This window comes from Scyliorhinus torazame, chromosome 9, assembly GCF_047496885.1.
Source record: "Scyliorhinus torazame isolate Kashiwa2021f chromosome 9, sScyTor2.1, whole genome shotgun sequence".
Classification (NCBI taxonomy): Eukaryota; Metazoa; Chordata; class Chondrichthyes; order Carcharhiniformes; family Scyliorhinidae; genus Scyliorhinus; species Scyliorhinus torazame.
The window spans coordinates 64,721,300-64,793,388 of record NC_092715.1 but is presented as its reverse complement, the minus strand read 5'-3'; positions in this window follow the sequence as shown (position 1 = coordinate 64,793,388).

The window sequence follows — 72,089 nt, the reverse complement described above, 5'->3', positions numbered from 1 at the left end:
GCAAACTTGCTAATCAGACCCGCTACGTTTTCTTCCAAGTCATTTATATATATTACAAAGAGCAGAGGTCCCAGTACTGATCCCTGCGGAACACCTTTAGTTACAGACCTCCATTCGGAAAAACACCCTTCCACTGCTATCCTGTCTTCTATGGCAAAGCCAGTCTGGATCCATCCAGTTAGTTCACCCATGTGATCTAATCTTTTGCATCAGCCTGTCATGAGGGACCTTATCAAATGCTTTACTAAAGTCCATGTAGACAGCATCCACAGCCCTTCCCTCGTCAATCACAATGTCTGGACTAAAGTGTGCATTCAGACATCCTCCTATTTCTCCTAACATTGTTGAAGTCAGTTGGTCTACCGCCTAAGAGTCAGAATAGTAATCTACAGTGACAAGATAACAAGTTCCTAGATTGTGTTCAGGAACATTTTCTAGAGCAGTATGTGTCCAGCTCAACAAGAAAGAATGCATTGTTGGATCTGGCTCTTGGAAATGAGGTATGCCAAGTAGACTAAATGTCAGTTGGGGAACATTAAGGAGACAGTGATCGTTGTATCCTAATGCTTTGAAAAGGATATTAGGCAATCTAGAGTAAAAATATTTAACTGGGGGAGGGCCGGCTTCAATGGGGCAAGAACAGATTTGGGCTGGTTACAGTGGAACAAAAGATTGGCGGGAAGGTAGCTGAACAATGGGCTACCTTCAAAACAGAAATGGTCCAGACACAGTCAAGATATGTTCCCTTAAAAAGGAAAGGTAGGGGAAACAAATCCAGAGCTCTCAGGGTGAAAAAGGAGATAGATATTGGTGGAAGGAAGAAAAAGTGTGCTTATGACAGGTGTTAGGTAGAAAATACAGTTGAGAACCAAGAGGAATACAGAAGGTTCAAAGCGGAGGTGAAAAAGCTCATGGAGAAGCAAAGAGGGATAATGAGAAAAGACTGGCAGCCAACATAACGGGGAATCCAAAAGTCTTCTAAAGGCATATAAATAATAAATGCGTGGTAAAAGGAGGAATAGGGCCGATTAGGAACCTAAAAGGGAATTTAAACATGGAGGCTGGGAGCATGGCTGAAGTAATTGACTACTTTATACTTGTCTTCACCAAGGATGTAGATGGGCTATGATCCCAGTTGGCATTATAACTGGATGAGAAGATTCCAAAATGGAACCCTGGATCAAAGGACTTTTAATTTTCTTTACAAAAAAGTGGAGGAACAGAGTCACAGGACCACTAATTAGTTTTAACAAGAAGAAGAGAAAACAATTGTTAAATATGAAAAATTGGATTATGATACAATACTCCTTTACAGTGGGTGAACGCCATGGGGGGGGGGGGAATGCCTGGAGAGATGGGCAATGGATCCGGAGGTCAGCCCACATTGCGGAAGAAAGTCACAGAGGCATCATAATGGTTGTGCAAATCGAGGTTTCTTGTGCTGTACAATACCCCACTCCCGGTGGTGCCGCACCCCCATCCCACAACCCCCAAACCACCCCTCCCCACCGCCTACCTACCCCCCTAGACCTCCACTCCCCAGGTGCCCTCAGTGATCCTCAACGTGCTTGGCCCTCCTAGCTCTACCACTATGTCTATGTGTTTCCCCAGGGAGCACATCAGAGGTAGAGGCTGCCAGCTGCCTACCTCGTCTCATGGCCTCCAATGCCCCTGGCGGGCGTCTTCTGGGGGCTCTGGGGCCGGATGGCCCTGGCTCACTTGCCGGCGGCACATGTGCAGCTGTGCAGTCCTCTCCTGTGTGCTGACCTCGAATAGGCCTCATCAGAGGGGTGGAACTCGCGGGAGCTGGTGGCCGCCATCGCCGCCCATGGGAAGGGTTCGGGTTGGTGCCCATTGGGTCCTGGGGTTCACCTTGGGACAGAGGAGCAGCTGGTTCGAGCCCGGGCTGCCCCTACATCATCTGGCTCGGCTAGCCCTGGCGGTTCCCCATGGCCGGACCATTGTGTCAACGCCCTCGGCGATGCTCCTCAGTGACTGGGACATGCTCTGCAGCACCTCAGCCATGCCCACTTGCGACTAGGATAAGCTCTGCAATACGTCGGCCATTCCCATCTGAGATCGGGACATGTCCCGCAGAACCTCATCAAGGTCGGCCTGGTACTGGGTGACGAAGCGGTCATTCTGCTGAGGCCCTCAGCATGGTCGTCACCGACTGCGCGACGCCTTGGACACCTTCACTAATGGCGCCAACGTCGTGCACCATGCTTTCCACTGCAGTCTCCACCTCATGTTGGCCTCAGTGCCCCTCATTGACGGCGCCGTCTCCTACGCCCTTAGCTTCTGGGACTTCTCCAAATGGCTATGGATCTGCTGGAGCAATGCTGACACCTCCCGGCTGCTCCCAATCGTCTCCATTAGCTCCGGGTAACCCACTTCCACAGGCTCAGCATCAGGCTGGGACCCAGCTGGGTCCTGGGATCCAGCAGCCCTCCGACTGCTGTCTTGCCTGGTGGTTCCTGCCTCCACCTGATATACATCAGCAACAGTGTGGGCTCACCAGATTGTGCCCCAGACGCCTGTCCACTAACATTTCCCACTGAGGTGTGTGTATCTGCGCTGGTGGAAGGTGGTGATAACAGCTGTGCCATGACTATAACAGTTGCAACCTCGGAACTCCCCTCTGAGGTGTTCTCCTCGGAGACAGGAGAGGGGGCCACCCGGGATGGGCCGGCTCCGTCGCCTGGAGGACCTGCGGTAGAATGGACATGTGGTCAGTGGGAGGGATGGGTCAGTCAGTAAGGCAATCACTACTCACGTTTGACAGGTCCTCCGGGTGGAACCCGGTGGTTCCTCACCTCTGCGGCGTCCACCAGCCTCCTGTGGGTGACCGCCCTGTCCTCGGTCAGCCCAGTCACCTCCACAGCCCGTTCCTCGAAGGAGGTGAGGATTCTTACGTTCGGCATCCCTCCGCCAGTCTGGGCCCTCTCCCGCTGATTGTGAGAGAGCTTTTCCTGCAGGGACACAGAGAGGGCATCATTAGCCGCACACGTGGCTCACGGTGGTGGGAGTAGGGGTCGGAGGGGTAGAGGGGGCGGGGAGGGAAGGTTGGGGGGTCACCTGGGAGTTTGGGGGGGGTGGGGGGGGTGTTGGTGTCTCCTCACCCGTACTGCCTGATATAGGTCATTGACCTTTTTCCCGCACTGAAGGCCAGTCCCCTGGTCACACTCCCCGAGCTGACAGCTACCTCCACCTCATCCCAGGTAGCACTGGCTGCCTGGTGGCTCACCCTCTGGGACCCCCGGGGGAACAGGACATCCTTCCTGGTCTCCACTGCGTCTGGAGACTCCCCAGGTCAGCGTCTTCGAATCTTGGGGCTGGTCTCTTCGTTGCCATTATTGCGAGCAGGCTGGGGTTGGTTGAGCAAGCACAGTTTAAAGTCCGGCTCGAACTTGTTAGCGGGAGGCTGTCGATCGCGGTCCCAGCAAATCAGCTGGCGAACCATCAGTTGCAGCGAGAAGCCCGTAAGGCCTTGTTAAGTGGACCAGTTAATGTAGAATTGCGTTGCCAGCCTCGCTGCAATTCCCGCTTGCTACCACACTTAGAAATGTTTGGGGAAAATTGTGCGCTTGGTCTCGGTTCTCTTAACTTCAGACTTCTCAGGACATTCTTTTTAATCCCAATTCCCTAGTTAGCTGGACTGTTTCTGATTCTTTGGGAAGTCTGCCTCTTTGCAGCTCCCGTGTCCTCTCCAGCTTCTCCTGGCAGGGGTAAGAGAAGTTCAGTCCCTGCTGTCATTCAACTGCAAACAAATTCAGCTACAAAATTATATTCAAATGCCGTTCACACCATATCCCTCCCTAAACACAATCGAAGCACAGTTAGAACTGAACCAACCCCCACAAATACAACCACCTTTGTCCGGCCTGAACCTAACTTATACCCTTCCTTGCACAGAAACATTAAACCAAATACACTTAGAACGATATCTTATTTCTAATGTTTACCAATACAAACATAAATCCCTTAACACTGCCTTGGATTTCCTAACAGATGCTCCTTAGGACATGGTGGCAGACGAGGAAACTCTATAGGGCAGCACGTAACACAATGGTTAGCACAGTTGCTTCACAGCTCCAGGGTCCCAGGTCTGATTCCCGGATTGGGTCACTGTCTGTGCGGAGTCTGCACGTTTTCCCTGTGTGTGCGTGGGTTTCCTCCGGGTGCTCCGGTTTCCTCCCACAGTACAAAGGTGTGCAGAGTAGGTGGATTGGCCATGCTAAATTGCCCTTAGAGTCCAAAAAGCTTAGGTGGGGTTACTGGGTTACGGGGATAGGTTAGAAGTATGGGGTGCTCGTTCCAAAAGCCGGTGCAGACTCGATGGGCCGAATGGTCTCCTTCTGCACGGCAAATTCTATGAATTCTATGATTCTATCCCTAGAAGAGATCAAAATTGATAAGGATGAATTGGTCAATTGATTGTCGACCCTTAAAGTTGACAAGGTTGGATCGGTGTGTCGTTGGTGGAGGCAGGCACGATAGCAACGTTTAAGATGTATCTTGATAGATATATGAACGGGCGGGGATTAAAAGGATACAGATTGTTTGGGCAATGAGTGGTAGGTCTAAATAAGGAATCTGGATTGGCGCAGACTGGTGGGCCTAAGGGCCTGTTCCTGTGCTGTAATGTTCTTTGTTCTTTGAAGCAAGTGATAATGGAAATTGCAAGGACACTGGCCATAATCTTCTAGTCTTTCTAAAAGGGAAATCATGTTCAACCAACTTAGTGCAGCTTTTTGAGGAGGTCGATCAGGGTAACACTGTTGATGTGGTGTACATGGACATTCAGTAGGCATTAGACACGCAACAGACATGTGAGAAAAGTTATAGCTTATGGAATAAAAGGCGCAGTAGCAATGTGGGTACAAAATTAGCTGAATCATAGGAAGGACAGAGTAATGGTCAATGGATGTTTTTTGGGCTGGAGGAAGGATCGTAGTGGTGATCCCCAGTGGTTGGTATTTGGACCCTTGTTTTTCCTGATATATATTAATGATCTAGATCTTGGAGTGCAGGGGGTAATTTCAAAGTTTGTAGAACTTCAAAAGGACATTGACAAGTTGGTGAGTGGTTCAATGCAGTAAGTGTGAGGTGATGCATTTTGGTTGGGAAAATATGGAGAGACAATATAAAATAAAGGATAAAATTCTTAAAGGTGACTTCATAGACGTCATTGAATTTACAGTACAGAAGGAGGCCATTCAACCCATCGAGTCTGCACCGGCTCTTGGAACGAGCACCCTACCCAGGCCCACATATCCACCCGATCCCCATAACCCAGTAACCCCACCCAACACCAAGGGCAATTTTGGATACTAAGGGCAATTTGTCATGGCTAGTCCACCTAACCTGCACATCTTTGGACTGTGGGAGGAAACCGGAGCACCCGGAGGAAACCCACACATCACGGGGAGAACGTGCAGACTCCGCACAGACAGTGACCCAAGCCGGGAATCGAACCAGGGACCCTGGAGCTGTGAAGCAATTGTGCGAACCACTATGCTACCATCTGGAAAATTCTTAAAGGTGTGCAGGAGCAGAGGGACCTGGGTGTCTATGTGCATAGATCACTGACAGTACCAAGAGAAGTTAATACGGCATAGAAAATCACAGAAAATCAGAGAAAGGTTACAGCACAGAAAGAGGCTATTTGCCCCTCTTGTCCACGCCAGCCCTGGGACACCCAGGTGCCCTCTCCAATCCCACCTCCCTGCACCCGGTCCGTAGTCCTGTAGCTTAGAGTTTAGGGTCTCTGCCTCCTCCAGCAACTCGGGCAGCGAATTCCAGACTCCCACTACCCTCTGCGTAAAAAAAGGTTTTCCCTCATGTCCCCTCTACACATTCTGCCACTTATCTTGAATCTGTGTCCCCTGGTTCTACAATTCTCTACCATATAATAATAATAATAATCTTTATTGTCACAAGTAGGCTTACATTAACACTGCAATGAAGTTGCTGTGAAAAGCCCCTAGTCGCCACATTCCGGCACCTGTTCAGGTACACAGAGGGAGAATTCAGAATGTCCAAATTACCTAACAGCACATCTTTGGAGACTTGTGGGAGGAAACCGGAGCACCCGGAGGGAACCCACGCAGACACGGGGATAACGTGCAGACTCCACACAGACAGTGACCCAAGCCGGGAATCGAACCTGGGACCCTGGAGCTGTGAAGCAACAGGGCTAACCACTGTGCTACCGTGCCACCCTAGGATACCCAGATAGTATTCTGGGCTTAATCAATAAGGGCATAGAGTACAAGAGTTATGCTGAACTTACACAATGTGGTGTTGGGTTCTCTGGTGCACAGATGAGCCAACACAGTTGTATGTGGTACAACTCTATTTTATTTTAACTCTTATAATACAGTTCGTTCTGGATACTCTGCACATGCTGTCTCCCTGAGTGTGTCGTGTAGCAGGTCTGTCCTGGTCCTCGTCTCCAGCTAATACTGACCACCGGGTGTCGTGTTTGTGCTTTTATATCTTTCTATGATTGGTTGTGGTGTTGTGTGTTCTGATTTGTCTGTTGGTGTGTCTATCATGATGTGTGTGTTTGAATATCATGACATCCCCCCTTTTTACAAAGATATGTGCCTACGTGGTTATAAATATAATCGTGTCGTGAGTGCATCTAAGAGTGTGTGTGTGTGTGTTGTGTACAGCGTGTGTATATGACGTAACTATTTACATGGGGCGATGTCGGGTGCGTCACACTAACAAGGTTGTACCATAACAAAACATGAATGCGAGAAAAAAAACAACTTGAACAGTGGTCCGGTCAGACGATATCTGGAACGATAAACAACAACAGGTTATAATACAGAAGTGCTTGACTTTTTGAACGTATGAACAGCGTTATAAGTCCAGTCTAATGGGTGACCGCCTCAAGAATAGGCTGGTCCTCAAGCCGGTTCAGCTGTGGAGATTTGGGGTCACACTGGTTCACCTTGGACTGTTGGAGGTGATGCTGTTGCCGAAATCTCTACTTTTCCATTTGTTGTACTTCGTGCAGTGCTTGGTTTTTCATTCGTGCAAATATAACATTCAACATCTTTGTTAGTGTTGCCTTGGCTGTGGTTTGGTTCTGGTGGCGATGGAAGGGGCATGATCCGTGGCATCTCCACGAAGTCATCCTTGGGAACCAGTGGAGGATCCGGCGTGTGCGTACGGTTCAGTTGCGAGCGTGGAAGGCGGCGCAAAGCTTGCTGATTGCGCCTACGCACCAATCCATCCGCCCTGCATGCCAGGAACAAGGTGGAGTCTTTTTTCTTTTTATGTTTGTGGTGGACGGCATCTTGTAGCCGATGGGTCGTTGCCATCGAAGTAGCACCATCACTAATATCATGCAAGGCGATGACTGTGCCAGATGTGGGAGTTGGCCGAGACCGTGCACGCTGGTTCCGGCCACCTGCTGTGCCGGAAGGGCGACTCCGCAGAGAAACGTCGAAGCATGTCGCCTTGGAGAGAGAATTATTGCTCGCACCAACGTCTGGCGATGGCGCGAATTGGTGTGTCCGTCTTGGACCGCCGGTGCTGGTCGCCACTGCCGACCCAGTGGGACTGCCACGCGATCCATTCCCTGTCGCCGTGGCATCCGCCGTCACCCTGAGCGTGCCATCACCGAGGCCGCGACACCGCCCGTCCGGAGCAAGGTCTGTCATGCGCGAATCAGAGTCGGCGCTTGGCTGCTCCCCATCTGGAGTCCGGTCTGCCTTCCGTCGATGCTCCCCGTCCGGAGTCCCAACAGGTTCACTGGAGGCAGCCGAGATTCCCTGAAGCTGCACTTCTGGAGTCGGAACATGCAGGAATGCACCAACCAGTGGAGAGGCTCGAGCCATCGAGGGTGGAAGCGGTGCGCCGCCACCGCAGTCGTCAGTGGTCCCACCGTGATCGTCGAGTGCCTCGGTACGCACTAGGCGAGGTCTGTCACCTTGCACCTTTTGCATGGGAAGTGGGATTCTGTCGTCACTCGTCTCACATCCCGTGGATAGATCCTCATTAGCAGCTTGCTGTTCACTAGGGTTGGGTAAATTGTCAGAGTTTTCATCTGGTGGTGCACACCATGTCGGTGGACTGTCATTGTCTTACCGTTGTCCTTCAATTGGGCTTTTCTTCTTTGGAATTTTAAATCTTCCCCCAGACATTGCAGAACCTTGGGCGTCATTCTCCGACCCCCCAGAGGGTCGGAGAATGCCCGTTGGCCGCCGTGAATCCCACCCCCGCCCCCGCCGAAGTCTCCGAAGGGAGAAAAGTCGGCGGGGCGTTAATGGCGCCGCTGCCGCGGAGAATGTCACGGGTCTGCGCAAGGCAGCCGATTTTCGGCGTGCCGATATTCTCCCTTCCGGATGGGCCGAAGTCCCGTTGACTTGATGACCGTTTACGTCGACGTGAATCAAACCGCCTTTTCATCGGCGTGACCCGGTGCTCCAGGCTCACGCCGACCAGCGTGGAGGTGAGTGACGGCCTGGGGGGTTGGCTCTGGACAGGAAATGGCGTGGCCGCAGACTGATTGCGTGAGGAGAGGTGTGTCTTGGCTTGTGTGTGTGTGTGTGCGGCGGGGGGGGGGGGGGGCGGGGGGGGGGTGGTTAGAGTAGGCTGGGCTCCGGGGGAGTGCCGGGAGGGGGACCGTGCCGGGGAGGGGGATGGGGGGGGTCCGAGCCGGGGTGGAGTTGGGGGGGTCCGTGCTGGGGTGGAGGTTGGGGGGTGGTCCGTGCCAGGGTGGAGGTTGGGGGGGGGGTCCGTGCTGGGGTGGAGGTTGGGGGGTGGTCCGTGCCAGGGTGGAGGTTGGGGGGGGGGTCCGTGCTGGGGTGGAGGTTGGGGGTTGGGGGGGTTCCGTGCTGGGGTGGAGGTTGGGGGGGGGGTCCGTGCCGGGGTGGAGGTTGGGGGTTGGGGGGGGCAACATCCGGGCAGTGACAGATGCCCTTTATGCCATGGCGCACCTCTACATCCGCTTCCCCGTGGACCGGGCCAGCCAAGATGCCCGGGCCGTGGGCTTCTCTGCCGTGGCCGGGTTCCCCATGGTCCAGGGCGCGATCGATGGGATGCACGTCGCCGTGCGGCCACCTGCAGATAACAGGGCCGTGTTCACTAATAGGAAGGGGACCTATTCGATGAACGTACAGGTGGTCTGCGACCACCGCATGATGATCCTGCACGTCTGCGCCCGTCACCCAGGCAGTGTACACGACTCATTCGTGTTGTCGCGGTCATCCATTCCCGGCATGTACGAGGGACACCATCCCCGGCTGAGGGGCTGGTTGCTGGGCGACAGGGGCTACCCATTGCGATCGTGGCTGATGACGCCTATACGGAGGCCACGCAATGAGGCGGAGAACCGCTACAATGATGCCCATGTAGCGACAAGGGGAGTGATCGAGAGGTGCTTTGGCGTGCTGAAGATGCGTTTCAGGTGCCTGGACCTCTCTGGGGGCGCCCTCCAGTATCGGTCAGATAGGGTTGGCCGCATCATTGTGGTGTGCTGCGTCCTGCACAACATAGCCCAGCAGAGGGGCGATGTGCCGCAGGCAGAGGAGGGCGGAGTGGAGGAGCAGCAGGAAGAGGCACAGTCCTCCCCAGATGAGGGGGATGGGGGCAATGGTCAGGGCAGACGGGGTAGACACAGGCGGGTGGCTGTCCACCGTTACCGGCTGGCCCAGCGGGCACGGGACAGACTGATAGACGCCCGCTTCACTGACTAGATGGGCGTGGGAATCGGGTAGTCTGGCCACAGACCGCACACCATGGCAACAGCCGACCACCCACACCCCCCACCCATCCACCCACCCAGCACCCTCACCCCCCTCCCGAACCCCACCCACCCCACCCACATGCACACCACCCCCCCCCCCATTGCCGATCCACCGGCGGCACAACGGGCCGGGCTCACACAGTTGCGGGTGGACGCGTGTCTATCGCAGGCCATGGAGGATGATGACAACCCGCCCTGCGATGAGCTCCTGGCTCTACATCGTTGGACTATGTCTGACCCATGGCCACAGTACCACCATCCACCCGGACCATCCCTGCATGCAGCTGTGACACTGCAGCGCACGGTCCCGTCCTCTGCCCGGGGGATGTTGATGGCGGCCCAGGGGGAAGGGGGCAGACTCACCTGGGGCTGAGGTAAGACCACCCCTCACACACACACTTGCGCTCAACGTACATCACACGCCCACACACTTTGGACAGAGCACAAAGGCAGCTTCGGTAGGTGTAACATTGACTTTAATAACCAAAGGAGTTCATGCACGTGCCCTAGCCCCTAAAACTCATCTGTGCCCTGCACCCGTGCCAACTTACTCAGTGTCTAATTGTTTGGCCTTACGGGCCCTTTGACTACGTCTACGTGGTTCCCCAGACGGTACAGCAGAACTGGAGATGGACTCCTGTGATTCCTGCCCTCTGACACTGGATCCCTTTGGCGGCCGTTTCCTGGGGCGTCCTGGCCTAGATGGGCCAGGCTGCGGCCCGGGCGACTGGGATGGCGAGCTGCCAGCCTGTCCTGCCCGTTGCCCACCCGATGCACCTGGGATGGAAGGGGGGGAGTCCGAGGTGTCGCGGTGTACCGGGACCTCCCCTACAGAGGGAGCCGGGACGGACCACACCACCTCCTCCTCCCTCGGGGTGCCCGATGGCCCCCAGGCCTCTACATGGGTGGGGGATGCGAACGGACTGGCCATCCGACGCCCCCCCGACATCTGGCGCTGCCAGTCCTGGAGGCCCGTGCTGGTATCGACAGGGGTCTGCAGGTTTGCAGCCATGGAGCCCAGGGTGTTGGCAAACCCTGTCTGTGACAGTGCTGCGCCGGCTCGCACATGGCCACTGGCGCCGATGCCCTCAGCTGTGGTGTTGGGTGCTCTGGTGCACAGATGAGCCAACACAGTTGTATGTGGTACAACTCTATTTTATCTTAACTCTTATAATACAGTTCGTTCTGGATACTCTGCACGTGCTGTCTCCCTGAGTGTGTCTGGTAGCAGGTCTGTCCTGGTCTTCCTCTCCAGCTAATACTGACCACCGGGGGTCGTGTCTGTGCTTTTATATCTTTCTGTCATTGGTTGTGGTGTTGTGTGTTCTGATTTGTCTGTTGGTGTGTCTATCATGATGTGTGTGTTTGAATATCATGACATCAGCGATGGCCTGCTGAGACTGGGCCATGGCCTGCAGCGACTGGGCCATGGCCTGCAGAAACTGGGCCATGGCCTGCTGAGACTGGGCCATGGCCTGCTGAGACTGGGCCATGGCCTGCAGAGACTGGGCTATGGCGTTGAGCGCCTCTGCCATCTGGCGCTGGCACTGGCTCATGGCCTCCTGTGAGAGGGCAGCCATTTCCTGGGCCACAGACGCCGCCTGCACGGAAGGCCCCAGGCCTCGCAAACCGTTCCCCATGTCTGACACCGTCGCAACCATTGCCTCCACCGCGGACGCCACCCATGCGGTGTCAGCCTGGGTGGCACGCATGACCGGGACCACTCCCAGCTCCTGGACGCGGGTGGACTCCTCCACCTGCGACCGCAGCCGCCGCAAGCCGCCCGTCACCCTCTTCGCTCGTCTCCGGGTCGGTGGTTGCATCGGATCTATGTGTGGGTGTGGTAACTGCAGGAACCCGGGATCCATCTGGGCGGCAGATGTTCGCTTGGCCTGGGCTGCCCTCCGACCGCCCGGTCCCTCTGCTGCTCCTACCTCCACCTGCTGTACCGGGACGGCTGTGTTGTGCGCACCAGTGAGTGTACCAGACGCCTCATCACTAAAGTGCCCAACCGTGGTGAGTGTTTCTGCGATGGTGCAGGGTGTTGGTGACAGCAGTGGCGTTGTGTCGTGCTCTTCGTCCAACTCTGAGTCCATGGCACTTTGGGGTGGGGGTTCGTCTCCACCCATCCACCCTGAGTCACTGTCCGGTATTTCGTCTTCCTGGGTAGTGCTGTCCCGGGTAGTGCTGTCCCGGGTAGCGGTGTCCCGGGTAGTGGTGTCCTGGGTAGTGGTGTCCTGGGTAGTGGTGTCCTGGGTAGTGGTGTCCTGGGTAGTGGTGTCCTGGCTCGGATGTGACGGGGGCCTGTGGCTGCCCCCCTCATCGCTGGGTGGTCGCTCCCGCACGTGACGGGGGTGTCGTCTCCCTGTTGCTCCAGGTCTCTCCGTCTCCCGTGGTGTGCGAGGGGCATCCTGCGGGCGTCGCATGCTGGAGGGTCCGGGTCTCCCCGTCTCCCGTGGTCTCCGAGGGGCATCCTGCTGGCGTCGCATGCTGGAGGGTCCGGGTCTCTCCGTCTCCCGTGGTCTCCGAGGGGCATCCTGCGGGCGTCGCATGCTGGAGGGTCCGGGTCTCTCCGTCTCCCGTGGCCTCCGAGGGGCATCCTGCGGGCGTCGCATGCTGGAGGGTCCGGGTCTCTCCGTCTCCCGTGGTGTGCGAGGGGCATCCTGCGGGCGTCGCATGCTGGAGGGTGCGGGTCTCTCCATCTCCTGTGGTCTCCGAGGGGCATCCTGCGGGCGGTGTGCATCTGCGGGGATGGGTGCCTGGACGTTTGGTCCTGCGATACACAATGAAGCATGCATGGTTAGACATCAGGCAGTGATCAGGTGATACGGGGGAGGGGGATATAGGGGAGGGGGGATATGGGGATGGGCTGTCGGTGGCTCACTTGCTGGTGGGCCCCCGACCTCTGCATCAGCAACCTCCCGGTCCTCAGGTCCGCCAGCCAGTTCCAGGGCCCTTTCCTCGTGTACGGTCAGTGGCCTCTCATCAGCGGGCCCTCCTCCAGTCCTCACATGCTCACTATTGTTGTGTGCGCGCTTCTCCTGTGGGGGGGGGGGGGGGTGGTGGCAGGGGTAAAAGGCAACAGTGTTATGCAGGTATATGAATGCACGCCATCGGTTGCGCGTGCATTGCAGAGGTTAAGGTTAGGGCTGGATTCACTTGGGGATATGGGGGATATGGGGGAGGGGGGATATGGGGGAGGGGGGATATGGGGGATATGGGGGAGGGGGGATATGGGGGAGGGGGGATATGGGGGAGGGGGGATATGGGGGAGGGGGGATGTGGGGGATATGGGGGAGGGGGGATATGGGGGATATGGGGGAGGGGGGATATGGGGGAGGGGGATATGGGGGATATGGGGGAGAGGTGATATGGGGAGGGGGGATATGGGGAGGCGGGATATGGGGGAGGGGGGGATATGGGGGAGGGGGGGATATGGGGAGGGGGGATATGGGGAGGGGGGGATATGGGGAGGGGGATATGGGGGAGGCTCACCCTGCCTGCTCTGACGAGGTCGTTCACCTTCTTGTGGCACTGGGTGCCTGTCCGTGGTGTCAGGGCCACAGCGGTGACGGCCTCTGCCACTTCCCTCCACAGACGCCGGCTGTGGCGTGGGGCAACTCTGCGGCCGTGCCCGGGATACAGGGCGTCCCTCCTCTGCTCCACCGCGTCCAGGAGCGCCTCCACATCGCGTGACTCGAACCTCGGGGCTGAGCGACGGCCAGCCATCCAGTCGGGTGTTGCGGTCGGGTGTTCCGGTCGGGTGGGGGGGAGCCGCGCGGCCTTATGAGCCGTCACGCTGTGCAGCGCGTATGACGCTGCACGGCGTGAACCACTGCGCAAGCGCGGATCCCGTTACGTCGCTGCTAGCCCATTTCGGGCCGGAGACTATCGACCCATTTTTATGACGTGACGCAAGTGGGATTTGCGCCATTTTTTGCGCCAATCGGCGGACTTTCCGCCGATAACAGAGAATTTCGCCCCTTGTTTATTACCCCCAAATTCTCCCATATGTATGGTCTCGAATATAGGATCCAATGTTTCTATCGACATTGTACTATTTTCCAAAGAACATTCCGTTTCACTTTTCTTCTCAGGTACCTGATAGGTATCTTTGTCTAATGTACATGCCTTCATGGTCTCTGGGTCTGATTTTGCTGGGACTGGCATGGTCACAGTCTCTCTTTTACTGTTCTCAATTGCCCACATTATACTCCCCATACATAACTGCTTAATCACTGGGGTTAGTGTGGTACAATGGATAATCGGGTCGACCTTATCTGCATCTTCACCATTAGTGGAAAGCACACTTGGTTCACTTGAAACTGCTGCGGGTTTTAAATTCGTTATCTGGCTACTCGATGTCGGTGTCCTCAGGATTCTTGCTCCAATGTTCTGCTCATTTATCAGTGGAGTGTGTATAGGTTCAATGCAATTAATGTTCCCCTCAAGGTTTGAAGAGTCATTACTGACTAACTGCTGGTCTCCGAAGTTGGGACTTTGCGGCGTTGTGTTGAAGGGAGACATTTGTCCCTGCTGTAGATATGATTCAGGTTGTGTTATTTCCATTACCTGAGGATCAATGTCTTGTCCATTTTTTCGATCCGTACTAAAACACTGGCAATTCTTAGTCTGCTCCTTGCAAGTTAAACATTCAATTAATTTCTTTAGCAAATCCTCAGCATCCTTCTGTGACCGTGCAGCATTATTAATCTCTGTTCGGCTATAATGATCCTGAAGGTCAGCGCATAAACCTTTTTTCTTCGGGCTTGGACGAGGCGATTCCTTTGGCTTGTCTTCAGTTGGGCTTGAACAGTCTTCAGCGCTGTGCCCTTCATTGTAGCATGAGAGACCGTCATGGTCATGCTGCTGTGTAGTGGAGCATGGTAGGCTGTTATAGCCTTCTTGCTGTTCACGTGAGCATGGCAGACTTGCATCGTCTGCCGCTGGTTGGTCAGGAGAGGTTGCTAGACCCTCATGGTCTTGTTCCTGCAAGGACCGCACATTGGAGTTTTGCGTTGCTTCCATCGTGGAGGCTGTCCACGAGCTCTCTGTGGAGGCTTGTGACACTGGAGTCACTTCTTGTTCGTGCAAGGACTGCGCTCTGGAGTCTTGCATTTCTGCAATTGTGGAGTCTGTCCACGAGCTTGCTGTGGAGGCTTGTGACTCTGGAGTCACTTCTGGTTCATGCGAGGACTGCGCTCTGGAGTCTTGCATGTCTTCTTTCATAGAGTCGGGAACGTTGAGCGGGACGTGGACCATGCTCTGTGTGGCAGCAGGGCGCTCTCCGTGTGCTTGCACCGCTCCCTGTCTGTTAATGTCAGGCTGCAGCATCATCCGGTACTGATAAGTTGGGACGTCATATCTGCTGGATTGAAGATCCTCAAATCCGAAAAATGAATCCGCATCTGCGTCGGATTCAATGTGGGGGCCGCCAATGTGCAACACGAAAGGTTCGTCCTAGTCATAGTCGTATAGGACCACGGAGCTATCATTGGGCTCGCGAGGTCCGGAAACACTGTAAAGATCGTCATCGAAGTATTCGAGGTCGGAATCATCGGCTTGTGCGTAGGTAACTGCTTGTCGGAGGGTTCTTCGGAGGTCAAATTCATCTCCTGGGTCAATTTGCGGCAATGTGCTGTCATTCCAGGTGAGGGAAGGTTGTTTTACAGCTTTAACAGATTTTTGTTTTTTTGATTTGGGACGTTTCCCTTTTAAATTGGATTTGGGACGTTTCCCCTTTAAATTGGTGCAGTCTGGGGCCTCTGACATCCTGACGCTCGGTATGTACCACGTAGGAAGCGACTGCGCATGCTCAGATCGCTGTTCCTTTACCGATGGCCGTTTTCTTGACTGCGCATGCGCAGCATCTCGCGCATGCGCAAACGAAACTTCCGGTTCTGCGCACTGCTCACGCAACTGTGCTAGCGTGATACCTTTAGCAAGATGGCCGCCGACCTCGACCCAGCCCTCTCTCAGGCCCGGGATTTCGGCCTCTGGGAATTCGGGCTCCGGGATCCCGTCCACGAGGTGAGTACTGCCGCTTTTCTTACCTTTATGCCGATTGGATTGCGTTTTCTTCACAGTACTTGGAGAATTTGTCCAGGACTGCCTGGTAATCGTACCTTTGCTGCCTCCTGAAGAACCTGAACCTTGTGAATATTTCTCTTGCCCTTGCACCGGCGATGGTGAGGAGAAATGCAATTTTTTCGCTATCATCCAGGTCTTGAAGTTCAGCTGCCACCAGGAACAATTCGAACACTTGCCAGAATCGCCGCCAGTTTTCGCGGAGATCAACGTGGCATTGGAGCGGCTGCGGAACCGGGAGCTCTATCATTTTGCCTGGGCACTGCTGGTTGTCTCTGTACACTGAGGTATGCCGGCAGGTATCGATCCACTTCTGTACCATGTGGTGTTGGGTTCTCTGGTGCACAGATGAGCCAACACAGTTGTATGTGGTACAACTCTATTTTATTTTAACTCTTATAATAGTTCGTTCTGGATACTCTGCACGTGCTGTCTTCCTGAGTGTGTCGTGTAGCAGGTCTGTCCTGGTCCTCGTCTCCAGCTAATACTGACCACCGGGTGTCGTGTTTGTGCTTTTATATCTTTCTGTGATTGGTTGTGGTGTTGTGTGTTCTGATTTGTCTGTTGGTGTGTCTATCATGATGTGTGTGTTTGAATATCATGACACACAAGACACTAGTTAGACCTCAGCTGGAAAACTGGAGCAGCAGATCTTCATTTTTGCCAATGCATTGTGCTGTCTGTTGTACCTGTTGTATGTTGTGGAGAGTTTCATCAGACTCTTCAGCTGATATCGCTCCAGTGGCCAAATGTGTAGACTTGTTTCTTTCTCGCCAAACACTTGTGTGTGAAATTATTCTGCTTCTTGCAGTTAGATTTAGATTTATTGTCGCATGTACCAAGGTACAGTGAAAAGTATTGCTCTGCATGTAGTCCAGGCAGATCGCGCCATACATGATCCCGCCATACATGAAAAACATAGAACATACGATAAATACACAGTGTAAGTACATAGACATACACATCGGGTAAAGCATAAGGAATATAGTGCTACAATTGTCGAGAAGATGCATAGAAAGATCAGGTTAGTCTATAAGAGGGCCATTCAGGAGTCTGGTAACAGCAGGAAGAAGCTGTTTTTGAATCTGTTAGTGTGTGTTCTCAGACTTTTGTATCCCCTGTCCGATGGAGGAAGTTGGAAGAGAGAACAACCCGGATGGAAGGAACCTTTAATTATGCTGCCCGCTTTCCCAAGGCAGCGGGAGGTGTAGATGGAGTCAATGGATGGGAGGCAGGTTCGCGTGCTGGCCTGGGCTGTGTTCCCGACTCTCTGTAGTTTCTTCCGGTTTTGGGCCGAGCAGTTGCCATACCAAGCTGTGATACAGCCAGATAGGATGTTTCCTATGGTGCATCAATGTGGACATGCCGAATTTCCTTAATATCCTGAGGTAGTCTAGGCACTGTTGTGCTTTCTTGGTCGCAGTGTTGACGTGGGTGGACCAGGATTTTACATCAAAGAATTTGAATTTGACAACCATCTCCGCCACGGCATCATTTATGCAGTCAAGAGAATGTACCACACTTCACTTCCTTAGTTTTGCTGACGTTGAAGGAGAGATTGTTGTCATTGCACCATGCCACGAGGTTCTCTGTCTCTCTCCTTACTCTGATGCATCATTGTTTGAGATCCGACCCACTACGGTGGTGTCATCAGTAAACTTGTAGATGGAGTTGGAGCCAGATTTTGCCACACAGTTGTGTGTGTATAAGGAGTATAAGTACGCAGCCTTGTGGGGCCCCGGTATTGAGACGATCGTGGAGGCGGTGTCATTGTTTATCCTTACTGGTTATGGTCTATGGGTCAGGAAGTCGAGGATCCAATTACAGAGTGAGAAGCTAAGTCCTGGGTTTTGGAGTTTGGATATGAGCTTGGCTGGGATTATGGTGTTGAAGGCGGAGCTGTAGTCAATGAATAGGAGGCTGACGTAGGAGTCGTTGTTGTCATGATGCTCCAGGGATGAGTATATGGCTAGGGAGATAGTGTCTGCTGTGGACCGGTTGTGGTGGTATGTGAATTGCAGTGGATCAAGGCAATCATGGAGTTGATGTGTCTCATGTATAAACTCTTGAAGCACTTCATAATGATCGATGTCAAGGCCACCAGAGGGTAGTCATTGAGGTACCTTGCCTGGTTCCTCTTTGTCACCGGTATGATAGTGGTCTTTTTGAAGCAGTTGTGAACCTCGGAAATGAGTAGGGAGAGGTTGAAGATGTCTGCGAACACACCCACCAATTGGTCCATGCAGGGTTTGAGTGGAGGACCGGGGACTCTGTCAGTTAAAACACTGCTTTTCCCAGGCTGAAAAATCCTTCTTTTCCTTTGTGTGTGTTCTCTGCCTATTGCTTTCTTGAGAGTAAGCTTCTCCTCTCTCAGTGAACTTGCTCCCACTGTCAGATCTCTTATGGCTGAGAGAATTCTGTCTTTAATGAGAACATATATTAGCTGCCCAATTTTAAGTGATTCTGCAAGTTGTGTGACTGCAATCACATATTGATCAATGGTCAAGTGGGTTCGAACCCACGCGGACATATTTATAACCTCACTTTCCAGCCTGCCCTTGACTCTCCGGCATATCTAAAATCAAACTCAGCCATGAGTATATTCAATGAGTCACCCTGCAAAGCTTTCTGGACTGCAGACTGTCAAAGACCAACAGCACTCTCCATCCTAAATGGGAAACATCTAATCCAGGATGCTCCGAGCCTCTGCGCTGCTATCGCGCCTGGCGCGGGGGCAGAGAATGGGGCGTCAGACCCGCGATGGAGTATCGCCGCCAGTCGCGCACGCACGGTCAACACAGCGCTGGTAGGGGGCCATTGAAATAGGTCCCTGCGACGATCCGCAAACGACCGGCGGTGGTTCACATATGGTTCCACCCGGCGGGTGCTCGGAGTCGTAGCTGCGATGGCCATCTGGTGGGGGGTAGAGGGATCCGTCACCGGGGGGGGGCGGGTCCTCCACGACGGCCAGGCCAGCGATCGGAGGCCACCGATCGGCGGGCGCACGTGATCTTGGGGGGACCTACTTCTTCGCCGCCGGCCCGCTGTGTGGGTCCGCCATGTCGCGCAGGGCCGGCGCCGCGCACATGCGCGAGCCCGCGGCCAGAAGTGCAGGGCCCTGTATCGGCAGCCGGAGCTGCGGGGAGCTCACCCAGGAGCCCTGCTAGCCCCCTTAAAAACGGAGAATCACCCCGGACTTTCTAGAAAGAAGTCCGGAATTATTCGCGCCTGTTTTCTCGTGGGTGTGGGGGACGTAGCCCCATTATTGGAGAATCCCGCCCCTTATTTTGAAACTATAACTCCTGGTTCCAGGTTCCCACATGAAGAGAAATGTCCCCTCAGCATCTACCATGTCAAGCTCCCACAGAATCTTGTATGTTGCAATATGATCATCGTACATTCTTCCAAACTCCAACAGAAAACCCAGATTCCTCTACCACAGCATTCTGCAGTCTCTCTCGATTTAAACAATATTCTCTTTTTCGGTTCTTTCTGCCAACGGTGACATTTCCCCATTTAACAAATCTTTGCCCACTCGGTTAACCTATCCATATCCCATTTCAGTCCCTTGGGATAGAATTTCCAGCCCCGCTGGTGATAGGTATCGTGGTGGGCGGGACTGGAAAATTCAGAGTGCAACCAAAAGAAAGTCAGTTTTCCAACAGTGTCAAAAGCGATTGCAGTTTTCCACTACTGCCTTCCCAGGCCGGTTGGGTTGCCAGTCGCGCCATGTCAGGAACTTGCCTTTATATATCATTAAAAGCCCAGCTTGCCGGAATCCCCACTCAAAATCTATTGGCCATAGCCAGGGCCACTTAGGCCATCGTGAGTCATTACCAAATATAACTGACAAGCACCTGGTGAACTGCACTTCACCTGTGACATTGAGATTTGTGTGCGCAGTGTTCACCTACCTTTCACTGCTCTATGCTCGCAGCTGCTCCATCTCTGTGTCAAGCCTGCTCTGGAAAGGCCAATAGGAAGGAAACAGAAAGGGCTGGAATGCATGCGCTTGACTCAGGGTGGGTCTTTGCCTGGAGCAGGGGGGAAGGGGTCTACACAGATACATGACTGAGATGGGGTTGGCGCCTCGAGCCTTGAAGGGAACGGGTGGACAGAGGCACAATGACATAGGGCAGTGCACATCATGTAGTAAGGACTGGAAAACATAGACAGACCTGGGACAGTGTGCACCATGTAGTCAGGGCTGAAATGCAAAGACAGTCTTGGGGCACTGTGCACCATGTAGTCAGTACTGAAATGCAAAGACAGCTCTGGGACAGTGCGCACCATGTAGTCAGTACTGAAATGCAAAGACAGCTCTGGGACAGTACACACCATGTAGTCAGTACTGAAATGCAAAGACAGTCCTCGGTCAGTGCGCACCATGTAGACAGTACTGAAATGCAAAGACAATCCTGGGACAGTGTGCACCATGTAGTCAGTTCTGAGATGCAAAGACAGCCCTGGGACAGTGTGCACCATGTAGTCAGTACTGAAATGCAAAGACAGTCCAGGGGCACTGTGCACCATGTAGTCAGGACTGGAAAGCAGAGGCAGTCCTGGGACAGTGCCGCACCATGTCACCGGGACTGGAACGTAAAGACAGTCCTGGGGCAGTGGGCACCATGTCATCGGGACTGGAAAGCAGAGGCAGTCCTGGGGCAGTGTGCACCATGTAGTCGGGACTGGAGAGTAAAGGCAGTTACAGGGCACTGTGCACCATGTCATCGGGACTGGAAACGAAAGGCAGTCCTGGGGCACTGTGCACCATGTAGTCAGGACTGGAAAGCAGAGGCAGTCCTGGGACAGTGCGCACCATATCATCAGGACTGGAAAGCAAAGGCAGTCCTGGGGCAGTGCGCACCATGTCGTTGGGACTGCAACGTAAAGAGTGTCCTGGGGCAGTGCGCACCATGTCGTCGGGACTGGAAAGCAAAGACAGTCCTGGGACAGTGTGCACCATGTCATCGGGACTGGAAAGCAGAGGCAGCCCTGAGGCAGTGCGCACCATATAGTTGGGACTGGAAAGTAAAGGTGGTCACAAGGCACTGCGCACCATGTAGACAGGACTGGAAAACAAAGGAAGTCCTGGGGCAGTGTTCATCATGTAGTCAGGACTGGAACGTAAAGGCAGTCCTGGTGCACTGTGCACCATGTATTCAGGACTGGAAAGCAGAGGCAGTCCTGGGCAGTGTGCACCATGTCATTGGGACTGGAACATAAAGACAGTCATGGGGCAGTGTGCACCATGTCACCGGGACTGGAATGTAAAGACAGTCCTGGGGCAGTGTGCACCATGTCATCGGTACTGGAACGTAAAGGCAGTCCTGGGGCAGTGTGCACCATGTCGTCGGGACTGGAAAGTAAAGGCAGCCACAGGGCACTGCGCACCATGTAGTCAGGACTGGAATGTAAAGGCAGTCCTGGGACAGTGTGCACCATGCCGTCGGGACTGGAAAGGAAAGCAGTCCTGGGACAGTGTGCACCATGCCGTCAGGACTGGAAATTAAAGGCAATCCTGGGACAGTGTGCACCATGCCGTCGGGACTGGAAATTAAAGGCAGTCCTGGGACAGTGTGCACCATGCCGTCGGGACTGGAACGTAAAGGCAGTCCTGGGACTGTGCACCATGCCATCGGGACTGGAAAGTAAAGGCAGTCTTGGGACAGTGAGCACCATGTCATCGGGACTAGGAAGCAAAGTCAGTTCTGGGGCAGTGTGCACCATGTCGTCAGGACTAGAAAGCAAAGCCAGTCCTGGGGCAGTGCGCACCATGTCATCGGGACTAGAAGCAAAGTCAGTTCTGGGACAGTGCGCACCATGTCATCGGGACTAGAAAGCAAAGTCAGACCTGGGACAGTGTGCACCATGCCGTCGGGACTGGAAAGCAAAGCCAGTCCTGGGTCAGTGTGCATCTTGTCGTCGGGAGTAGAATCAAAGTCAGATCTGGGACAGTGTGCACCATGTCATCGGGACTAGAAGCAAAATCAGTTCTGGGACAGTGTGCACCATGTCGTCGAGACTAGAAGCAAAATCAGTTGTGGGGCAGTGAGCACCATGTCGTCGGGAGTAGAATCAAAGCCAGTCCTGGGACAGTGTGCACCATGTCGTCGGGACTAGAAGCAAAGTCAGTCCTGGGGCAATGCGCACCATGCCGTCGGGAGTAGAAGCAAAGTCACTGCTGGGACAGTGAGCACCATGCCGCCGGGACTGGAAAGCAAAGTCAGTTCTGGGACAGTGAGCACCATGCCGCCGGGACTGGAAAGCAAAGTCAGTTCTGGGACAGTGAGCACCATGCCTTCGGGACTGGAAAGCAAAGCCAGTCCTGGGGCAGTGTGCACCATGCCGTCGGGACTAGAAAGCAAAGTCAGTCCTTGGACAGTGAGCACCATGCCGTCGGGAGTAGGAGCAAAGTCAGTTCTGGGGCAGTTTGCACCATGCCGTCGGGACTAGAATCAAAGTCAGATCTGGGACAGTGTGCACCATGTCATCGGGACTAGAAGCAAAATCAGTTCTGGGACAGTGTGCACCATGTCGTCGAGACTAGAAGCAAAATCAGTTGTGGGGCAGTGAGCACCATGTCGTCGGGAGTAGAATCAAAGCCAGTCCTGGGACAGTGTGCACCATGTCGTCGGGACTAGAAGCAAAGTCAGTCCTGGGGCAATGCGCACCATGCCGTCGGGAGTAGAAGCAAAGTCACTGCTGGGACAGTGAGCACCATGCCGCCGGGACTGGAAAGCAAAGTCAGTTCTGGGACAGTGAGCACCATGCCTTCGGGACTGGAAAGCAAAGCCAGTCCTGGGGCAGTGTGCACCATGCCGTCGGGACTAGAAAGCAAAGTCAGTCCTTGGACAGTGAGCACCATGCCGTCGGGAGTAGAAGCAAAGTCAGTTCTGGGACAGAGAGCACCATGCCGTCGGGACTAGAAAGCAAAGTCAGTCCTTGGACAGTGAGCACCATGCCGTCGGGAGTAGAAGCAAAGTCAGTTCTGGGACAGAGAGCACCATGCCGTCGGGACTAGAAAGCAAAGCCAGTCCTGGGGCAGTGTGCACCATGCCGTCGGGACTAGAAAGCAAAGTCAGTCCTTGGACAGTGAGCACCATGCCGTCGGGAGTAGAAGCAAAGTCAGTTCTAGGGCAGTGAGCACCATGCCGTCGGGACTGGAAAGCAAAGACAGTCGTGGGACAGTGTGCACCATGTCATCGGGACTGGAAAGCAGAGACAGTCCTGAGGCAGTGCGCACCATATAGTCGGGACTGGAAAGTAAAGGCGGTCACAGGGCACTGCGCACCATGTAGACAGGACTGGAAAACAAAGGCAGTCCTGGGGCAGTGTTCATCATGTAGTCAGGACTGGAACGTAATGGCAGTCCTGGTGCACTGTGCACCATATACTCAGGAATGGAAAGCAGAGGCAGTCCTGGGGCAGTGTGCACCATGCCATCGGGACTGGAACGTAAAGGCAGTCATGGGGCAGTGTGCACCATGTCACCGGGACTGGAATGTAAAGACAGTCCTGGGGCACTGTGCACCATGTAGTCAGGACTGGAACGTAAAGGCAGTCTTGGGACAGTGTGCACCATGCCGTCGGGACTGGAAAGGAAAGCAGTCCTGGGACAGTGTGCACCATGCCGTCGGGACTGGAAATTAAAGGCAGTCCTGGGACAGTGTGCACCATGCCGTCGGGACTGGAACGTAAAGGCAGTCCTGGGACAGTGTGCACCATGCCATTGGGACTGGAAAGTGAAGGCAGTCCTGGGACAGTGAGCACCATGTCATCGGGACTCGGATGCAAAGTCAGTTTTGGGGCACTGTGCACCATGCCGTCGGGACTAGAAAGCAAAGTCAGATCTGGGACAGTGTGCACCATGTCGTCGGGACTAGAATCAAAGTCAGATCCGGGACAGTGTGCACCATGTCATCGGGACTAGAAGCAAAATCAGTTCTGGGACAGTGTGCACCATGTCGTCGGGACTAGAATCAAAGTCAGATCCGGGACAGTGTGCACCATGTCATCGGGACTAGAAGCAAAATCAGTCCTGGGACAGTGTGCACCTTGTCGTCGGGACTAGAATCAAAGTCAGATCTGGGACAGTGTGCACCATGTCATCGGGACTAGAAGCAAAATCAGTTCTGGGACAGTGTGCACCATGTCGTCGGGTCTAGAAGTAAAATCAGTTGTGGGGCAGTGAGCACCATGCCGTCGGGACTAGAAAGCAAAGTCAGCCCTGGGACAGTGTGCACATGTCGTCGGGACAAGAAGCAAAGTCAGTCCTGAGGCAATGCGCACCATGCCGTCGGGAGTAGAAGCAAAGTCACTGCTGGGACAGTGAGCACCATGCCGTCGGGACTGGAAAGCAAAGTCAGTCCTGGGGCAGTGCGCACCATGACATCGGGACTAGAAGCAAAGTCAGTCCTGGCACAGTGAGCACCATGCCGTTCGGACTGGAAAGCAAAGTCAGTCCTGGGGCAGTGTGCACCATGCCGTCGGGAGTAGAAGCAAAGTCAGTTCTGGGGCAGTGAGCTCCATGCCGTCGGGACTAGAAAGCAAAGTCAGTCCTTGGACAGTGCGCACCATGCCGTCGGGAGTAGAAGCAAAGTCAGTTCTGGGACAGTGTGCACCATGCCGTCGGGACTAGAAAGCAAAGTCAGTCCTTGGACAGTGCGCACCATGCCGTCGGGAGTAGAAGCAAAGTCAGTTCTGGGACAGTGTGCACCATGCCGTCTGGGACTAGAAAGCAAAGTCAGTTCTGGGGCAGTGTGCACAATGTCATCGGGACTAGAAAGCAAAGTCAGTCCTTGGACAGAGTGCACCATGCCGACGGGACTGTAAAGCAAAGCCAGTCCTGGGACAGTGATCACCTTGTCGTCGGGACTAGAAGCAAAGTCAGTTCTGGGGCAGTGTGCACCATGTCGTCGGGACTAGAAAGCAAAGTCAGTTCTGGGGCAGTGTGCACAATGTCATCGGGACTAGAAAGCAAAGTCAGTCCTTGGACAGAGTGCACCATGCCGACGGGACTGTAAAGCAAAGCCAGTCCTGGGACAGTGAGCACCTAGTCGTCGGGACTAGAAGCAAAGTCAGTTCTGGGGCAGTGTGCACCATGTCGTCGGGACTAGAATCAAAGTCAGATCTGGGACAGTGTGCACCATGTCGCCGGGACTTGAAGCAAAATCAGTTCTGGGACAGTGTGCACCATGTCGTCGGGACTAGAAGCAAAGTCAGATCTGGGACAGTGTGCACCATGTCATCGGGACTAGAAGCAAAATCAGTTCTGGGACAGTGTGCACCATGTCGTCGGGAATAGAAGCAAAGTCAGTCCTGGGACAGTGTGCACCATGCCGTCGGGACTAGAAGCAAAGACAGTTCTGGGACAGTGAGCACCATGCCATCGGGACTAGAAAGCAAAGTCAGTCCTGGGACAGTGTGCACCATGCCGTCGGGACTAGAAGCAAAATCAGTTGTGGGGCAGTGAGCACCATGTCGTCGGGAGTAGAATCAAAGCCAGTCCTGGGACAGTGTGCACCATGTCGTCGGGACTAGAAGCAAAGTCAGTCCTGGGGCAATGCGCACCATGCCGTCGGGAGTAGAAGCAAAGTCACTGCTGGGACAGTGAGCACCATGCCGCCGGGACTGGAAAGCAAAGTCAGTTCTGGGACAGTGAGCACCATGCCTTCGGGACTGGAAAGCAAAGCCAGTCCTGGGGCAGTGTGCACCATGCCGTCGGGACTAGAAAGCAAAGTCAGTCCTTGGACAGTGAGCACCATGCCGTCGGGAGTAGAAGCAAAGTCAGTTCTGGGACAGAGAGCACCATGCCGTCGGGACTAGAAAGCAAAGTCAGTCCTTGGACAGTGAGCACCATGCCGTCGGGAGTAGAAGCAAAGTCAGTTCTGGGACAGAGAGCACCATGCCGTCGGGACTAGAAAGCAAAGCCAGTCCTGGGGCAGTGTGCACCATGCCGTCGGGACTAGAAAGCAAAGTCAGTCCTTGGACAGTGAGCACCATGCCGTCGGGAGTAGAAGTAAAGTCAGTTCTAGGGCAGTGAGCACCATGCCGTCGGGACTGGAAAGCAAAGACAGTCGTGGGACAGTGTGCACCATGTCATCGGGACTGGAAAGCAGAGACATTCCTGAGGCAGTGCGCACCATATAGTCGGGACTGGAAAGTAAAGGCGGTCACAGGGCACTGCGCACCATGTAGACAGGACTGGAAAACAAAGGCAGTCCTGGGGCAGTGTTCATCATGTAGTCAGGACTGGAACGTAATGGCAGTCCTGGTGCACTGTGCACCATATACTCAGGAATGGAAAGCAGAGGCAGTCCTGGGGCAGTGTGCACCATGCCATCGGGACTGGAACGTAAAGGCAGTCATGGGGCAGTGTGCACCATGTCACCGGGACTGGAATGTAAAGACAGTCCTGGGGCACTGTGCACCATGTAGTCAGGACTGGAACGTAAAGGCAGTCTTGGGACAGTGTGCACCATGCCGTCGGGACTGGAAAGGAAAGCAGTCCTGGGACAGTGTGCACCATGCCGTCGGGACTGGAAATTAAAGGCAGTCCTGGGACAGTGTGCACCATGCCGTCGGGACTGGAACGTAAAGGCAGTCCTGGGACAGTGTGCACCATGCCATTGGGACTGGAAAGTGAAGGCAGTCCTGGGACAGTGAGCACCATGTCATCGGGACTCGGATGCAAAGTCAGTTTTGGGGCACTGTGCACCATGCCGTCGGGACTAGAAAGCAAAGTCAGATCTGGGACAGTGTGCACCATGTCGTCGGGACTAGAATCAAAGTCAGATCCGGGACAGTGTGCACCATGTCATCGGGACTAGAAGCAAAATCAGTTCTGGGACAGTGTGCACCATGTCATCGGGACTAGAATCAAAGTCAGATCCGGGACAGTGTGCACCATGTCATCGGGACTAGAAGCAAAATCAGTCCTGGGACAGTGTGCACCTTGTCGTCGGGACTAGAATCAAAGTCAGATCTGGGACAGTGTGCACCATGTCATCGGGACTAGAAGCAAAATCAGTTCTGGGACAGTGTGCACCATGTCGTCGGGTCTAGAAGTAAAATCAGTTGTGGGGCAGTGAGCACCATGCCGTCGGGACTAGAAAGCAAAGTCAGCCCTGGGACAGTGTGCACATGTCGTCGGGACAAGAAGCAAAGTCAGTCCTGAGGCAATGCGCACCATGCCGTCGGGAGTAGAAGCAAAGTCACTGCTGGGACAGTGAGCACCATGCCGTCGGGACTGGAAAGCAAAGTCAGTCCTGGGGCAGTGCGCACCATGACATCGGGACTAGAAGCAAAGTCAGTCCTGGCACAGTGAGCACCATGCCGTTCGGACTGGAAAGCAAAGTCAGTCCTGGGGCAGTGTGCACCATGCCGTCGGGAGTAGAAGCAAAGTCAGTTCTGGGGCAGTGAGCTCCATGCCGTCGGGACTAGAAAGCAAAGTCAGTCCTTGGACAGTGCGCACCATGCCGTCGGGAGTAGAAGCAAAGTCAGTTCTGGGACAGAGTGCACCATGCCGACGGGACTGTAAAGCAAAGCCAGTCCTGGGACAGTGATCACCTTGTCGTCGGGACTAGAAGCAAAGTCAGTTCTGGGGCAGTGTGCACCATGTCGTCGGGACTAGAAAGCAAAGTCAGTTCTGGGGCAGTGTGCACAATGTCATCGGGACTAGAAAGCAAAGTCAGTCCTTGGACAGAGTGCACCATGCCGACGGGACTGTAAAGCAAAGCCAGTCCTGGGACAGTGAGCACCTAGTCGTCGGGACTAGAAGCAAAGTCAGTTCTGGGGCAGTGTGCACCATGTCGTCGGGACTAGAATCAAAGTCAGATCTGGGACAGTGTGCACCATGTCGCCGGGACTTGAAGCAAAATCAGTTCTGGGACAGTGTGCACCATGTCGTCGGGACTAGAAGCAAAATCAGTTCTGGGACAGTGTGCACCATGTCGTCGGGAATAGAAGCAAAGTCAGTCCTGGGACAGTGTGCACCATGCCGTCGGGACTAGAAGCAAAGACAGTTCTGGGACAGTGAGCACCATGCCATCGGGACTAGAAAGCAAAGTCAGTCCTGGGACAGTGTGCACCATGCCGTCGGGACTGGAAAGCAAAGTCAGTCCTGGGGCAGTGTGCACCATGCCGTTGGGACTAGAAAGCAAAGTCAGTACTGGGACAGAGAGCACCATGCCGTCGGGACTGGAAAGGAAAGCAGTCCTGGGACAGTGTGCACCATGCCGTCGGGACTGGAAATTAAAGGCAGTCCTGGGACAGTGTGCACCATGCCGTCGGGACTGGAACGTAAAGGCAGTCCTGGGACAGTGTGCACCATTCCATTGGGACTGGAAAGTAAAGGCAGTCCTGGGACAGTGAGCACCATGTCATCGGGACTCGGAAGCAAAGTCAGTTCTGGGGCAGTTTGCACCATGCCGTCGGGACTAGAATCAAAGTCAGATCTGGGACAGTGTGCACCATGTCATCGGGACGAGAAGCAAAATCAGTTCTGGGACAGTGTGCACCATGTCGTTGGGACTAGAAGCAAAATCAGTTGTGGGGCAGTGAGCACCATGTCGTCGGGACTGGAAAGCAAAGCCAGTCCTGGGACAATGTGCACATTGTCGTTGGGACTAGAATCAAAGTCAGATCTGGGACAGTGCGCACCATGTCATCGGGACTAGAAGCAAAATCAGTTCTGGGACAGTGTGCACCATGTCGTCGGGACTAGAAGCAAAATCAGTTCTGGGACAGTGCGCACCATGTCATCGGGACTAGAAGCAAAATCAGTTGTGGGGCAGTGAGCACCATGTCGTCGGGACTAGAAGCAAAGTCAGTCCTGGGGCAATGCGCACCGTGCCGTCGGGAGTAGAAGCAAAGTCACTGCTGGGACAGTGTGCACCATGCCGTCGGGACTGGAAAGCAAAGTCAGTTCTGGGACAGAGAGCACCATGCCTTCGGGACTGGAAAGCAAAGTCAGTCCTGGGGCAGTGTGCACCATGCCGTTGGGACTAGAAAGCAAAGTCAGTACTGGGACAGAGAGCACCATGCCGTCGGGACTGGAAAGCAAAGTCAGTCCTGGGACAGTGTGCACCATGCCGTCGGGACTGGAAAGCAAAGTCAGTTCTGGGGCAGTGAACACCATGCCGTCGGGACTAGAAAGCAAAGTCAGTCCTTGGACACTGTGCAGCATGCCGTCGGGAGTAGAAGCAAAGTCAGTTCTGGGGCAGTGAGCACCATGCCGTCGGGACTGGAAAGCAAAGACAGTCCTGGGACAGTGTGCACCATGTCATCGGGACTGGAAAGCAGAGACAGTCCTGAGGCAGTGCGCACCATATAGTCGGGACTGGAAAGTAAAGGCGGTCACAGGGCACTGCGCACCATGTAGACAGGACTGGAAAACAAAGGCAGTCCTGGGGCAGTGTTCATCATGTAGTCAGGACTGGAACGTAAAGGCAGTCCTGGTGCACTGTGCACCATGTAGTCAGGAATGGAAAGCAGAGGCAGTCCTGGGGCAGTGTGCACCATGTCATTGGGACTGGAACGTAAAGGCAGTCATGGGGCAGTGTGCACCATGTCACTAGGACTGGAATGTAAAGACAGTCCTGGGGCAGTGTGCACCATGTCATCGGTACTGGAACGTAAAGGCAGTCCTGGGACAGTGTGAACCATGTCATCTGGACTGGAAAGTAAAGGCAGTCCTGGGACAGTGAGCACCATGTCATCGGGACTCGGAAGCAAAGTCAGTTCTGGGGCAGTGTGCACCATGTCGTCGGGACTAGAATCAAAGTCAGATCTGGGACAGTGTGCACCATGTCATCGGGACTAGAAGCAAAATCAGTTCTGGGACAGTGTGCACCATGTCGTCGGGACGAGAAGCAAAATCAGTTGTGGGGCAGTGAGCACCATGTCGTCGGGGCTAGAAAGCAAACTCAGTCCTGGGACAGTGTGCACCATGTCGTCGGGACAAGAAGCAAAGTCAGTCCTGAGGCAATGCGCACCATGCCGTCGGGAGTAGAAGCAAAGTCACTGCTGGGACAGTGAGCACCATGCCGTCGGGACTGGAAAGCAAAGTCAGTCCTGGGGCAGTGCGCACCATGACGTCGGGACTAGAAGCAAAGTCAGTCCTGGCACAGTGAGCACCATGCCGTCGGGACTGGAAAGCAAAGTCAGTTCTGGGGCAGTGAACACCATGCCGTATGGACTGGAAAGCAAAGCCATTACTGGGACAGTGAGCACCATGCCGTCGGGACAAGGAAGCCATGTTAGTCCTGGGGCAGTGTGCACCATGCCATTGGACTGGAAAGCAAAGCCAGTTCTGGGGCAGTGTGCACCATGCCGTCGGGACTGGAAAGCAAAGTCAGTCCTGGGGCAGTGTGCACCATGCCGTCGGGACTGGAAAGCAAAGTCAGTCTTGGGGGAGTGCGCACCATGCCGTTGGGACTAGAAAGCAAAGTCAGTCCTGGGGGAGTGCGCACCATGCCGTCGGGACTAGAAGCAAAGTCAGTCCTGGGACAGTGCGCACCATGTCATTGGGACTAGAAGCAAAGTGTGTACTGGGACAGTGCGCACCATGTCATCGGGACTGGAAAGTAAAGTGTGTACCTGGACAGTGCGCACAATGTAGTCAGGGCCAGAAAGCAAATCCAGTCCTGGGGGCCTTGCGCACCATGTGATAAGGACTAAAGGCAAAGCCAGACCCGGGGCAGTGCGCACCATGTCATCGGGACTGCAAAGCAAAGCCAGTCCTGGGACAATACGTGCTATATTGTCGGGACTGGGGGCGGTACGCACCGTTCGTCACGACCAGCAGGCAAAGGCAGTCCTGTAGCACTGTGCACCATGTCATCGGGACTGCAAAGCAAAGCCAGTCCTGCAGGAGTACGCACCATGCTACAAGGCCATGTCCTGGTCCAAGTCCAGGGAGTCATGATGTGCAGGGCATTGTCAGTCCCTCACACATTTCTGTTCTGGACCGGTCTAACGGTGCTAGGAAGCCTCTGGAGCATGGGGTGTTCTGCTATGGGATAAGACCTCCACAAGCATGCACTGTGAAGAGGTTAGACATGGTGCAGTCTCTTTAAGCATCATGCCAACATCTCACTGCCCATGGCAACCTTCAAGAGGCAGGAGCAGCACTGCCAACCTCAGTGCACTCATGACAGTATAGTTAATGCATTGCAAGACACCTCAAGGAGGACAATTGTCAATCACTGATTCTCACGTGAACGCCTGAAGACTGATCTAAATATGGATGGTGGCATTTCTCCATAGGTCATCCCTCATGAAAGAATAATTTACTGGCCTTGTCCTCATACTGATTCACAAGCTAGAGATCATTCGTTAGGACTGGGACTTTCAAAGTGCGGGTTGAAACCCTTGGGTGGATCACAGGCAGATGTCAGGAGGGTCACGGAACAATTGATCTCAGTGTTCCCATCGTGTTCCCGATCGCAGGACAGGGGCCCAAAGGCCACAATCAGCAATTGTTTTTAGAATGGCAGCGCCACCGCCTTTCAAATGAGAAGGAAATGAGGCTGTGTGCAATCCTCCAGACATAAGCGGCAGCAGTACGCAGGTCACACGCCCTGCACATACACCTGACGTCAGACGTTCTATACATATATACTTTTGGTGCCAAATCATGGAATTCCAATTTCTAGCTGCCGGCAAGCAAGGCAAGAGGGCTGTGAAGCTGAATCATTTTTTTACAAGAAAGAGACGACCAGAGACATAAATAGGCAGAGTGCCTACTGGCCAGGATCTCACAACTGAATCTGCTGGAGGGAGCTGCACAGGAGAGTCCAGGGCAGGACAGAGCATTGCTAGTGTTAGCTCTGTACAGAGCTCCAGAGTCTTCGGTTAACAGCCTACAAAGAAGAAACTTAACTCGGGAACAAAGCAGATTAAAAAATATTTCTTGAGATGCAGTAATGTACAAACATAGAAAATAGGAGCAGGAGGAGGCCATTTGGTCCTTCGAGCCTTCTCTGCCATTCATTATGATCATGGCTGATCATCGAGTTCAATATCCTGATCCCGCCTTTCCCCCATATACCTTTAGCCCCAAGAGCTATATCTAACAACGAGGAGATTGGCACAGGTCCAGGAGGAGCAGCACCTGAGCAACAAGAGGGAGCAGGATCACAAGGTATCCAAGATGCGCATGAAGAAGGGCAAATGGAATGAAGACCAATGTTTCAGACACAGACTATTGCAGGCAGTGTTCATATGTGTCAATGAGCACTATGCAATGCCACAGGCACTGTCACTTGTCTACAGATGCTGTAACTTATGTTTACCAGCTTCTCTGGGAAGAACAGTGGCCACAATGATTTAGAGGGCATTCATTGCCAGTGGCATTGAAGATCACCGCTGCACTGAACATTTTTGCCAACAATTCCTCCCTGGGTCCACTGAGGACCTGTGCCCCATTACCCAATCAGGGACACACACATTCATGTGGAAGATCACAGATACCCTTTTCACTGGAGATCACTAGTACGTCCAGTTCCACATGGATTTTGAAAGTCATGCTGTGAGAGTGGTGGGATTCGTAGATTGGTGGGATTGGTGGGCAGCACGATAGCATTGTGGATAGAACAATTGCTTCACAGCTCCAGGGTCCCGGGTTCGATTGCGGCTTGGGCCACTGTCTGTGCGGATCTGCACATCCTCCCCCTGTGTGCGTGGTTTCCTCCGGGTGCTCTGGTTTCCTCCCACAGTCCAAAGATGTGCAGGTTAGGTGGATTGGCCATGATAAATTGCCCTTAGTGTCCAAAATTGCCCTTAGTGTTGGGTGGAGTTACTGGGTTATGGGGATAGTGTGTGGAGGTGTTGACCTTGGGTAGGGTACTCTTTCCAAGAGCCGGTGCAGACTCGATGGGCCAAATGACCTCCTTCTGCACTGTAAATTCTATGATAAACCTGGTTTCCCGCAAGTGCACTGCACCATCGACTGTGCAAACGTGTCCTTGAGAGCTTCCTGGCCTGTGGAATTGAGCAATTAAAAAGGATTTCATTCTTTGAACGTCCATCTAATTTGTGATCACAGAAGGCAAATCCTGCACATTTGTTCCAGGTACCCAGGGAGATCTGATGACTAGTAGATTTTGAGCTACTTGCAGGTTCCACAGATCTTTGAGGGACCAATGCAAATAACAAGTTGGCTGCTTGGGGACAAAGGATATCCTGAGAAGATGCAGTTGATGACACAGTTCACCGTCCAGAGTGCTGATAGGAAGAGGTGCAATACTACACATGCCTTCACCAGGTCCTTGTTGGAGTGGACGCTGGGTGTCCTGAAGATGCATTTCTGATATTTGGACTGCTCAGGCAGGGAGCGCCCATACTCACCACCAACAGTGTCCAGGACCAACATTGTCTGTTGTGCGCTGCACAACCTAGTGCTGCAAGAGGTGATATTTGCTCAAGGGAAACATGGGGGAGTGGGATCTCTCCTCTAACGAGGAGAACATTGGTGGGGATAGACCTGGCGAGGGCCAGGACGGCAATGAGCCACAGGAGAAGGCCATAGCAGGGGTAAGATGTGCCTGTGACAATCAGATTTTACGGACAAACTGTGAAATACAGAAGCACAGTGGCTTCAGCACCTCTTGCGTTTGTTTAACAGATAACAGCTATGCTGTCAGTGCTTATGTGCAACTTATCTACCACACTGTGGCTTAACCTTCCCTTTCCACCTTCCGCATTCTTTTCACAATTGGGTTTGACTGCTCAAATTTCTTGGCCTTAGGACTGTTACAGACAAGGGGTCATAAGAGTCATACAGCACAGTAAGAGGGCTTTGGTCCATTGCATGTTCGCCGGCCATCAAGCACCACCTTTGAAACATCGTAAATTTAGTACTGTGGAAGCAGTCCAAGAACATGATGTTCCAACCTACCAGACCAGGCAAATTGAAAGAGGTGAAGCAATTTGCATTAAACAAAACCCGGAAACAGAAAATTTAAACCAACTTATCAAATACAAACATAGCTTGGGAAGGTTAAAGATAGCCCAGTCCATCATGCAAGCCAGCCTCCCATCCATTGACTCTGTCTATAATTCCCGCTGCCTCGGAAAGGAAACAAGCATAATTAAGGACCACACACACCCCGGACCTACTGGGCGGGATTCTCTGATCCTGAAGCTAAGTGTTGGCACCGTCGGAAACGCCGTCGCGTTTCTCGACGGCTTCAACACGGCCCCAGAATCAGCAGTTCTGACCCCTACAGGGGGACAGCACGGCGTTGATCCGGATGTGGAATGTGCGCTGGGGGCTGCGCTCATGCGCAGTGGGTCCGGCATGAACCTGCGCATGCGCAGTCCCACCAGCGCAATTTCCACGCATGCGCGGTGTCTCCCTTCTACGCGCTGGCCCCGACGCAACATGGCGCAGGAGTACAGAGGCCGGCGCGGAAGAAAGGAGGTGCACACCATGTAGTCAGTACTGAAATGCAAAGACAGTCCTGGGGCAGTGCGCACCATGTAGTCAGTTCTGAAATGCAAAGACAGCTCTGGGACAGTGCGCACCATGTAGTCAGTACTGAAATGCAATGACAGCTCTGGGACAGTGTGCACCATGTAGTCAGTACTGAAATGCAAAGGCAGTCCTGGGGCAGTGCGCACCATGTAGTCAGGACTGAAATGCAAAGACAGCTCTGGGACAGTGCGCACCATGTAGTCAGTACTGAAATGCAAAGACAGCCCTGGGACAGTGTGCACCATGTAGTCAGTACTGAAATGCAAAGACAGTCCTGGGGCACTGTGCACCATGTAGTCAGGACTGGAAGCAGAGTCAGTCCTGGGACAGTGCCGCACCATGTCATCGGGACTGGAACGTAAAGTCAGTCCTGGGGCAGTGTGCACCATGTCATCAGGACTGGAAAGCAGAGGCAGTCCTGGGGCAGTGTGCACCATGTAGTCGGACTGGAAAGTAAAGGCAGTCACAGGGCACTGTGCACCATGTCATCGGGACTGGAAAACAAAGGCGGTCCTGGGGCAGTGTGCACCATGTAGTCAGGACTGGAATGTAATGGTAGTCCTCGGGCAGTGTGCACCATGTAGTCAGGACTGGAAAACACAGGCAGTCCTGGGGCACTGTGCACCATGTAGTCAGGACTGGAAAGCAGAGGCAGTCCTGGGACAGTGCGCACCATGTCATCGGGATTGGAACGTAACGTAAAGGCAGTCCTGGGGCAGTATGCACCATGTCATCGGGACTGGAAAGCAGAGGCAGTCCTGGGGCAGTGTGCACCATGTAGTCGGGAGTGGAAAGTAAAGGCAGTCACAGGGCAATGTGCAACATGTCATCGGGACTGGAAAACAAAGGCAGTCCTGGGGCAGGGTGCACCATGTAGTCAGTACTGAAATGCAAAGACAGTCCTGGGGCACTGTGCACCACGTAGTCAGGACTGGAAGCAGAGTCAGTCCTGGGACAGTGCCGCACCATGTCATCGGGACTGGAACGTAAAGTCAGTCCTGGGGCAGTGTGCACCATGTCATCGGGACTGGAAAGCAGAGGCAGTCCTGGGGCAGTGTGCACCATGTAGTTGGGACTGGAAAGTAAAGGCAGTCACAGGGCACTGTGCACCATGTCATCGGGACTGGAAAACAAAGGCAGTCCTGGGGCAGTGTGCACCATGTAGTCAGGACTGGAACGTAATGGTAGTCCTCGGGCAGTGTGCACCATGTAGTCAGGACTGGAACGTAGTGGTAGTCCTGGGGCAGTGTGCACCATGTAGTCAGGACTGGAAAGCAGAGGCAGTCCTGGGACAGTGCGCACCATATCATCAGGACTGGAAAGCAAAGGCAGTCCTGGGGCAGTGCGCACAATGTCGTTGGGACTGCAACGTAAAGAGTGTCCTGGGGCAGTGCGCACCATGTCGTCGGGACTGGAAAGCAGAGGCAGTCCTGAGGCAGTGCGCACCACATAGTTGGGACTGGAAAGTAAAGACAGTCACAGGGCACTGCGCACCATGTAGTCAGGACTGGAAAACAAAGACAGTCCTGGGGCAGTGTTCATCATGCCGTCGGGACTGGAATGTAAAGGCAGTCCTGGGACAGTGTGCACCATGCCGTCGGGACTGGAAAGTAAAGGCAGTCCTGGGACAGTGTGCACCATACCATGGGGACTGGAAAGTAAAGGCAGTCCAGGGACAGTGAGCACCATGTCATCGGGACTAGAAAGCAAAGCCAGTCCTGGGACAGTGTGCACCATGTCATCGGGACTAGAAGCAAAGCCAGTTCTGGGGCAGTGTGCACCATGTCATCGGGACTAGAAAGCAAAGCCAGTCCTGAGGCAGTGTGCACCATGTCATCGCGACTAGAAACAAAGTCAGGTTGGGTCAGTGTGCACCATGCCGTCGGGACTGGAAAGCAAATTCAGTCCTGGGACAGCGTGCACCATGCCGTCGGGACTAGAAAGCAAAGCCAGTCCTGGGGCAGTGTGCACCATGTCATCGGGACTAGAAGCAAAATCAGTTCTGGGGCAGTGAGCACCATGCCCTCGGTACTAGAAAGCAAAGTCAGCCCTGGACAGTGTGCACCATGTTGTTGGGACTAGAAGCAAAGTCAGTCCTGGGACAGTGTGCACCATGTCATCGGGACTAGAAGCAAAATCAGTTCGGGGACAGTGTGCACCATGTCGTCGGGACTAGAAGCAAAGTCAGTTGTGGGGCAGTGTGCACCATGTCGTCGGGACTAGAAAGCAAAGTCAGTCCTGGTACAGTGTGCACCATGTCGTCGGGACTAGAAGAAAAATCAGTGCTGGGACACTGTGCACCATGTCATCGGTACTAGAAGCAAAGTCAGTTGTGGGGCATGTTTGCACCATGTCGTCGGGACTAGAAAGCAAAGTCAGTCCTGGGACAGTGTGCAACATGCCGTCGGGACAGGAATGTAAAGTTAGACCTGGGACAGTGTGCACCATGCATTCGGGACTGGAGCGTAAAGGCAGTCCTGGGACAGTGTGCACCATGCCATCGGGACTGGAAAGTAAAGGCACTCCTGGGACAGTGAGCACCATGTCATTGGTACTAGAAAGCAAAGCCAGTCCTGGGGCACCGCGCACAATGTCATCGGGACTAGAAGCAAAGCCAGTCCTGGGACAGTGTGCATCATGTCATCGGGACTAGAAGCAAAGTCAGTTCTGGGGCAGTGTGCACCATGTCGTCGGGTCTAGAAAGCAAAGTCACTCCTGGGACAGTGTGCACCATGTCATCGGGACTAGAAAGCAAAGCCAGTCCTGGGGCAGTGCGCACCATGTCATCACTACTAGAAGCAAAGTCAATTCTGGGACAGTGTGCACCATGCCGTGGGGACTGGAAAGCAAAGCCAGTCCTGTGACAGTGTGCACCATGCCGTCGGGACTAGAAAGCAAAGCCAGTCCTGGGGCAGTGTGCACCATGTCATCGGGACTAGAAGCAAAGTCAGTTCTGGGGCAGTGAGCACCCTGCCGTCGGGACTAGAAAGCAAAGTCAGTCCTGGACAGTGTGCACCATGTCGTTGGGACTAGAAGCAAAGCCAGTCCTGAGGCAGTGTGCACCATGTCATCGGGACTAGAAGCAAAGTCAGTCCTGGGACAGTGTGCACCATGTCGTCGGGACTAGAAGCAAAATCAGTTCTGGGACAGTGTGCACCATGTCGTCGGGACTAGAAAGCAAATTCAGTCATGGGACAGTGTGTACCATGTCGTCGGGACTCGAAGCAAAGTCAGTCCTAGGCAATGCGCACCATGCCGGCGGGAGTAGAAGCAAAGTCACTGCTGGGACAGTGAGCACCATGCCGTCGGGACTGGAAAGCAAAGTCAGTCCTGGGGCAGTGCGCACCATGTCGTCGGGACTGGAAGCAAAGTCAGTCCTGGGACAGTGAGCACCATGTCGCCGGGACTAGAAGCAAAGTCAGTCCTGGGACAGTGAGCACCATGCCGTCGGGACTAGAAAGCAAATTCAGTCATGGGACAGTGTGTACCATGTCGTCGGGACTCGAAGCAAAGTCAGTCCTAGGCAATGCGCACCATGCCGGCGGGAGTAGAAGCAAAGTCACTGCTGGGACAGTGAGCACCATGCCGTCGGGACTGGAAAGCAAAGTCAGTCCTGGGGCAGTGCGCACCATGTCGCCGGGACTGGAAGCAAAGTCAGTCCTGGGACAGTGAGCACCATGTCGCCGGGACTAGAAGCAAAGTCAGTCCTGGGACAGTGAGCACCATGCCGTCGGGACTGGAAAGCAAAGTCAGTCCTGTGGCAGTGTGCACCATGCCGTTGGGACTAGAAAGCAAAGTCAGTTCAGGGGCCGTGAACACCATGCCGTCGGGACGAGAAAGCAATGTCAGCCCTGGGACAGTGTGCACCATGCTGTCGGGAGAAGAAGCAAAGTCAGTTCTGGGGCAGTGAGCACCATGCCGTCGGGACTGGAAAGCAAAGTCAGTTCTGGGGCAGTGAGCACCATGTCGTCGGGACTGGAAAGCAAAGCCGTTACTGGGGCAGTGAGCACCATGCCGTCGGGACTGGAAAGCAAAATCAGTCCTGGGACAGTGTGCACCATGTCATCAGGACTAGAAAGCAAAGTCAGTCCTGGGGCAGTGCGCACCATGACATCGGGACTAGAAGCAAAGTCAGTCCTGGCACAGTGAGCACCATGCCGTTCGGACTGGAAAGCAAAGTCAGTCCTGGGGCAGTGTGCACCATGCCGTCGGGAGTAGAAGCAAAGTCAGTTCTGGGGCAGTGAGCTCCATGCCGTCGGGACTAGAAAGCAAAGTCAGTCCTTGGACAGTGCGCACCATGCCGTCGGGAGTAGAAGCAAAGTCAGTTCTGGGACAGAGTGCACCATGCCGACGGGACTGTAAAGCAAAGCCAGTCCTGGGACAGTGATCACCTTGTCGTCGGGACTAGAAGCAAAGTCAGTTCTGGGGCAGTGTGCACCATGTCGTCGGGACTAGAAAGCAAAGTCAGTTCTGGGGCAGTGTGCACAATGTCATCGGGACTAGAAAGCAAAGTCAGTCCTTGGACAGAGTGCACCATGCCGACGGGACTGTAAAGCAAAGCCAGTCCTGGGACAGTGAGCACCTAGTCGTCGGGACTAGAAGCAAAGTCAGTTCTGGGGCAGTGTGCACCATGTCGTCGGGACTAGAATCAAAGTCAGATCTGGGACAGTGTGCACCATGTCGCCGGGACTTGAAGCAAAATCAGTTCTGGGACAGTGTGCACCATGTCGTCGGGACTAGAAGCAAAATCAGTTCTGGGACAGTGTGCACCATGTCGTCGGGAATAGAAGCAAAGTCAGTCCTGGGACAGTGTGCACCATGCCGTCGGGACTAGAAGCAAAGACAGTTCTGGGACAGTGAGCACCATGCCATCGGGACTAGAAAGCAAAGTCAGTCCTGGGACAGTGTGCACCATGCCGTCGGGACTGGAAAGCAAAGTCAGTCCTGGGGCAGTGTGCACCATGCCGTTGGGACTAGAAAGCAAAGTCAGTACTGGGACAGAGAGCACCATGCCGTCGGGACTGGAAAGGAAAGCAGTCCTGGGACAGTGTGCACCATGCCGTCGGGACTGGAAATTAAAGGCAGTCCTGGGACAGTGTGCACCATGCCGTCGGGACTGGAACGTAAAGGCAGTCCTGGGACAGTGTGCACCATTCCATTGGGACTGGAAAGTAAAGGCAGTCCTGGGACAGTGAGCACCATGTCATCGGGACTCGGAAGCAAAGTCAGTTCTGGGGCAGTTTGCACCATGCCGTCGGGACTAGAATCAAAGTCAGATCTGGGACAGTGTGCACCATGTCATCGGGACGAGAAGCAAAATCAGTTCTGGGACAGTGTGCACCATGTCGTTGGGACTAGAAGCAAAATCAGTTGTGGGGCAGTGAGCACCATGTCGTCGGGACTGGAAAGCAAAGCCAGTCCTGGGACAATGTGCACATTGTCGTTGGGACTAGAATCAAAGTCAGATCTGGGACAGTGCGCACCATGTCATCGGGACTAGAAGCAAAATCAGTTCTGGGACAGTGTGCACCATGTCGTCGGGACTAGAAGCAAAATCAGTTCTGGGACAGTGCGCACCATGTCATCGGGACTAGAAGCAAAATCAGTTGTGGGGCAGTGAGCACCATGTCGTCGGGACTAGAAGCAAAGTCAGTCCTGGGGCAATGCGCACCGTGCCGTCGGGAGTAGAAGCAAAGTCACTGCTGGGACAGTGTGCACCATGCCGTCGGGACTGGAAAGCAAAGTCAGTTCTGGGACAGAGAGCACCATGCCTTCGGGACTGGAAAGCAAAGTCAGTCCTGGGGCAGTGTGCACCATGCCGTTGGGACTAGAAAGCAAAGTCAGTACTGGGACAGAGAGCACCATGCCGTCGGGACTGGAAAGCAAAGTCAGTCCTGGGACAGTGTGCACCATGCCGTCGGGACTGGAAAGCAAAGTCAGTTCTGGGGCAGTGAACACCATGCCGTCGGGACTAGAAAGCAAAGTCAGTCCTTGGACACTGTGCAGCATGCCGTCGGGAGTAGAAGCAAAGTCAGTTCTGGGGCAGTGAGCACCATGCCGTCGGGACTGGAAAGCAAAGACAGTCCTGGGACAGTGTGCACCATGTCATCGGGACTGGAAAGCAGAGACAGTCCTGAGGCAGTGCGCACCATATAGTCGGGACTGGAAAGTAAAGGCGGTCACAGGGCACTGCGCACCATGTAGACAGGACTGGAAAACAAAGGCAGTCCTGGGGCAGTGTTCATCATGTAGTCAGGACTGGAACGTAAAGGCAGTCCTGGTGCACTGTGCACCATGTAGTCAGGAATGGAAAGCAGAGGCAGTCCTGGGGCAGTGTGCACCATGTCATTGGGACTGGAACGTAAAGGCAGTCATGGGGCAGTGTGCACCATGTCACTAGGACTGGAATGTAAAGACAGTCCTGGGGCAGTGTGCACCATGTCATCGGTACTGGAACGTAAAGGCAGTCCTGGGACAGTGTGAACCATGTCATCTGGACTGGAAAGTAAAGGCAGTCCTGGGACAGTGAGCACCATGTCATCGGGACTCGGAAGCAAAGTCAGTTCTGGGGCAGTGTGCACCATGTCGTCGGGACTAGAATCAAAGTCAGATCTGGGACAGTGTGCACCATGTCATCGGGACTAGAAGCAAAATCAGTTCTGGGACAGTGTGCACCATGTCGTCGGGACGAGAAGCAAAATCAGTTGTGGGGCAGTGAGCACCATGTCGTCGGGGCTAGAAAGCAAACTCAGTCCTGGGACAGTGTGCACCATGTCGTCGGGACAAGAAGCAAAGTCAGTCCTGAGGCAATGCGCACCATGCCGTCGGGAGTAGAAGCAAAGTCACTGCTGGGACAGTGAGCACCATGCCGTCGGGACTGGAAAGCAAAGTCAGTCCTGGGGCAGTGCGCACCATGACGTCGGGACTAGAAGCAAAGTCAGTCCTGGCACAGTGAGCACCATGCCGTCGGGACTGGAAAGCAAAGTCAGTTCTGGGGCAGTGAACACCATGCCGTATGGACTGGAAAGCAAAGCCATTACTGGGACAGTGAGCACCATGCCGTCGGGACAAGGAAGCCATGTTAGTCCTGGGGCAGTGTGCACCATGCCATTGGACTGGAAAGCAAAGCCAGTTCTGGGGCAGTGTGCACCATGCCGTCGGGACTGGAAAGCAAAGTCAGTCCTGGGGCAGTGTGCACCATGCCGTCGGGACTGGAAAGCAAAGTCAGTCTTGGGGGAGTGCGCACCATGCCGTTGGGACTAGAAAGCAAAGTCAGTCCTGGGGGAGTGCGCACCATGCCGTCGGGACTAGAAGCAAAGTCAGTCCTGGGACAGTGCGCACCATGTCATTGGGACTAGAAGCAAAGTGTGTACTGGGACAGTGCGCACCATGTCATCGGGACTGGAAAGTAAAGTGTGTACCTGGACAGTGCGCACAATGTAGTCAGGGCCAGAAAGCAAATCCAGTCCTGGGGGCCTTGCGCACCATGTGATAAGGACTAAAGGCAAAGCCAGACCCGGGGCAGTGCGCACCATGTCATCGGGACTGCAAAGCAAAGCCAGTCCTGGGACAATACGTGCTATATTGTCGGGACTGGGGGCGGTACGCACCGTTCGTCACGACCAGCAGGCAAAGGCAGTCCTGTAGCACTGTGCACCATGTCATCGGGACTGCAAAGCAAAGCCAGTCCTGCAGGAGTACGCACCATGCTACAAGGCCATGTCCTGGTCCAAGTCCAGGGAGTCATGATGTGCAGGGCATTGTCAGTCCCTCACACATTTCTGTTCTGGACCGGTCTAACGGTGCTAGGAAGCCTCTGGAGCATGGGGTGTTCTGCTATGGGATAAGACCTCCACAAGCATGCACTGTGAAGAGGTTAGACATGGTGCAGTCTCTTTAAGCATCATGCCAACATCTCACTGCCCATGGCAACCTTCAAGAGGCAGGAGCAGCACTGCCAACCTCAGTGCACTCATGACAGTATAGTTAATGCATTGCAAGACACCTCAAGGAGGACAATTGTCAATCACTGATTCTCACGTGAACGCCTGAAGACTGATCTAAATATGGATGGTGGCATTTCTCCATAGGTCATCCCTCATGAAAGAATAATTTACTGGCCTTGTCCTCATACTGATTCACAAGCTAGAGATCATTCGTTAGGACTGGGACTTTCAAAGTGCGGGTTGAAACCCTTGGGTGGATCACAGGCAGATGTCAGGAGGGTCACGGAACAATTGATCTCAGTGTTCCCATCGTGTTCCCGATCGCAGGACAGGGGCCCAAAGGCCACAATCAGCAATTGTTTTTAGAATGGCAGCGCCACCGCCTTTCAAATGAGAAGGAAATGAGGCTGTGTGCAATCCTCCAGACATAAGCGGCAGCAGTACGCAGGTCACACGCCCTGCACATACACCTGACGTCAGACGTTCTATACATATATACTTTTGGTGCCAAATCATGGAATTCCAATTTCTAGCTGCCGGCAAGCAAGGCAAGAGGGCTGTGAAGCTGAATCATTTTTTTACAAGAAAGAGACGACCAGAGACATAAATAGGCAGAGTGCCTACTGGCCAGGATCTCACAACTGAATCTGCTGGAGGGAGCTGCACAGGAGAGTCCAGGGCAGGACAGAGCATTGCTAGTGTTAGCTCTGTACAGAGCTCCAGAGTCTTCGGTTAACAGCCTACAAAGAAGAAACTTAACTCGGGAACAAAGCAGATTAAAAAATATTTCTTGAGATGCAGTAATGTACAAACATAGAAAATAGGAGCAGGAGGAGGCCATTTGGTCCTTCGAGCCTTCTCTGCCATTCATTATGATCATGGCTGATCATCGAGTTCAATATCCTGATCCCGCCTTTCCCCCATATACCTTTAGCCCCAAGAGCTATATCTAACAACGAGGAGATTGGCACAGGTCCAGGAGGAGCAGCACCTGAGCAACAAGAGGGAGCAGGATCACAAGGTATCCAAGATGCGCATGAAGAAGGGCAAATGGAATGAAGACCAATGTTTCAGACACAGACTATTGCAGGCAGTGTTCATATGTGTCAATGAGCACTATGCAATGCCACAGGCACTGTCACTTGTCTACAGATGCTGTAACTTATGTTTACCAGCTTCTCTGGGAAGAACAGTGGCCACAATGATTTAGAGGGCATTCATTGCCAGTGGCATTGAAGATCACCGCTGCACTGAACATTTTTGCCAACAATTCCTCCCTGGGTCCACTGAGGACCTGTGCCCCATTACCCAATCAGGGACACACACATTCATGTGGAAGATCACAGATACCCTTTTCACTGGAGATCACTAGTACGTCCAGTTCCACATGGATTTTGAAAGTCATGCTGTGAGAGTGGTGGGATTCGTAGATTGGTGGGATTGGTGGGCAGCACGATAGCATTGTGGATAGAACAATTGCTTCACAGCTCCAGGGTCCCGGGTTCGATTGCGGCTTGGGCCACTGTCTGTGCGGATCTGCACATCCTCCCCCTGTGTGCGTGGTTTCCTCCGGGTGCTCTGGTTTCCTCCCACAGTCCAAAGATGTGCAGGTTAGGTGGATTGGCCATGATAAATTGCCCTTAGTGTCCAAAATTGCCCTTAGTGTTGGGTGGAGTTACTGGGTTATGGGGATAGTGTGTGGAGGTGTTGACCTTGGGTAGGGTACTCTTTCCAAGAGCCGGTGCAGACTCGATGGGCCAAATGACCTCCTTCTGCACTGTAAATTCTATGATAAACCTGGTTTCCCGCAAGTGCACTGCACCATCGACTGTGCAAACGTGTCCTTGAGAGCTTCCTGGCCTGTGGAATTGAGCAATTAAAAAGGATTTCATTCTTTGAACGTCCATCTAATTTGTGATCACAGAAGGCAAATCCTGCACATTTGTTCCAGGTACCCAGGGAGATCTGATGACTAGTAGATTTTGAGCTACTTGCAGGTTCCACAGATCTTTGAGGGACCAATGCAAATAACAAGTTGGCTGCTTGGGGACAAAGGATATCCTGAGAAGATGCAGTTGATGACACAGTTCACCGTCCAGAGTGCTGATAGGAAGAGGTGCAATACTACACATGCCTTCACCAGGTCCTTGTTGGAGTGGACGCTGGGTGTCCTGAAGATGCATTTCTGATATTTGGACTGCTCAGGCAGGGAGCGCCCATACTCACCACCAACAGTGTCCAGGACCAACATTGTCTGTTGTGCGCTGCACAACCTAGTGCTGCAAGAGGTGATATTTGCTCAAGGGAAACATGGGGGAGTGGGATCTCTCCTCTAACGAGGAGAACATTGGTGGGGATAGACCTGGCGAGGGCCAGGACGGCAATGAGCCACAGGAGAAGGCCATAGCAGGGGTAAGATGTGCCTGTGACAATCAGATTTTACGGACAAACTGTGAAATACAGAAGCACAGTGGCTTCAGCACCTCTTGCGTTTGTTTAACAGATAACAGCTATGCTGTCAGTGCTTATGTGCAACTTATCTACCACACTGTGGCTTAACCTTCCCTTTCCACCTTCCGCATTCTTTTCACAATTGGGTTTGACTGCTCAAATTTCTTGGCCTTAGGACTGTTACAGACAAGGGGTCATAAGAGTCATACAGCACAGTAAGAGGGCTTTGGTCCATTGCATGTTCGCCGGCCATCAAGCACCACCTTTGAAACATCGTAAATTTAGTACTGTGGAAGCAGTCCAAGAACATGATGTTCCAACCTACCAGACCAGGCAAATTGAAAGAGGTGAAGCAATTTGCATTAAACAAAACCCGGAAACAGAAAATTTAAACCAACTTATCAAATACAAACATAGCTTGGGAAGGTTAAAGATAGCCCAGTCCATCATGCAAGCCAGCCTCCCATCCATTGACTCTGTCTATAATTCCCGCTGCCTCGGAAAGGAAACAAGCATAATTAAGGACCACACACACCCCGGACCTACTGGGCGGGATTCTCTGATCCTGAAGCTAAGTGTTGGCACCGTCGGAAACGCCGTCGCGTTTCTCGACGGCTTCAACACGGCCCCAGAATCAGCAGTTCTGACCCCTACAGGGGGACAGCACGGCGTTGATCCGGATGTGGAATGTGCGCTGGGGGCTGCGCTCATGCGCAGTGGGTCCGGCATGAACCTGCGCATGCGCAGTCCCACCAGCGCAATTTCCACGCATGCGCGGTGTCTCCCTTCTACGCGCTGGCCCCGACGCAACATGGCGCAGGAGTACAGAGGCCGGCGCGGAAGAAAGGAGGTGCACACCATGTAGTCAGTACTGAAATGCAAAGACAGTCCTGGGGCAGTGCGCACCATGTAGTCAGTTCTGAAATGCAAAGACAGCTCTGGGACAGTGCGCACCATGTAGTCAGTACTGAAATGCAATGACAGCTCTGGGACAGTGTGCACCATGTAGTCAGTACTGAAATGCAAAGGCAGTCCTGGGGCAGTGCGCACCATGTAGTCAGGACTGAAATGCAAAGACAGCTCTGGGACAGTGCGCACCATGTAGTCAGTACTGAAATGCAAAGACAGCCCTGGGACAGTGTGCACCATGTAGTCAGTACTGAAATGCAAAGACAGTCCTGGGGCACTGTGCACCATGTAGTCAGGACTGGAAGCAGAGTCAGTCCTGGGACAGTGCCGCACCATGTCATCGGGACTGGAACGTAAAGTCAGTCCTGGGGCAGTGTGCACCATGTCATCAGGACTGGAAAGCAGAGGCAGTCCTGGGGCAGTGTGCACCATGTAGTCGGACTGGAAAGTAAAGGCAGTCACAGGGCACTGTGCACCATGTCATCGGGACTGGAAAACAAAGGCGGTCCTGGGGCAGTGTGCACCATGTAGTCAGGACTGGAATGTAATGGTAGTCCTCGGGCAGTGTGCACCATGTAGTCAGGACTGGAAAACACAGGCAGTCCTGGGGCACTGTGCACCATGTAGTCAGGACTGGAAAGCAGAGGCAGTCCTGGGACAGTGCGCACCATGTCATCGGGATTGGAACGTAACGTAAAGGCAGTCCTGGGGCAGTATGCACCATGTCATCGGGACTGGAAAGCAGAGGCAGTCCTGGGGCAGTGTGCACCATGTAGTCGGGAGTGGAAAGTAAAGGCAGTCACAGGGCAATGTGCAACATGTCATCGGGACTGGAAAACAAAGGCAGTCCTGGGGCAGGGTGCACCATGTAGTCAGTACTGAAATGCAAAGACAGTCCTGGGGCACTGTGCACCACGTAGTCAGGACTGGAAGCAGAGTCAGTCCTGGGACAGTGCCGCACCATGTCATTGGGACTGGAACGTAAAGTCAGTCCTGGGGCAGTGTGCACCATGTCATCGGGACTGGAAAGCAGAGGCAGTCCTGGGGCAGTGTGCACCATGTAGTTGGGACTGGAAAGTAAAGGCAGTCACAGGGCACTGTGCACCATGTCATCGGGACTGGAAAACAAAGGCAGTCCTGGGGCAGTGTGCACCATGTAGTCAGGACTGGAACGTAATGGTAGTCCTCGGGCAGTGTGCACCATGTAGTCAGGACTGGAACGTAGTGGTAGTCCTGGGGCAGTGTGCACCATGTAGTCAGGACTGGAAAGCAGAGGCAGTCCTGGGACAGTGCGCACCATATCATCAGGACTGGAAAGCAAAGGCAGTCCTGGGGCAGTGCGCACAATGTCGTTGGGACTGCAACGTAAAGAGTGTCCTGGGGCAGTGCGCACCATGTCGTCGGGACTGGAAAGCAGAGGCAGTCCTGAGGCAGTGCGCACCACATAGTTGGGACTGGAAAGTAAAGACAGTCACAGGGCACTGCGCACCATGTAGTCAGGACTGGAAAACAAAGACAGTCCTGGGGCAGTGTTCATCATGCCGTCGGGACTGGAATGTAAAGGCAGTCCTGGGACAGTGTGCACCATGCCGTCGGGACTGGAAAGTAAAGGCAGTCCTGGGACAGTGTGCACCATACCATGGGGACTGGAAAGTAAAGGCAGTCCAGGGACAGTGAGCACCATGTCATCGGGACTAGAAAGCAAAGCCAGTCCTGGGACAGTGTGCACCATGTCATCGGGACTAGAAGCAAAGCCAGTTCTGGGGCAGTGTGCACCATGTCATCGGGACTAGAAAGCAAAGCCAGTCCTGAGGCAGTGTGCACCATGTCATCGCGACTAGAAACAAAGTCAGGTTGGGTCAGTGTGCACCATGCCGTCGGGACTGGAAAGCAAATTCAGTCCTGGGACAGCGTGCACCATGCCGTCGGGACTAGAAAGCAAAGCCAGTCCTGGGGCAGTGTGCACCATGTCATCGGGACTAGAAGCAAAATCAGTTCTGGGGCAGTGAGCACCATGCCCTCGGTACTAGAAAGCAAAGTCAGCCCTGGACAGTGTGCACCATGTTGTTGGGACTAGAAGCAAAGTCAGTCCTGGGACAGTGTGCACCATGTCATCGGGACTAGAAGCAAAATCAGTTCGGGGACAGTGTGCACCATGTCGTCGGGACTAGAAGCAAAGTCAGTTGTGGGGCAGTGTGCACCATGTCGTCGGGACTAGAAAGCAAAGTCAGTCCTGGTACAGTGTGCACCATGTCGTCGGGACTAGAAGAAAAATCAGTGCTGGGACACTGTGCACCATGTCATCGGTACTAGAAGCAAAGTCAGTTGTGGGGCATGTTTGCACCATGTCGTCGGGACTAGAAAGCAAAGTCAGTCCTGGGACAGTGTGCAACATGCCGTCGGGACAGGAATGTAAAGTTAGACCTGGGACAGTGTGCACCATGCATTCGGGACTGGAGCGTAAAGGCAGTCCTGGGACAGTGTGCACCATGCCATCGGGACTGGAAAGTAAAGGCACTCCTGGGACAGTGAGCACCATGTCATTGGTACTAGAAAGCAAAGCCAGTCCTGGGGCACCGCGCACAATGTCATCGGGACTAGAAGCAAAGCCAGTCCTGGGACAGTGTGCATCATGTCATCGGGACTAGAAGCAAAGTCAGTTCTGGGGCAGTGTGCACCATGTCGTCGGGTCTAGAAAGCAAAGTCACTCCTGGGACAGTGTGCACCATGTCATCGGGACTAGAAAGCAAAGCCAGTCCTGGGGCAGTGCGCACCATGTCATCACTACTAGAAGCAAAGTCAATTCTGGGACAGTGTGCACCATGCCGTGGGGACTGGAAAGCAAAGCCAGTCCTGTGACAGTGTGCACCATGCCGTCGGGACTAGAAAGCAAAGCCAGTCCTGGGGCAGTGTGCACCATGTCATCGGGACTAGAAGCAAAGTCAGTTCTGGGGCAGTGAGCACCCTGCCGTCGGGACTAGAAAGCAAAGTCAGTCCTGGACAGTGTGCACCATGTCGTTGGGACTAGAAGCAAAGCCAGTCCTGAGGCAGTGTGCACCATGTCATCGGGACTAGAAGCAAAGTCAGTCCTGGGACAGTGTGCACCATGTCGTCGGGACTAGAAGCAAAATCAGTTCTGGGACAGTGTGCACCATGTCGTCGGGACTAGAAAGCAAATTCAGTCATGGGACAGTGTGTACCATGTCGTCGGGACTCGAAGCAAAGTCAGTCCTAGGCAATGCGCACCATGCCGGCGGGAGTAGAAGCAAAGTCACTGCTGGGACAGTGAGCACCATGCCGTCGGGACTGGAAAGCAAAGTCAGTCCTGGGGCAGTGCGCACCATGTCGTCGGGACTGGAAGCAAAGTCAGTCCTGGGACAGTGAGCACCATGTCGCCGGGACTAGAAGCAAAGTCAGTCCTGGGACAGTGAGCACCATGCCGTCGGGACTAGAAAGCAAATTCAGTCATGGGACAGTGTGTACCATGTCGTCGGGACTCGAAGCAAAGTCAGTCCTAGGCAATGCGCACCATGCCGGCGGGAGTAGAAGCAAAGTCACTGCTGGGACAGTGAGCACCATGCCGTCGGGACTGGAAAGCAAAGTCAGTCCTGGGGCAGTGCGCACCATGTCGCCGGGACTGGAAGCAAAGTCAGTCCTGGGACAGTGAGCACCATGTCGCCGGGACTAGAAGCAAAGTCAGTCCTGGGACAGTGAGCACCATGCCGTCGGGACTGGAAAGCAAAGTCAGTCCTGTGGCAGTGTGCACCATGCCGTTGGGACTAGAAAGCAAAGTCAGTTCAGGGGCCGTGAACACCATGCCGTCGGGACGAGAAAGCAATGTCAGCCCTGGGACAGTGTGCACCATGCTGTCGGGAGAAGAAGCAAAGTCAGTTCTGGGGCAGTGAGCACCATGCCGTCGGGACTGGAAAGCAAAGTCAGTTCTGGGGCAGTGAGCACCATGTCGTCGGGACTGGAAAGCAAAGCCGTTACTGGGGCAGTGAGCACCATGCCGTCGGGACTGGAAAGCAAAATCAGTCCTGGGACAGTGTGCACCATGTCATCAGGACTAGAAAGCAAAGTCAGTTCTGGGGCAGTGAGCACCATGCCGTCGGGACTGGAAAGCAAAGCCATTACTGGGACAGTGAGCACCATGCCGTCGGGACAAGGAAGCCATGTCAGTCCTGGGGCAGTGTGCACCATGCCGTCGGGAGTAGAAGCAAAGTCAGTTCTGGGGCAGTGAGCACCATGCCGTCGGGACTGGAAAGCAAAGTCAGTTCTGGGGCAGTGAGCACCATGCTGTCGGGACTGGAAAGCAAAGCCGTTACTGGGACAGTGAGCACCATGCCGTCGGGACTGGAAAGCAAAATCAGTCCTGGGACAGTGTGCACCATGTCATCAGGACTAGAAAGCAAAGTCAGTTCTGGGGCAGTGAGCACCGTGCCGTCGGGACTGGAAAGCAAAGCCATTACTGGGACAGTGAGCACCATGCCGTCGGGACAAGGAAGCCATGTCAGTCCTGGGGCAGTGTGCACCATGCCGTCTGGACTGGAAAGCAAAGCCAGTTCTGGGGCAGTGTGCACCATGCCGTCGGGACTGGAAAGCAAAGTCAGTCCTGTGGCAGTGTGCACCATGCCGTTGGGACTAGAAAGCAAAGTCAGTTCAGGGGCAGTGAACACCATGCCGTCGGGAGTAGAAAGCAATGTCAGTCCTGGGACAGTGTACACCATGCCGTCGGGAGTAGAAAGCAATGTCAGTCCTGGGACAGTGTGCACCATGCCGTCGGGAGTAGAAGCAAAGTCAGTTCTGGGGCAGTGAGCACCATGCCGTCGGGACTGGAAAGCAAAGTCAGTTCTGGGGCAGTGAGCACCATGCCGTCGGGACTGGAAAGCAAAGTCAGTTCTGGGGCAGTGAGCACCATGCCGTCGGGACTAGAAAGCAAAGTCAGTTCTGGGGCAGTGAGCACCATGCCGTCAGGACAAGGAAGACATGTCAGTCCTGGGGCAGTGTGCACCATGCCGTCTGGACTGGAAAGCAAAGCCATTACTGGGACAGTGAGCACCATGCCGTCGGGACAAGGAAGCCATGTCAGTCCTGGGGCAGTGAGCACCATGCCATCTGGACTGGAAAGCAAAGCCAGTTCTGGGGCAGTGTGCACCATGCCGTCGGGACTGGAAAGCAAAGTCAGTCCTGGGGCAGTGAGCACCATGCCGTCGGGACTGGAAAGCAAAGTCAGTCTTGGGGAAGTGCGCACCATGCCGTCGGGACTGGAAAGCAAAGTCAGTCTTGGGGAAGTGCGCACCATGCCGTTGGGACTAGAAAGCAAAGTCAGTCCTGGGGGAGTGCGCACCATGTCATCGGGACTGGAAAGTAAAGTGTGTACTGGGACAGTGCGCACAATGTAGTCAGGGCCAGAAAGCAAATCCAGTCCTGGGGGCCTTGCGCACCATGTGATAAGGACTAAAGGCAAAGCCAGACCCGGGGCAGTGTGCACCATGTCATCGGGACTGCAAAGCAAAGCCAGTCCTGGGACAATACGTGCTATATTGTCGGGACTGGGGGCGGTACGCACCGTTCGTCACGACCAGCAGGCAAAGGCAGTCCTGTAGCACTGTGCACCATGTCATCGGGACTGCAAAGCAAAGCCAGTCCTGCAGGAGTACGCACCATGCTACAAGGCCATGTCCTGGTCCAAGTCCAGGGAGTGGGAATGCCTATCAGTCATGCACAACATGATGTGCAGGGCATTGTCAGTCCCTCACACATTTCTGTCCTGGACCGGTCTAACGGTGCTAGGAAGCCTCTGGAGCATGGGGTGTTCTGCTATGGGATAAGACCTCCACAAGCATGCACTGTGAAGAGGTTAGACATGGTGCTGTCTTTTTAAGCATCATGCCAACATCTCACTGCGCATGGGAACCTTCAAGAGGCAGGAGCAGCACTGCCAACCTCAGTGCACTCATGACAGTATGGTTAATGCATTGCAAGGCACCTCAAGGAGGACAATTGTCAATCACTGGTTCTCATGTGAACGCCTGAAGACTGATCTAAATATGGATGGTGGCATTTCTCCATAGGTCATCCCTCATGAAAGAATAATTTACTGGCCTTGTCCTCATACTGAGTCACAAGCTAGAGATCATTCGTTAGGACTGGGACTTTCAAAGTGCGGGTTGAAACCCTTGGGTGGATCACAGGCGGATGTCAGGAGGGTCACGGAACAATTGATCTCAGTGTTCTCATGGTGTTCCCGATCGCAGGACAGGGGCCCAAAGGCCACAATCAGCAATTGTTTTTAGAATGGCAGCGCCACCGCCTTTCAAATGAGAAGGAAATGAGGCTGTGTGCAATCCTCCAGACATAAGCGGCAGCAGTACGCAGGTCACACGCCCTGCACATACACCTGACGTCAGACGTTCTATACATATATACTTTTGGTGCCAAATCATGGAATTCCAATTTCTAGCTGCCGGCAAGCAAGGCAAGAGGGCTGTGAAGCTGAATCATTTTTTTACAAGAAAGAGTTGACCAGAGACATAAATAGGCAGAGTGCCTACTGGCCAGGATCTCACAACTGAATCTGCTGGAGGGAGCTGCACAGGAGAGTCCAGGGCAGGACAGAGCATTGCTAGTGTTAGCTCTGTACAGAGCTCCAGAGTCTTCGGTTAACAGCCTACAAAGAAGAAACTTAACTCGGGAACAAAGCAGATTAAAAATTATTTCTTGAGATGCAGTAACATACAAACATAGAAAATAGGAGCAGGAGGAGGCCATTTGGTCCTTCGAGCCTTCTCTGCCATTCATTATGATCATGGCTGATCATCAAGTTCAATATCCTGATCCCGCCTTTCCCCCATATACCTTTAGCCCCAAGAGCTATATCTAATAACGAGGAGATTGGCACAGGTCCAGGAGGAGCAGCACCTGAGCAACAAGAGGGAGCAGGATCTCAAGGTATCCAAGATGCACCTGAAGAAGGGCAAATGGAATGAAGACCAATGTTTCAGACACAGACTATTGCAGGCAGTGTTCATATGTGTCAATGAGCACTATGCAATGCCACAGGCACTGTCACTTGTCTACAGATGCTGTAACTTATGTTTACCAGCTTCTCTGGGAAGAACAGTGGCCACAATGATTTAGAGGGCATTCATTGCCAGTGGCATTGAAGATCACCGCTGCACTGAACATTTTTGCCAACAATTCCTCCCTGGGTCCACTGAGGACCTGTGCCCCATTACCCAATCAGGGACACACACATTCATGTGGAAGATCACAGATACCCTTTTCACTGGAGATCACTAGTACGTCCAGTTCCACATGGATTTTGAAAGTCATGCTGTGAGAGTGGTGGGATTCGTAGATTGGTGGGATTGGTGGGCAGCACGATAGCATTGTGGATAGAACAATTGCTTCACAGCTCCAGGGTCCCGGGTTCGATTGCGGCTTGGGCCACTGTCTGTGCGGATCTGCACATCCTCCCCCTGTGTGCGTGGTTTCCTCCGGGTGCTCTGGTTTCCTCCCACAGTCCAAAGATGTGCAGGTTAGGTGGATTGGCCATGATAAATTGCCCTTAGTGTCCAAAATTGCCCTTAGTGTTGGGTGGAGTTACTGGGTTATGGGGATAGTGTGTGGAGGTGTTGACCTTGGGTAGGGTACTCTTTCCAAGAGCCGGTGCAGACTCGATGGGCCAAATGACCTCCTTCTGCACTGTAAATTCTATGATAAACCTGGTTTCCCGCAAGTGCACTGCACCATCGACTGTGCAAACGTGTCCTTGAGAGCTTCCTGGCCTGTGGAATTGAGCAATTAAAAAGGATTTCATTCTTTGAACGTCCATCTAATTTGTGATCACAGAAGGCAAATCCTGCACATTTGTTCCAGGTACCCAGGGAGATCTGATGACTAGTAGATTTTGAGCTACTTGCAGGTTCCACAGATCTTTGAGGGACCAATGCAAATAACAAGTTGGCTGCTTGGGGACAAAGGATATCCTGAGAAGATGCAGTTGATGACACAGTTCACCGTCCAGAGTGCTGATAGGAAGAGGTGCAATACTACACATGCCTTCACCAGGTCCTTGTTGGAGTGGACGCTGGGTGTCCTGAAGATGCATTTCTGATATTTGGACTGCTCAGGCAGGGAGCGCCCATACTCACCACCAACAGTGTCCAGGACCAACATTGTCTGTTGTGCGCTGCACAACCTAGTGCTGCAAGAGGTGATATTTGCTCAAGGGAAACATGGGGGAGTGGGATCTCTCCTCTAACGAGGAGAACATTGGTGGGGATAGACCTGGCGAGGGCCAGGACGGCAATGAGCCACAGGAGAAGGCCATAGCAGGGGTAAGATGTGCCTGTGACAATCAGATTTTACGGACAAACTGTGAAATACAGAAGCACAGTGGCTTCAGCACCTCTTGCGTTTGTTTAACAGATAACAGCTATGCTGTCAGTGCTTATGTGCAACTTATCTACCACACTGTGGCTTAACCTTCCCTTTCCACCTTCCGCATTCTTTTCACAATTGGGTTTGACTGCTCAAATTTCTTGGCCTTAGGACTGTTACAGACAAGGGGTCATAAGAGTCATACAGCACAGTAAGAGGGCTTTGGTCCATTGCATGTTCGCCGGCCATCAAGCACCACCTTTGAAACATCGTAAATTTAGTACTGTGGAAGCAGTCCAAGAACATGATGTTCCAACCTACCAGACCAGGCAAATTGAAAGAGGTGAAGCAATTTGCATTAAACAAAACCCGGAAACAGAAAATTTAAACCAACTTATCAAATACAAACATAGCTTGGGAAGGTTAAAGATAGCCCAGTCCATCATGCAAGCCAGCCTCCCATCCATTGACTCTGTCTATAATTCCCGCTGCCTCGGAAAGGAAACAAGCATAATTAAGGACCACACACACCCCGGACCTACTGGGCGGGATTCTCTGATCCTGAAGCTAAGTGTTGGCACCGTCGGAAACGCCGTCGCGTTTCTCGACGGCTTCAACACGGCCCCAGAATCAGCAGTTCTGACCCCTACAGGGGGACAGCACGGCGTTGATCCGGATGTGGAATGTGCGCTGGGGGCTGCGCTCATGCGCAGTGGGTCCGGCATGAACCTGCGCATGCGCAGTCCCACCAGCGCAATTTCCACGCATGCGCGGTGTCTCCCTTCTACGCGCTGGCCCCGACGCAACATGGCGCAGGAGTACAGAGGCCGGCGCGGAAGAAAGGAGGTGCACACCATGTAGTCAGTACTGAAATGCAAAGACAGTCCTGGGGCAGTGCGCACCATGTAGTCAGTTCTGAAATGCAAAGACAGCTCTGGGACAGTGCGCACCATGTAGTCAGTACTGAAATGCAATGACAGCTCTGGGACAGTGTGCACCATGTAGTCAGTACTGAAATGCAAAGGCAGTCCTGGGGCAGTGCGCACCATGTAGTCAGGACTGAAATGCAAAGACAGCTCTGGGACAGTGCGCACCATGTAGTCAGTACTGAAATGCAAAGACAGCCCTGGGACAGTGTGCACCATGTAGTCAGTACTGAAATGCAAAGACAGTCCTGGGGCACTGTGCACCATGTAGTCAGGACTGGAAGCAGAGTCAGTCCTGGGACAGTGCCGCACCATGTCATCGGGACTGGAACGTAAAGTCAGTCCTGGGGCAGTGTGCACCATGTCATCAGGACTGGAAAGCAGAGGCAGTCCTGGGGCAGTGTGCACCATGTAGTCGGACTGGAAAGTAAAGGCAGTCACAGGGCACTGTGCACCATGTCATCGGGACTGGAAAACAAAGGCGGTCCTGGGGCAGTGTGCACCATGTAGTCAGGACTGGAATGTAATGGTAGTCCTCGGGCAGTGTGCACCATGTAGTCAGGACTGGAAAACACAGGCAGTCCTGGGGCACTGTGCACCATGTAGTCAGGACTGGAAAGCAGAGGCAGTCCTGGGACAGTGCGCACCATGTCATCGGGATTGGAACGTAACGTAAAGGCAGTCCTGGGGCAGTATGCACCATGTCATCGGGACTGGAAAGCAGAGGCAGTCCTGGGGCAGTGTGCACCATGTAGTCGGGAGTGGAAAGTAAAGGCAGTCACAGGGCAATGTGCAACATGTCATCGGGACTGGAAAACAAAGGCAGTCCTGGGGCAGGGTGCACCATGTAGTCAGTACTGAAATGCAAAGACAGTCCTGGGGCACTGTGCACCACGTAGTCAGGACTGGAAGCAGAGTCAGTCCTGGGACAGTGCCGCACCATGTCATCGGGACTGGAACGTAAAGTCAGTCCTGGGGCAGTGTGCACCATGTCATCGGGACTGGAAAGCAGAGGCAGTCCTGGGGCAGTGTGCACCATGTAGTTGGGACTGGAAAGTAAAGGCAGTCACAGGGCACTGTGCACCATGTCATCGGGACTGGAAAACAAAGGCAGTCCTGGGGCAGTGTGCACCATGTAGTCAGGACTGGAACGTAATGGTAGTCCTCGGGCAGTGTGCACCATGTAGTCAGGACTGGAACGTAGTGGTAGTCCTGGGGCAGTGTGCACCATGTAGTCAGGACTGGAAAGCAGAGGCAGTCCTGGGACAGTGCGCACCATATCATCAGGACTGGAAAGCAAAGGCAGTCCTGGGGCAGTGCGCACAATGTCGTTGGGACTGCAACGTAAAGAGTGTCCTGGGGCAGTGCGCACCATGTCGTCGGGACTGGAAAGCAGAGGCAGTCCTGAGGCAGTGCGCACCACATAGTTGGGACTGGAAAGTAAAGACAGTCACAGGGCACTGCGCACCATGTAGTCAGGACTGGAAAACAAAGACAGTCCTGGGGCAGTGTTCATCATGCCGTCGGGACTGGAATGTAAAGGCAGTCCTGGGACAGTGTGCACCATGCCGTCGGGACTGGAAAGTAAAGGCAGTCCTGGGACAGTGTGCACCATACCATGGGGACTGGAAAGTAAAGGCAGTCCAGGGACAGTGAGCACCATGTCATCGGGACTAGAAAGCAAAGCCAGTCCTGGGACAGTGTGCACCATGTCATCGGGACTAGAAGCAAAGCCAGTTCTGGGGCAGTGTGCACCATGTCATCGGGACTAGAAAGCAAAGCCAGTCCTGAGGCAGTGTGCACCATGTCATCGCGACTAGAAACAAAGTCAGGTTGGGTCAGTGTGCACCATGCCGTCGGGACTGGAAAGCAAATTCAGTCCTGGGACAGCGTGCACCATGCCGTCGGGACTAGAAAGCAAAGCCAGTCCTGGGGCAGTGTGCACCATGTCATCGGGACTAGAAGCAAAATCAGTTCTGGGGCAGTGAGCACCATGCCCTCGGTACTAGAAAGCAAAGTCAGCCCTGGACAGTGTGCACCATGTTGTTGGGACTAGAAGCAAAGTCAGTCCTGGGACAGTGTGCACCATGTCATCGGGACTAGAAGCAAAATCAGTTCGGGGACAGTGTGCACCATGTCGTCGGGACTAGAAGCAAAGTCAGTTGTGGGGCAGTGTGCACCATGTCGTCGGGACTAGAAAGCAAAGTCAGTCCTGGTACAGTGTGCACCATGTCGTCGGGACTAGAAGAAAAATCAGTGCTGGGACACTGTGCACCATGTCATCGGTACTAGAAGCAAAGTCAGTTGTGGGGCATGTTTGCACCATGTCGTCGGGACTAGAAAGCAAAGTCAGTCCTGGGACAGTGTGCAACATGCCGTCGGGACAGGAATGTAAAGTTAGACCTGGGACAGTGTGCACCATGCATTCGGGACTGGAGCGTAAAGGCAGTCCTGGGACAGTGTGCACCATGCCATCGGGACTGGAAAGTAAAGGCACTCCTGGGACAGTGAGCACCATGTCATTGGTACTAGAAAGCAAAGCCAGTCCTGGGGCACCGCGCACAATGTCATCGGGACTAGAAGCAAAGCCAGTCCTGGGACAGTGTGCATCATGTCATCGGGACTAGAAGCAAAGTCAGTTCTGGGGCAGTGTGCACCATGTCGTCGGGTCTAGAAAGCAAAGTCACTCCTGGGACAGTGTGCACCATGTCATCGGGACTAGAAAGCAAAGCCAGTCCTGGGGCAGTGCGCACCATGTCATCACTACTAGAAGCAAAGTCAATTCTGGGACAGTGTGCACCATGCCGTGGGGACTGGAAAGCAAAGCCAGTCCTGTGACAGTGTGCACCATGCCGTCGGGACTAGAAAGCAAAGCCAGTCCTGGGGCAGTGTGCACCATGTCATCGGGACTAGAAGCAAAGTCAGTTCTGGGGCAGTGAGCACCCTGCCGTCGGGACTAGAAAGCAAAGTCAGTCCTGGACAGTGTGCACCATGTCGTTGGGACTAGAAGCAAAGCCAGTCCTGAGGCAGTGTGCACCATGTCATCGGGACTAGAAGCAAAGTCAGTCCTGGGACAGTGTGCACCATGTCGTCGGGACTAGAAGCAAAATCAGTTCTGGGACAGTGTGCACCATGTCGTCGGGACTAGAAAGCAAATTCAGTCATGGGACAGTGTGTACCATGTCGTCGGGACTCGAAGCAAAGTCAGTCCTAGGCAATGCGCACCATGCCGGCGGGAGTAGAAGCAAAGTCACTGCTGGGACAGTGAGCACCATGCCGTCGGGACTGGAAAGCAAAGTCAGTCCTGGGGCAGTGCGCACCATGTCGTCGGGACTGGAAGCAAAGTCAGTCCTGGGACAGTGAGCACCATGTCGCCGGGACTAGAAGCAAAGTCAGTCCTGGGACAGTGAGCACCATGCCGTCGGGACTAGAAAGCAAATTCAGTCATGGGACAGTGTGTACCATGTCGTCGGGACTCGAAGCAAAGTCAGTCCTAGGCAATGCGCACCATGCCGGCGGGAGTAGAAGCAAAGTCACTGCTGGGACAGTGAGCACCATGCCGTCGGGACTGGAAAGCAAAGTCAGTCCTGGGGCAGTGCGCACCATGTCGCCGGGACTGGAAGCAAAGTCAGTCCTGGGACAGTGAGCACCATGTCGCCGGGACTAGAAGCAAAGTCAGTCCTGGGACAGTGAGCACCATGCCGTCGGGACTGGAAAGCAAAGTCAGTCCTGTGGCAGTGTGCACCATGCCGTTGGGACTAGAAAGCAAAGTCAGTTCAGGGGCCGTGAACACCATGCCGTCGGGACGAGAAAGCAATGTCAGTCCTGGGACAGTGTGCACCATGCTGTCGGGAGAAGAAGCAAAGTCAGTTCTGGGGCAGTGAGCACCATGCCGTCGGGACTGGAAAGCAAAGTCAGTTCTGGGGCAGTGAGCACCATGTCGTCGGGACTGGAAAGCAAAGCCGTTACTGGGGCAGTGAGCACCATGCCGTCGGGACTGGAAAGCAAAATCAGTCCTGGGACAGTGTGCACCATGTCATCAGGACTAGAAAGCAAAGTCAGTTCTGGGGCAGTGAGCACCATGCCGTCGGGACTGGAAAGCAAAGCCATTACTGGGACAGTGAGCACCATGCCGTCGGGACAAGGAAGCCATGTCAGTCCTGGGGCAGTGTGCACCATGCCGTCGGGAGTAGAAGCAAAGTCAGTTCTGGGGCAGTGAGCACCATGCCGTCGGGACTGGAAAGCAAAGTCAGTTCTGGGGCAGTGAGCACCATGCTGTCGGGACTGGAAAGCAAAGCCGTTACTGGGACAGTGAGCACCATGCCGTCGGGACTGGAAAGCAAAATCAGTCCTGGGACAGTGTGCACCATGTCATCAGGACTAGAAAGCAAAGTCAGTTCTGGGGCAGTGAGCACCGTGCCGTCGGGACTGGAAAGCAAAGCCATTACTGGGACAGTGAGCACCATGCCGTCGGGACAAGGAAGCCATGTCAGTCCTGGGGCAGTGTGCACCATGCCGTCTGGACTGGAAAGCAAAGCCAGTTCTGGGGCAGTGTGCACCATGCCGTCGGGACTGGAAAGAAAAGTCAGTCCTGGGGCAGTGAGCACCATGCCGTCGGGACTGGAAAGCAAAGTCAGTCCTGTGGCAGTGTGCACCATGCCGTTGGGACTAGAAAGCAAAGTCAGTTCAGGGGCAGTGAACACCATGCCGTCGGGAGTAGAAAGCAATGTCAGTCCTGGGACAGTGTACACCATGCCGTCGGGAGTAGAAAGCAATGTCAGTCCTGGGACAGTGTGCACCATGCCGTCGGGAGTAGAAGCAAAGTCAGTTCTGGGGCAGTGAGCACCATGCCGTCGGGACTGGAAAGCAAAGTCAGTTCTGGGGCAGTGAGCACCATGCCGTCGGGACTGGAAAGCAAAGTCAGTTCTGGGGCAGTGAGCACCATGCCGTCGGGACTAGAAAGCAAAGTCAGTTCTGGGGCAGTGAGCACCATGCCGTCAGGACAAGGAAGACATGTCAGTCCTGGGGCAGTGTGCACCATGCCGTCTGGACTGGAAAGCAAAGCCATTACTGGGACAGTGAGCACCATGCCGTCGGGACAAGGAAGCCATGTCAGTCCTGGGGCAGTGAGCACCATGCCATCTGGACTGGAAAGCAAAGCCAGTTCTGGGGCAGTGTGCACCATGCCGTCGGGACTGGAAAGCAAAGTCAGTCCTGGGGCAGTGAGCACCATGCCGTCGGGACTGGAAAGCAAAGTCAGTCTTGGGGAAGTGCGCACCATGCCGTCGGGACTGGAAAGCAAAGTCAGTCTTGGGGAAGTGCGCACCATGCCGTTGGGACTAGAAAGCAAAGTCAGTCCTGGGGGAGTGCGCACCATGCCATCGGGACTAGAAGCAAAGTGTGTACTGGGACAGTGCGCACCATGTCATCGGGACTGGAAAGTAAAGTGTGTACTGGGACAGTGCGCACAATGTAGTCAGGGCCAGAAAGCAAATCCAGTCCTGGGGGCCTTGCGCACCATGTGATAAGGACTAAAGGCAAAGCCAGACCCGGGGCAGTGTGCACCATGTCATCGGGACTGCAAAGCAAAGCCAGTCCTGGGACAATACGTGCTATATTGTCGGGACTGGGGGCGGTACGCACCGTTCGTCACGACCAGCAGGCAAAGGCAGTCCTGTAGCACTGTGCACCATGTCATCGGGACTGCAAAGCAAAGCCAGTCCTGCAGGAGTACGCACCATGCTACAAGGCCATGTCCTGGTCCAAGTCCAGGGAGTGGGAATGCCTATCAGTCATGCACAACATGATGTGCAGGGCATTGTCAGTCCCTCACACATTTCTGTCCTGGACCGGTCTAACGGTGCTAGGAAGCCTCTGGAGCATGGGGTGTTCTGCTATGGGATAAGACCTCCACAAGCATGCACTGTGAAGAGGTTAGACATGGTGCTGTCTTTTTAAGCATCATGCCAACATCTCACTGCGCATGGGAACCTTCAAGAGGCAGGAGCAGCACTGCCAACCTCAGTGCACTCATGACAGTATGGTTAATGCATTGCAAGGCACCTCAAGGAGGACAATTGTCAATCACTGGTTCTCATGTGAACGCCTGAAGACTGATCTAAATATGGATGGTGGCATTTCTCCATAGGTCATCCCTCATGAAAGAATAATTTACTGGCCTTGTCCTCATACTGAGTCACAAGCTAGAGATCATTCGTTAGGACTGGGACTTTCAAAGTGCGGGTTGAAACCCTTGGGTGGATCACAGGCGGATGTCAGGAGGGTCACGGAACAATTGATCTCAGTGTTCTCATGGTGTTCCCGATCGCAGGACAGGGGCCCAAAGGCCACAATCAGCAATTGTTTTTAGAATGGCAGCGCCACCGCCTTTCAAATGAGAAGGAAATGAGGCTGTGTGCAATCCTCCAGACATAAGCGGCAGCAGTACGCAGGTCACACGCCCTGCACATACACCTGACGTCAGACGTTCTATACATATATACTTTTGGTGCCAAATCATGGAATTCCAATTTCTAGCTGCCGGCAAGCAAGGCAAGAGGGCTGTGAAGCTGAATCATTTTTTTACAAGAAAGAGTTGACCAGAGACATAAATAGGCAGAGTGCCTACTGGCCAGGATCTCACAACTGAATCTGCTGGAGGGAGCTGCACAGGAGAGTCCAGGGCAGGACAGAGCATTGCTAGTGTTAGCTCTGTACAGAGCTCCAGAGTCTTCGGTTAACAGCCTACAAAGAAGAAACTTAACTCGGGAACAAAGCAGATTAAAAATTATTTCTTGAGATGCAGTAACATACAAACATAGAAAATAGGAGCAGGAGGAGGCCATTTGGTCCTTCGAGCCTTCTCTGCCATTCATTATGATCATGGCTGATCATCAAGTTCAATATCCTGATCCCGCCTTTCCCCCATATACCTTTAGCCCCAAGAGCTATATCTAATAACGAGGAGATTGGCACAGGTCCAGGAGGAGCAGCACCTGAGCAACAAGAGGGAGCAGGATCTCAAGGTATCCAAGATGCACCTGAAGAAGGGCAAATGGAATGAAGACCAATGTTTCAGACACAGACTATTGCAGGCAGTGTTCATATGTGTCAATGAGCACTATGCAATGCCACGGGCACTGTCACTTGTCCACAGATGCTGTAACTTATGTTTACCAGCTTCTCTGGGAAGAACAGTGGCCACAAGGATTTAGAGGGCATTCATTGCCAGTGGCATTGAAGATCACCGCTGCACTGAACATTTTTGCCAACAATTCCTCCCTGGGATCACTGAGGACTTGTGCCCCATTACCCAATCAGGGACACACACATTCATGTGGAAGATCACAGATACCCTTTTCACTGGAGATCACTAGTATGTCCAGTTCCACATGGATTTTGAAAGTCATGCTGTGAGAGTGGTGGGATTCGTAGATTGGTGGGATTGGTGGGCAGCACGATAGCATTGTGGATAGAACAATTGCTTCACAGCTCCAGGGTCCCGGGTTCAATTCCGGCTTGGGCCACTGTCTGTGTGGAGTCTGCACATCCTCCCCGTGTGTGCGTGGGTTTCCTCCGGGTGCTCCGGTTTCCTCCCACAGTCCAAAGATGTGCAGGTTAGGTGGATTGGCCATGATAAATTGCCCTTAGTGTCCAAAATTGCCCTTAGTGTTGGGTGAAGTTACTGGGTTATGGGGATAGTGTGTGTAGGTGTTGACCTTGGGTAGGGTGCTCTTTCGAAGAGCCGGTGCAGACTTGATGGGCCGAATGACCTCCTTCTGCACTGTAAATTCTATGATAAACCTGGTTTCCCGCAAGTGCACTGCACCATCGACTGTGCAAACGTGGCCTTGAGAGCTTCCTGACAGCAGCCTGTGGAATTCAGCAATTAAAAGGGATTTCATTCTTTGAACGTCCATCTAATTTGTGATCACAGAAGGCAAATCCTGCACATTTGTTCCAGGTACTCAGGGAGATCTGATGACTAGTAGATTTTGAGCTACTTGCAGGTTCCACAGATCTTTGAGGGACCAATGCAAATAACAAGTTGGCTGCTTGGGGACAAAGGATATCCTGAGAAGATGCAGTTGATGACACAGTTCACCGTCCAGAGTGCTGCTAGGAAGAGGTGCAATGCTACACATGCCTTCACCAGGTCCTTGTTGGAGTGGACGCTGGGTGTCCTGAAGATGCATTTCTGATATTTGGACTGCTCAGGCAGGGAGCGCCCATACTCACCACCAACAGTGTCCAGGACCAACATTGTCTGTTGTGCGCTGCACAACCTAGTGCTGCTAAGAGGTGATATTTGCTCAAGGGAAACATGGGGGAGTGGGATCTCTCCTCTAACGAGGAGAACATTGGTGGGGATAGGCCTGGCGAGGGCCAGGACGGCAATGAGCCACAGGAGAAGGCCATAGCAGGGGTAAGATGTGCCTGTGACAATCAGATTTTATGGACAAACTGTGAAATACAGAAGCACAGTGGCTTCAGCACCTCTTGCGTTTGTTTAACAGATAACAGCTATGCTGTCAGTGCTTATGTGCAACTTATCTACCACACTGTGGCTTAACCTTCCCTTTCCACCTTCCGCATTCTTTTCACAATTGGGTTTGACTGCTCAAATCTCTTGGCCTTAGGACTGTTACAGACAAGGGGTCATAAGAGTCATACAGCACAGTAAGAGGGCTTTGGTCCATTGCATGTTCGCCGGCCATCAAGCACCACCTTTGAAACATCCTAAATTTAGTACTGTGGAAGCAGTCCAAGAACATGATGTTCCAACCTACCAGACCAGGCAAATTGAAAGAGGTGAAGCAATTTGCATTAAACAAAACCCGGAAACAGAAAATTTAAACCAACTTATCAAATACAAACATAGCTTGGGAAGGTTAAAGAAAGCCCAGTCCATCATGCAAGCCAGCCTCCCATCCATTGACTCTGTCTATAATTCCCGCTGCCTCGGAAAGGCAACTAGCATAGTTAAGGACCACCCACACCCCGGACCTACTGGGCGGGATTCTCTGATCCTGAAGCTAAGTGTTGGCACCGTCGGAAACGCCGTCGCGTTTCTCGACGGCATCAACACGGCCCCAGGATCAGCAGTTCTGACCCCTACAGGGGGCCAGCACGGCGCTGATCCGGATGTGGAATGTGCGCCGGGGGATGCGCACATGCGCAGTTGGTCCGGCGCGAACCTGAGCATGCGCAGTCCCACCAGCGCAATTTCCGCGCATGCGCGGTGTCTCCCTCATACGCGCAGACCCCAAAGCAACATGGCGCAGGAGTACAGAGGCCGGCGCGGAAGAAAGGAGGCCGGGAGCTAGAGAGGCTGGCCCGCCGATCGGTGGGCCCTGATCGCGGGCCAGGCCTCATCGGAGCCCCCCCCCGGGATCGGACAACCCTCCACAGACAACCACCCGACCCTTGAACGCTGAGTTCCCGCCAGCTGAGAGCAGGTGTGGACAGCGGCGGTGGGACTCTGCGTTTCAACGACAGCCGCTCGGCCCATCCCGGCCCAAGAATCGGCGGGCCGGCCGCGTAGAGCGGCCTGTGACCGCGCCGCGCCAACCACGCCGGCGCCAATGGTGCCGATTCTCCGCTCTGCCATCGTTGGGCCAGCGTGGCGCGGTTCGCGCCGGTCGAGGGGATTCTCTGGCCCGGACCCGGGCTGAGAGAATCCCGCCCACAGTCTTCCACCTTCTTCCGTCAGGAAAAAGATACAAAAGTTTGAGGTCACGTACCAACCAACTCGGAACAGCTTCTTCCCTGCTGCCATCACACTTTTGAATGGACCTCCCTCATATTAAGTTGATCTTTTCTCTACGTCCCTGTTATTGTCATAATATACACCAATATATCATGGTGCAGACACACACTGATGGACACACAGTGGGACCAATCAACACACACAACACCGCAGCCAATCACCAGTGAGAGCACACGCACTATAAAGACAGGAAGCATCAGAGTTCCCGCTCATTCGAGTAGCAGCTAGCTAGGAGCAGAGCTCACAGCCTGCAACACAGACATTCACCATGTCCTGAGTGCATCGACTGGTTAGGACAAGGCAAAGGTCTTTAGTTAAAGCTAGTATCGTATTAACCTACAATCTAAGTATGCTTAAACAGTTAATGATTCAATAAAATAGTGTTGCACTATTTCAAGTGTTGGTGACCTGTCTGTGATCCAGAACACCCAACATATCAGTTATGGCTGTAACATTACATTCTGTAGTCCCTCCTTCCTTCCCTATGTACGGTTTGCGTTGTCAGTATAGCATGGAAGAAACATCACTTTTCACTGTATACTTAAACATGTGACAATAATAAATCAAATCAAATCAAATAATTACAATGCCACTGTCATAGATTTCATAGATTTCATAGAATTTACAGTGCAGAAGGAGGCCATTCGGCCCATCGAGTCTGCACCGGCTCTTGGAAAGAGCACCCTACCCAAGCCCACACCTCCAGCCTATCCCCATAACCCAGTAACCCCATCCAACACTAAGGGCAATTTTGGACACGAAGGACAATTTAACATGGCCAATCCACCTAACCTGCACATCTTTGGACTGTGGGAGGAAACCGGAGCACCCGGAGGAAACCCACGCACACACGGGGAGGACGTGCAGACTCCGCACAGACAGTGACCCAAGCCGGAATCGAACCTGGGACCCTGGAGCTGTGAAGCAATTGTGCTATCCACTATGCTACCGTGCTGCCCCATATTATTGATGGTAGAAGAACACACATACCTGCCTTTCAAACATTAAAAGAAAACAGAGATCAGAATTTTGCGCTGCCCAAACGGGCGCACGGTCGACACAGAGAGTCGCAAAAAAGGGCGTTGGAGGGCGTCCTGATGTCATCGTGCCACGATATTTCAGCCGGTGGTTGTGCACCAATGTCGGAACAGCATCCGCCAACAATTAACGGGCCAATTAAAGAACAAATCAAAATGATCCTGAGAGGCCCGTGCACTTTTACTTTTGGCGCACAGGCCAATTGGCCAGGAGGCTTTCCTGTTTTTCATTCATTCTACAACCAGGGTGGGATAAAAGGCCCAGGGAATGTTAGCAAGGTTAAAGTGAGGGGTTCAGCTATGAGCTGTTTGGAGTTGGTGTAGAGATCATTTCTGGCATTTATTTAGGTGTTTTGGGAACTCTAATGTTTAGGCATTTGCAGAGGCTTCCTACAGAAAGTCCAAAGATGTGCAGGTTAGGTGGATTGGCCATGTTAAATTGTCCAAAAAATTACTGGGTTACGGAGATAGGGTGGAGACGCGGGCTTACGTAGGGTGCTCATTCCAAGAGCAGGTGCAGACTAGATGGGCTGAATGGCCTCCTCCTGCACTGTAAATTCTATGATTTCTTCAGTGCAGAAAACCTATGTAGCCATCTGGACAAACATAGGGATTATGTACTCTTCTGGAGGGACCGCCACAGAAGCGGAGGAGAGGGCTAGAAGGGAGAAGATGCCAGTAGCCTGCAGGCGCCATCCCAGAATCAAATCTATGGACCGACAGGCACAGCGCAAGGGACTCGGGTTCAATTCCGGCTATGAGTGACTGTCTGTGAGGAGTTTTCACTTTCTCCCCGTGTCTGTGGGATTTTCTCCAGGTGCTCCAGTTTCCTCTCACTGTCCAAAGATGTGCGGTTAGGTCGTTTAGCAATGATAAAATGCCCCTTAGTTTGCAGGTTAGGTGGGGTTACAAGGATAGGGTGGGGGAGTGTGCACAAGTAGGGTGCTCTTTCAGAGGATTGGTGCTGACCTGATGGGCAGAATGGCCTCCTTCTACAATGCAGGAATTCTATGACACACGAGCAGTGGGGTTGCACCCCAAGCACTGGCTGATATTTATTTGGGAATTGCAGCTTGGACAGGATATTTTAATTGTCCTCAGCATTTACTGGGAGCTGAGTAGCGTGTAGACTTCTAGCTCAGGACCACAGACTGTCATTAGTCAGAGCATAATGGTCTCAACAAAAGGGCGACACTTTGTTTCCATTCCCTCCGGTTTTAGTTTTTCTTTATGAAGAGGGGGTGGAGGAATTAACTTTTACAGGCCACATGTACAGGCTGGATGAGAATTTGAAAACCTGTTCAGTCCAGGATTAGGACGATTGGAATAGAAACATAGATAATAGATGCAGGAGCAGGCCATTTGGCCCTCCGAGCCTGCACCACCATTCAATATGATCATGGCTGATCATGCAAATTCAGTATCCCACTCCCACTTTCTCGTCACACTCCTCGATCCCTTTAGCCGCAAGGGCCACATCCAGTTCCCTCTTGAATGTATCCAACAAACTGGCCCCGACAGCTTTCTGTGGTAGAGAATTCCACAACTTCATAACTCTCTGAGAGAAGAGGCTCTTCCTCATCTCATTCCTGAATGACTTAGCCCTTATTCTGAGACTGTGACCCGCATCTAGCCCGTCCAGGCCCATTGTTTCTATGAGATCCCCTCTCATTCTTCTGAACTCCAGTGAGTTCAAGCCCAGTCGATCCAGTCTTTCTTCATATGTCAGTCCTGCCATCCCGGGAATTAGTGAACCTTCGCTAGACACCCTCAATAGCAAGAATGTCCTTCCTCAAACTAGGAGAACAAAACTGCACACAATACTTAAGGTGTGGCCTCACCAAGGCCCTGTATAACTGCAGCAAGACATCCCTACTATACTTAAATCCTCTCACTATGGAGGCCAGCATACCATTAGCTTTCCTCACCGCCTGCTGTACCTGTATGTCAACCTTCAGCAACTGTTCTACCATGATACCCAGGTCTTGTCGCACTTCCCCTTTTCCTAAACTGCCACCATTCTGATAATTATCTGCCTTCCTGTTTTTGGCACCAAAGTGGATAACCTCACATTTACCCAAATTATATTGCATTTTCCACTCAGCCAGCCTGTCTAAGTCACCCGGCAGCCTCTTTGCATCTTCCTCACAGCACACACTGCCGCCCAGCTTAGTGTCGTCTGCAAATTTGCAGATATTGCTTGCACTTCCTTTGTCCAAATCATTAATGTATATTGTGGACAGCTGGGGTCCCAGCATTGAACCCTGCAGTACCCCACTAGTCACTGCTTGCCACTCTGAACAGGACCTGTTTAATCCCACTCTCTCCTTCCTGTCTGCCAACCAGTTCTCTATCCACATCAATACATTACCCCCAATACCATGAGCTTTTATTTTGCACACCAATCTTTTGTGTGGGACTTTGTCAAAAGCCTTTTGAAAGTACAGATACATAATATCCACTGGTTCACCCTTGTCCATTCTACTGGTCACATCCTCAAAAAAATTCCAGAAGATTTGTCAAGCATGATTTCCCTTTAGTGAATCCATGCTGACTTGGAGTGATCCTGTCCCTGCTTTCCAAATGCTCAGTAATTTCATCCTTAATAATTGACTCCAGCATTTTCCCCACCACCGATGTCAGGCTAACCGGTCTATAATTTCCCTTTTTCTCTCTCCCTCCTTTTTTAAAAAATGGGGTTACATTAGCTACCCTCCAATCCACTGGAACTCTTCCAGAGTCTGTAGAATGCTGGAAAATGATCACCAATGTGTCCACTATTTCTCGGGTCACTTCCTTAAGTATTCTGGGATGCAAAGCATCAGGCCCTGGGGACTTCTTGGGTTTTAATCCAATCCATTTCCCCAATTCAATTTCCTGAATAATAAGGAGTTCCTTCAGTTCCTCCTTCATGCTAGACCCTCTGTGCCTTAGTATTTCCGGAACGTTATTTGTGTCCTCCTTAATGAAAACAGGAATGTAGGAAGAGAAATAAATGATTATTCCTCATGTCTGCCCTGCCATTTAATGAGATCATGACTGGTCTGAATTTTAACTCCATCTACTCACCATCGTTTTATAATCTTGAAAACACTTACTGAACAAAACCTATCAGTCTCACCCCCAACTTTAACACTTGTTTGTGGGAAGGAGTTCAGTATTTTCACCATTCCACTACAATGGCAGGGAGGTGGGAACCTAAGCAGGGTGACAAGGGAAAGAGAAACAAGGACAGTGTCATATCCTGCACGGGATCTATGATTATCTTCCCTGTGGTTCTCCCAGAGTACGAGCTCCCCACTGAGGGGCTGGGGAACTCCATTCAGTTATGTATAAAAGGCACCGACTGTGGAGAGATCTGGTTGGGATCTACCGGGTGTTGTGTATAACGTAACTGTAAATAAACCAATGTTCTTTATTCTTAATCACTGGGACTCCCCGTGTCCTTATTAAACTAGTGACGAGGAGTGAACTGGTTTGCTCTCAACGCTACAAACTATTCGGCTGAGCCACCTCACTGATTTTCTAGACGCAGGTTGGAGCAAATTATTTTGCCATGCCTCTATTTGGGCCATTGGATGCATTTGATGCCAGTGGTGAATAATGGAACCAGTACGCAGAAAGGATGTGTCACTTCTTCCGGGCCAACAACACAAAGAACGAGTCATACTGTTGATGGCCTGCGGGGCACACACGTTCAGAGTGAGCCTTATGTACCCGGCGACACCGGATACACACTCATTCAACCAAGTTGTAGCCCTTGTTATGCAAACATTTTAACCCGTCAGTGACCGTTCAAAGATATAGTTTTAATATGGCGGAGAGGTCTCCCGGTGAGTCCGTCACCTAGTTCATTCCACAGCTACGGAAGATGGCCAGATTTTGTGAGTATGGAAACTGCTTTACCGGATATGCTCTGCGATTGTTTGGCCTGAGGTGTAAATAATATGGAGACAAAGGGAAAGACATTTGGGTGAAACCTCCCTGACCTTTCAACGGATGCTTCAGAACGTTTTGTCCCAAGAGAGCGTGGAACGAGTCAAAAAAATATAAGGGATGGAGGTGGACTTTTTGAAGCATTGCCCCTCACGTGGTATCCCCGTCATGAAGCCGGATAAGACAGTCCGGCTCTGCGGAGACTATAAATTCACGGTGAACGCGGCTTTGAGGTTAGACTGTTATCATTTACCACGCATCAAGGATCTTTATGCCACATTGGACAATGGCTGCACATTTACGAAATCAGACATGACCAATGCTTATCTCCAACTGGAGTCCTCACGGAAATACGTCACAATCAATACGCATAAGGGTCTCCACGAATCACCCAACTGCCATTTGTAGTACCCTTGGCGGCGCAGTATTTCAGCGCGTAATGGAGAAATCCTGCATGGATTGCCACAAGTTGTGGTTTACTTAGGACTGGATTCTTCCGCCCTGCCTGCCGCAAGGTCACTGTCATAATATACACATCAGTATATGATGGCGCAGACACACACTGACTGACACACTGCAAGACCAATCAACACACACAACACAGCAGCCAATCACCAGTTAGGGCACGGTCACTATAAAGACAGAGGGCACTAGTTCTCCCGCTTATTCGGGATGCAGCCTCTGAGACAGACAGAGCCCACAGTCAGTAGCACAAACATCCACCATGTGCTAGCAGTATAGGCTGGTCAGGTTAGGCATAGGTCTTCAGTCAATCTAACATAGTGTCGACCCACAGTGCAAGTATGTTTAACAGCTCTTAGCTAAATAAAATAGAGTTGTACTATTACAAGTGTTGGTAGCCTGTCTATGTTACTGCTAAGGTAAACGCAGTCTCCACAGATCCAGAGAACCTAACACATCATGGTACCAGTATGTGATGTTAGAGTTTAATAGACCTACCTTCAAGTGATCTGCCTTCGACCAGCAATCAGCCATCCGGTAGTATGGACAGTGTTCGCCCTCCCCCGCCGCTCCGCATCACCGGCAACCTCGGTGCGAATTGGAAAATCTTTAAACAACGATTCCAGCTATACCTCGAAGCTACAGACCTGGAAGCTGCCTCAGACGCCAGGAAGATTGCTCTCTTCCTTTCCACGGCCGGGGACCACGCCATCCATATCTTCAACTCTCTCACTTTCGCTGAAGATGAAGACAAGTCCAAGTTCAAGACAGTCCTGCTCAAATTCGACAGTCACTGTGACATCGAGGTAAATTAAAGTTTTGAGCGCTACGTCTTTCAACAGCGTCTGCAGGGTAAGGATGAACCTTTTCAATCTTTCCTCACCCACCTTCGCATCCTCGCGCAGTCCTGTAACTACGGCTCCACCTCCGACTCGATGATCCGTGACCAGATCATTTTCGGAGTGCAATCGGACCCCCTACGCCAGCAGCTCCTCAAGGTTAAACAGCTCACCCTTGCGATAGCCATTGAGACCTGCGTTCTGCATGAACACGCCACTAACCGATACTCACACATTCAAGCAGCTGAAACGGCGCGGCAAGGTCCCCATGGGGCAGAGCGGGTGCAAACCATTAAACAACTCCAGGGCCTAAGCCTGGATGAAGGCGGCCATTTTGCGCGCTTTTCGCTGGCTCCCGTGCATGTGCGCACTGACCGAGGGTCGGCGAGGCCGAAGACCGCACTGTGCAGGTGCGCACTACGTAAGACCGCACCATGCATGCGCGGTGGTGTACCGAACGTTCTGACGTCACGATGTGCGGCAACTGTGGCTCCGCCCACTTAAAGCGGCAATGTCCTGCAAAATCCCGACGCTGTCTCCAATGTGGCAAGCTTGGCCACTATGCAGCCCTATGCAGGTCTGCTCAACCTACTACCTCTCGTCACTCCAGCCAGCCACGCAGGGATGTCCGAACCATCCAGCCACCAGTCACCGATTCCGACTTGATTCTGGACCTTGACACCGAGGACCCTAACGCACCATTTCGGGTGGGCATCATCACCAAACACAGGATGCTCCAGAAGACAAAAGCCAAGTCTCTCCCAATATTCAGCATTGAACCGGACGACGAGTGGTGTGCCACCCTCACGGTCAACCGATCCCACATCCGATTCCACCTGGACACCAGCGCTTCAGCCAACCTCATTGCGCGGTCTGACCTCGAAAGCCTCCATGCCAAGCCTACCATCCTGCCATCCGCCTGCCAGCTTCTGGACTATAATGGTAATGCCATTGCTGCCAATGGCTCTTGCCAGCTTGAAGTGTCGCACCGGTCATTAAAGGCTAACCTGCCATTCGAAATAGTGGGATCCACTAAAGCCTCCCTGCTTGGTGCTCAGGCGTGCAAACTTCTAAACCTTGTCCAAAGGGTTCACT